This window comes from Salvia hispanica, chromosome 3 (assembly GCF_023119035.1).
Source record: "Salvia hispanica cultivar TCC Black 2014 chromosome 3, UniMelb_Shisp_WGS_1.0, whole genome shotgun sequence".
Classification (NCBI taxonomy): Eukaryota; Viridiplantae; Streptophyta; class Magnoliopsida; order Lamiales; family Lamiaceae; genus Salvia; species Salvia hispanica.
In genome coordinates, this window is record NC_062967.1 from 46,946,152 (window position 1) to 47,003,019 (window position 56,868).

Genomic DNA, 56,868 nt, shown 5'->3' on the forward strand with positions numbered 1-56,868 from the left:
AATTCAGAGAGAGAAAACTCGTTAAAACAAGCGATGCAAATGAAAATGGCGTTCAAATCGCGTATATATAGTGTTTCGGAAATTAAATAAATACAAAAAAAATGCGCTCGTCGATCGCCAGCCTACAATGGCGGCAAGCGGATCGGCGAGTGCTTCGGCCAGCGTCCGGGAATCGGCAAGCGCTCGCCGCTTACAATGGTTCGGCGAGTGGACCGGCCAGCGCCGGGAATCGGCTAGCCGGTCGCTCGCCGACCATTATGGATGCTCTTAAAGGATATTCGGATATTGATTATATAGTCTGAAAAATTAAAAGAAATCTACTTATGCAGCAAATATTTGGAGGGAAACTTGGTACTCTGTAACATCCCTAGCCCAAAACATGCATTATTTTATATGTTATATATATTTTTTTTTTGTATTTTTATGTCATCATTTGCATAATAAATAGTATATAATAGTATATATTTCCTTAATTATTAAATAGTTAATTTGAGTGTGTGCTAGTTGAACGTGTACATAGAATCATGGAAGCATATTGTGCATTTTTTATTAGTATCACGTATCACTATTGATTAACTATATACATGCCATTTGGATTATAATATTTTAATTAATAGGCATAAGTCGGCAAATAACCGAGCCATTTCATACTACTATTATATATATATATTCTATAGGAATAAAAGGGGAAAAAAGTTAGAAGAAAAATAGAGAGAGGAAATATAAATAGAAGAAAGGATCGGAGCTTCAGAATCACGAGTTCGGTAAAAATTGTCCGCGTAATCAGGTGCGTATAAATCACACTTTTAATTTTACATGTTTTATGTGCTTCTTTGCTAGGTGTTAAGTAAAGTGAATAATTGATTATATGATGTGGCTCTGATATAATTATGTGTTATTTGATATAGATGGTGGAATATGCAATGGATATGGTTTATATATTGTAAATGTATTATATGATAGAAATATATAATTGATGCAATTGATATGTTTGCATATGGTTTTGGAATTATTTGCATCATTGGATTAAAAAGGATATGTGACAATCTTGCTCTGGATTCTACGGGTCATATTCAATGATAATGGACCTACGGGTCAAACAAAATATGCAAAGAAGGGCCTTCGTGGAAATGTCAGATAATTAAAAGGGACCTTCGGGTCGTATACAATGGAAATCCCGGGCAGATACCAGGCTTGATCTACCACAGAATAATAAACTGAACAGAGTGACATATGCATATGTACATGAAATTGTTTCTAATATTTGTTGGTTGTTGTTATATATATTGGTTAAAGAATATATTGATATATGGGATGAGGAATTAAAGGTAAGGTTTATATACACTGAGTTGTGGCTCATATAAACCACTAATATTTTTCAGGAATAAGATATCAATGATGCGTGGATTGATGTGAGTTACAGTTATTATGAGGGTCGGCGGCTGACGCGTTTTGGAAACCTTCTCCTCCTCATCATTTTTGCATGTAGATAAATGTGTATTATATAGAGTGGTGAGAGGGTCCCACTGCAGTTTAGAATGTTTGAAATATGTACTTCATAAATGTTGATTTTTGAAATGATATAATATGTGTGTTTATTTACTTGACGTGTGGATTATTTAGTTTAAATTTTGAAATTTATTTACGGTAAGTGCATAAGTCATAAGGGTTGGGATGTGACAACCCTGGTAAAGTAAGAAAGTACACAACTTTTACATATGCACGAAACTTTGACATATGCACTGTGATAACAATAACCTAGTGTTAATGATAGAACTGAACAAGTAAATAAGTACTCCCTTCGTCCCACAAAAGATGTCACACTTTCCTTTTTAGTTTGTCCCGCAAAAGAAGTCACGTTTTTCTTTTAGAAAAAGTTCTCTCTCACATGAATATAAAAATTATATTTTCTCTCTCCATTTAACACATAAAACCAATCCTTCTAAAATTTCGTGTTGTCCCACAAGTGCGACATCTTTTGTGGGACGAAGGGAATAGTAATTAAGTAAACAACAATTGTCATTTCATTTGTGAGTGTGTATTTAACGATTGCTACGAATTGTTGATATCTTTATCAAGCCATTAGACGGGAAACATTCTCAAAAAAATTTACAAGCTTAGACATGATTGATACTATAATACTCCATTTTGAATACAATTCTCTTCTCTGGCATTATAGTGTTTGACATATACATAAACTTGTGATTTGAGCACCCACAGCGGGATGCTCTTCCAAACAGCGGGAACGTGCCGTCGGCACAGACGAGCTCTTCACCAAGAGCTCCATCCTTGGCAGCGGACGGACGTGTGGCACGTTCTAGTTGGGCGGTACCGCCCAATCACCTCCTACACGATTGGGCCTCATCTTATACCGTTAAATTTATTTTAATTTTTAAAATTCATAAAACATCAGAAAAATTCGGAAAAAAAGTTTCGGATTCCCAAAAATATAGTTGTTTTTTTTTTCTTTCATCCCCAAATCATCTATAAGAAGACCTAGTCAAATACATTTGGGCGAAATTTGATCACAATACCCATGAATAGTGTAAGAATATGTCTTGCGGAAGAGCACGGATGTGAGTGTTATGCTCTTGCAGAATAGCAGGAAATTAAAAATGAATAAAAGTGAATTTGAGCCACATCCATGCTCTTGGAGAAGAGCACCTAGGTGGATGCCCTTAGGTTTTTGTTTGGCCTAATATTGATCTCTTATATCACCGGACACCAGAAAATAGCTTTGTAAAATAGTTGAAATGACGAAATTGATGTTGTGGTCCACACTCCACACCTTGATTTTTGTGCCAACGGTAACGTGATTCTCGTCATTCATTAAATAACTACTATATCACCTAATTTTAGATGTTAATTAGAAAAAATTCAAAACAATAATTAAAAGTAATGTTTGTTCAACCATATCTACTAAAACAGCCAAATGTTCTTCAATTTGAGTTTGAGCAAACCCTTTTCTTTTGATGTTAGGGCAATTATGCCAATTCATTTTCATACAGGGTACTTTTGTCCAAAAAAGTTAGTTGTGTACAAATAAGGAAATAACACAACTTTTTCTCAAAAAAATATAACTTCTACTTTAATATGCAATTAAATAAAACCCAATTTTTTAAAACGCAACAACCACAAGACCGCATATGAATATATATATATATATATATATATATATGTTCTCTCTTTTCTTCCATAGAATTTCATCGAATGTAAAAGGCTGAGACAATTTTTGTAAATTTTGGGTTTCCTTTCAAAAGAATAATCAAAGGCCTTTGAATAAGTCGAAAATTGACGCTTAATATAGGTCAAACCCCTTTATTTTATTCTCTAAACTGAATTAAAAAAAGGTGGCTTTTTTGTAATCAACGGATGGGAACATTTGAAATCTCCCTCTCCCTTTTCTCTTTTAGTAAAGATAAAGTTAAAGATAAGCAAGTTGGAATTGAAATAATGTAGGAACATAGGCAAAGGCAAAGGCAAAGGCAAAGGTGTAAATATGCCAACTGCCAAACTCACAATTCTTGACTGCGCCTACACATTTACAACCACACCACATTTCTGTGATACACATTAATACTCTCTCTTTTCAAACTTCCTATCATTTTCATTTAATATTTTGGGCAATAGGATTGACAAAATACTGAAAAATCTAACCCATCTAATATCCACCTTTACATTTATATTCAAACCAACTATTCCATACACATTTAAGGTTGAAATAAATGCCACACAACCCAACAAACGAGTAGGGAACTAAACATTTCAAAGTCTTAAAAATCTTACTTTCTAAATCCAGACTTTTTATACACCTCAAAAATCAACTTATTGACATTGTTCTTGACAATTTTGGCAAATTATAGTCAACTCTAGAATCACTCAAAGTTTGCCAACCCCCACCTCTTGGTGAAATTTACAAGCAACCACCATTCCAAAATAGCAATATCCCACAAAACTCATGCATCAAAAGAGCACCTTTTCTTTTCTTTTTTCAGGATATTGTGGGGCAAGTTGCAAAACAAACATAATTTCTGATTCTTGGAAATGATAGGGATATTTACTAAACTTCTATATTCATGTCACATACAACTGAAATAATTGAAAACTACTTCATGTCTCAAAAGAGCTACTTGCTATTTTCCTAATTTCTAACAGTGAGAGAAGCAGCAGAAGTGAAGTAAGATTATTTACTTATATTTCATGGAAATGCAAAGGATATTTAGAAGATTTATATGATTACTTTCATATTGATACAAGTGAAACAATGTATACAACAAAATGCATCATGGCATGCATTCCAGATTGAAAAATCAATAATCAAGAACTTACCGTGTGAAGGAAGAAGCCATAAGGGACAGCTCGCCTCTCTCTAGCTCGGATGTAAAATAGAGACTGAATTGATGTTGTCAAGCCAAGTAACTAACTGCAGGGTGCATGGCCTCGCCTTTGGATTCTCCCTCAAACAGAGGCAAGCAATCTCGAGTACAGTTAGCATCACCTGCGTGTTTTGCTTGTCATAAACAAATGGATCCAAAACTTCGACTTCCCTGCCTAACCTCTTCATTCGAATCACCCATGAAATCATATCCCGGTAAGCTTTTGGTCTGCACATATCCATTGGCCTCTTGCCAGTAAGAAGCTCCAAAAGAACAACTCCAAAACTGTATATATCCCCTTTGTAGGTCGCAACGGAGGCCTGGCCGTACTCTGGAGGAATGTAGCCGAGCGTTCCAACAAGGTCGGTTGTGACATGAGTGTCATAAGGAAGAATGAGCCTCGCAAGTCCAAAATCAGCTAAATGAGCTTCAAATTCCTCATCTAAAAGAATGTTGCTTGATTTTATATCCCTATGGAGGATTCGAGGGTCACAAGACTGGTGCAAGTAAGCAAGACCTCGCGCTGCCCCCCTCGCGATCTGCAGCCTCTTCTCCCAATCTAACGAGGAAGGGCCGTCAGTTTTCTCATGTAACCAGTAATCAAGGCTACCATTCTCCATATATTTGTATATAAGTAGCCTGTCGTTCTTGTACTTACAATATCCTTGAAGTTGAACAAGATTCGGGTGCTGTGCTCTTGAGAGGGTCTCTATTTCGGCTTGGAATTCCCTCTCAATCTGGAAATATTCACCAGAGAGCCTTTTTATCGCCACCTTCCTTCCATCGGGGAGGACGGCCTTGTACACCAGTCCAAATCCCCCACAACCAATGATATTTGCTTGATCAAAATCATCTGTAGACGTCAAAAGATCATCAAGTATAATCTCTTTGCTCTCCTTGTTTTGACATAGGATAACTAGACTCGATATCTCTGCCAAATTCTTTTCCGTGGCATCAGCATCTTCGTTTTCTGGATCCACAACTTTTCGCTTGCATGAGCACAAAACAATAAGGTAGACAAGAGCAGCAAGAATAATAGTTCCTGCACCGATTCCAACACCCACTGCTATAGCGACACTCCTTGCTTTCTTCGACTTGTGAGTTGACAGGCGAGGGACATTGTTGTTAGATCGGCAAGGAGGTAAACCGTGGTCCCCACAGAGATCTGGGTTACCTTCAAAGCTCGAGTTGGGGAAGGTTGCAAACTGATTGCCTGAAGGAATGGTGCCAGAGAGAGCATTGTGAGCCACACTGAAGAATGACAGAAATGTGAGGTTACTCAAAGAACCTGGTATAGTTCCACTCAGCTCATTGAAAGACAAATCCAAAGTCTCTAGGCCCGTCAAGAGAGACAAAGTGCTCGGAATGGATCCAGATAAATTATTGCATTTCAAGTCCAAAACTTGCAACCTTTTCAAATTACCAAACTCCAGCCAGATCGGTCCAGTAAGAAAGTTGTTGCCAAGTTCCAGTGTAGGAGGAAAGCTCATGGCCCTTTTGTACTTTAACCCGTATTGGTTCTTTCGTACAAAGAGGGGGAAATCCGGGGAAGGTTCTACCATGGACACATTACCACTGATCAAGCTCTGCATTTCAGTAAGCTCTTTTGGGAGATTCCCAGTGAAAGAGTTGTTGGATAAGTCCAAGTAAAACAGAGATGACAAGTTGCCAAACCAAGGCGGAATTGAACCTCCCATTCGATTCCACGACAAATCCAACAGCTGCAAGTCCCTGCTCCGACTCAACCACTGGGGAATACCACCGGTGAGTCTGCAATTGGCAATCACAAGGGTCTTGAGTCTTAAAAACTCGAAACTTGGATTAGCAGGCATCATTTCACCACGAAAATTCAAAGTGAGAACCAGTGTTGTCAAGTTCCTACAATGCTGCAGAACGTCTAGTGCGGTTGTAAGGTTGGTAATGGTAGTGTTTGAAAGCGAAAGGGACGTAAGGCTCTGGAAATTCTTGAAACTCTGAGGAATCTCCCCTGTAAAGTGATTCCTAGCCAAATTCATCATCCTTAATTTCTTACAAGAAGGAAGATTTGCAGGAATCTCCCCTTTAAACGCATTAGTAGCCAAATCAAGCGAAACGAGATTCACCATTGCTGAACAGTTAAGATCAATGGTATCACCTAATGAATTGTTTCTCAAACTAAGATAAGCAATTGACGGTGAATTAGCCAACGAAGCAGGTATGCTACCATTGAAACTATTCGATTGAGCTGAGAAATAGCTCAAACTCACAGTTCTATCAAACACGTCTGGAAGATTTCCTGAGAACTTATTCAACGATAAATCAAGACGAACGAGATTAGATAGGTTACCGATGAGGCGACTCAGCTGTCCAGAGAGATTATTCTCCTGCAAGAAGAGTTTGCTCAATTTCTGCAGGCGATACAGATCTTCAGGAAGAGCGCCATGGATGAGATTCGTGGCGAGCCCGAGCTCCTCCAATGAGGTGCAATTCCCCAACCCTAACGGAACAACTCCGGTTAGAAAATTGTCGACCGCATTGAAAACCCTAATCCTGGTCGAATTGCTGCATATCTCCGCCGGTAAAGCGCCGCCGATGGAGTTTTCAGAGACGTTGATGACTCTGATCGAGGGCAGATTGATGCTGCCCGGGAACGTTCCGGAGATCAAATTGTAGCTCAGGTCAAGGATTTCGAGCTGCGGCAAATGCAGAAGCGAGAGAGGGATGGAGCCTTTGAGGTAATTGCGGGAGAGATTTAGGGTTTTGAGCTGCTCCAAATTGGCTAGAGATTCGGAGAGATTGCCGAAGAACCTTTTGGCGCCGAGCTCCAGCTTAATCACCCTAGATTGCGGAGAAGAGCAAGTGATGCCGGGCCAATCGCAGCAGTTGGACGAAGAGGAATTGAAATCCCATCCTTCAATAGGTGAATCGAGGCTATGCATAAAGGCCCTGAGAGCTTCCAGATCATTGGAGTTGCATGTGAAGTTCTGAGCTCGAGATGAGAATCCGAGGAAGGTGAGGATCATAAACAGAATAAACACAGTCATCTACACAAGATGATAGATGCACCACTCTTAAAAGGCTGGAGTCTTTTCGCTTCTCATTAGTAAGTAAGTACTCTGCAGAAATTTGATTTTTTTTTTTTTGTTTGCTCTTCTTTTGGTATTGATTGTTGAAGAGAATGCAGAGAATTGCAGAGTAGAAGATGATGGGTTTGATGAAGGTGGTATTTGGGTGCGTGAGAGAATATAAAAAAGGTGGAATTAAAATTGGGTTTTGACTTGAAAAAGGGAGCTGGGTTGATGGTCCAATAGAGGCGGCGCTTTTTCTCTCTCTTTCAGATAAGAAATTTGGAGGGAGAGAGAAGAGAAGGCCGTTGGGAAAGTGGGTAATAAAAGAGGAGGCAATAAATAGCCGCAAACAACTGCCTAAAATAATTATACTTAACCTCACCCTTTGCCTCCTAATTTGCAATTAGGGGTCTCCAAAAATTGAGAACTGGAGTAGTACAATTTTCCATATTAATAACCACTTATATTAGATAATCAGTTGACTTTAAAACATTAATTAACCTATTCACGTAACTAATAAAGCTATTAATGTTAACATGGCTTATCTTTTTGTTTTTTTCTAAATTAATTTCGGTCTTCCTCCTCACTATACAATTGAAATTTAAAACACAAACAAAAAAGTACATTCGATTTTTATGGAAGAGAGGCTATCATTAAAAATTCAACCAATTTCATTAAATATAAACAAATATTAATATCCTTAAAAATTCAACAACCTTATTAAATGTACACATGAAGGTAATAGTGTATCAAAATTTTCTTAGAAAAATACACCAAAAAGAACATCTCAAACTTTGATGACATCTTTTTTAAAAGATCAAAATCATAAAGAGAACATCTTAAAATTTGACATAACGATCTAATATTCATTCTTTTTGTCAAATATGGAGTCTCAAAAACTCAACGAAACACTAGATATTTCTATCTTATAGTCATATATGTATTAGCGAGTCCAAATTTGTATTGATGCTATAATGAAAAAACAAAGTTGATATTCTCCTTTGTCGTTGTTTGCAAAGTTCCCGCAGACAACCAGGCCAGCCCAAAATCAGAAATATTTGAAACTCATCTATGCTCGGAATATTCTTTTTGAGTCAGGCCCGATCGGGCCGGCTAGTTTTGACTATGGCCACTGGTCTCCAAAATCATTTGAAATGTGTAATAATGGTTCATCTATCATCCTTTATAGGCTAAGGGGAGGTTTTATTATTAGTATTCTTAAGCAAGCTGGTTTGAATATAGTAATGTTGACTGCCATAATAGTTCTGTGAATCATTAGATTAGATAATTACACCCTCATACAAGACTACTTAACTGAGCTATTCACATAATCAGATAATAACAAATTAAATTGGAAATTTAATCAATGGAACTAAAGGACAAGATTGACAAAAGATATTAATAAAATATCACAATAGAAAACTCTGGAAATTCATTCTTTTTTTAACATCATTAATAATTGACTAATCACATGAAAATAAGATTATGCGAGTGGCGTCCCAAATGGAAGAGGTATTTAAAACAACACCTTGACCAATCGTTAAGCTCTACTAGAAGTGATTGACATTGGAAAAAACTAATACAGTAATATTATTTTCAGAGGACCATAATCATAAAAAATTAAAATAGGCTAGTATATTCTTATTGAGACGTTAGTGACTTCACTTTGGTATAATGCTGCCTCCATTTTGAATATTAGTGCTCTCCCAATTCAAGTTCAACAATTTGAATATTTGATGGTGAATGTAGCAATACATAATATAGTGGAGAGCTATGTTAATCTTTGAATTTTGTCAGTAACCATACACGTCATGGTTTTGAATAATATAAATACCCCTGAAAAAAAAATAAACTAAATAAAAATTTTATTATAAGACCTGATATTTTAACTACTCACTAGAAATAAAAAAAACTACTAAGAAATACTTCGTCCGTTACCATTAAAAAATGAAAAAGAAAAGCAGCAGTTCACACACGAAAACTCAAATATAGCTGGACTTTGAATACATTTTACATTTGACAACTAAATCACCCATATTGATAAGGCTTTTCAAATCATTTCAAAATATGCAGTTGAGTTTCGAAAATGGTAAATCAATGACGGAACTATATTCCAGAAAAACTTAAATAACAAAAAAAGTGGGAGCTAACATTAGAGATGTCAGTGGTTGATCACTACTTTTGCAAGATCTGGACTTCACTGTCAATTTATTCTGTAGCATTCCATCTTCCTCAAATCATAAGCCCCAAGAATTTTTTTTAATTTCAAGCTACAAAACCTGCAAGCATCTTTTCTTCAACCTGCAGGGGAATACTTTTTGCACTTACGGGAGAATCGATGCATTAATGACAAAGCTAGGAGAAGATCAGCATCCAGGCTCCTGCTTCACGGGTGCCATACTTGATGAGCTGAACATAATCATCGGCTGAAAATGGAACAGAATTGAGTGGGGACATGTCTAACATAGACTGCGTACTTATCAATAAGCAACAAGGTTAGTTGGGTCAATGGTCACAGACTCACAGTATTAGCCAAACATTTTTCAAAGAAGTGGGTTTTTTATGTTCTTCATTGTGCTATAAAAATCCTCTTCTCCTACACTTGTCAATAGAAGTACTTAATAAATTTGTTAACCAAATTTTGACAGAAAAGTCCTCTTCTCCTAAATTTTGTGCTTATAAAATCTTTCACGAAAAAGTCATTGTTTAAAACCTTTAAATGGATGTTGTAAATCTAACACTATGAGAAAAGTGGTAACAGAATTGGTTTCATCAGAGCTGTTGATTGGGAATCAACAGGATAAGTATCGTAAAATATAGCTAACATATTTTACGCAACTTGGCATTTCATGAAAAATGACTGAATTTTTACAATGGCTGTATGAAGAATGGAACGGTACATACCTGAGACGAGGGCAGAAAAATGCTACTTGTGAGTTCCTCATTTAAGAGCACTGGAAGAGGTGGCATTTGACTCATAATTCCAGGCATTTTTGCCATGCTGCAGATACAAAAAGTATTAGCTAAATAAGACAACGGAACACCAAATCATATACTCCTGATACAAGTAATTACCTGTCCAAAACTGTAATTATGTTATTCCTCACATGGAAAAAGAGATCAATGTTTTGCTGCAGCTGCAACAAAAGTTTTGGCATCATCAGTACTTCCCCACAACAAATATTAAATATGTTCAGTTTACATAATATATTCTACTCGTGAGTACAATACATTGTGTAAAAATAATCCCATTACAGTCCAATGAAAGATTTCCAACCAGAAACTAATAGAACCAAGTCCCATGCCTTGGGTGAACAAAAGGGTTCAGGCATCACCTTTTGAGCAGAAAGATTTACGGAAATTTGTTCAAAAGACCGACTGTTTTCTTCTAGAAGATGTCTGGCCGTGCCACTCAGTACTAAAACACAAATAAAAATTGTTTCTGATTAGTGTATTTACTTAAAATTGATAAAAGACCATTTGAAAGTTGACGCCCATAGTCATGAGTGAGTCCAGAAGGAATTTGGGAAACAATGCCTATGTTTGACCAAAGTAACATGAAATGCATGAAACAATTTTTCAGGACTCTCAGACAATAATCTAGCTAAGCAGATATGTAACAAATGGCATTGATAAGCTCATATCTTGATGGGATCTAACTGACTCGATGTGTTTTATAGGGGAGTTCCAAATTTCAGCCTTCTAGTATTAGCCAAGTTACATGTCACTGAAAGTGGAAACAGGTTAACAGACTCAAGATATTGTAAACATTGGAACAATGAAATTTCGGGGATATGTACAATGATTGCCTCTATTAAATGCTGCAAGTCACATTGAGCAACCTGATACTGATGCTATGCAGACTAACTTCGAAGACAACTCCATTTAAGACTAACCAACCCCCACAGTCCAGCATTCAGTTTAAACTGAATGTACGCAGAACCAAGCAAAAAAGTTAATTAAAGTCGGATTATTCAGCCAAAGTTTCTAAATTCACTCAACAGAGACATAACATAGGTGTAAGCACTATCAAGTAAAAAAGTTAACAATAAATAAACAAGGCATCATCACCAACATCTTAGTGCACATGTTAGCATCAGTTAATAAGATAAAAGAGAAAAGTTCAACAATCATTTGCCAAAGTATAAATGTAGGGAAAGACTGAGAAGAGCATCTTCAGCCTGAAAACATAATATCTAGTCGACATAATTAGTTTGGGGAAAAACAGATTTTTAAATGTAAACAGCTAAATAATTAAACCTCCTGAGAGCATGTAACCACACTGCTGGTTTGTGGTTGATGTATATGGAGCAACATTCACTGAAGAAGCTGAGGACATGTTAGTCTTCAAAGCTGGTTCCAACATTTTTTCCTGAGAAAGGGATGACTATCAGAACACCATCTTTAAGTTCTGGTTCATGTACTAGGCATTACAAGAAAAATACAGCTCATACACTTATTAATGCAACATCATCGACTTTGTTTAGCAGTTTCTACAAATCATATGAAGAAACATTACCAGGGAAAAAAGCATATCCAAAATCAAATCAATAAGTTGATGACAACACTGACCACAAAATATTTCTACTCAGTCTGAGAGCAATACCAAGGTTTATCAGAGAAAACAAAGCATGAGGCTTCCTAGGAACATATTTGGGTGAGCGTGGCACAAGGCATCTGATTTACAGTTTATTAACTAATATTCTATACTCATTTAGCCTATTAACTAAGGACCACATTGGCATCCATGCAAACAACAACAGAGGGACAGCTACTGCAACTCTTAGCCCACCCACATATCCAAGCTATCCGAGGTCGGACAGACTTCTGCTTGGGTCCTCAACGGTGAGGCTTTTGTTAGCAGTGCAATAAGTTGTTACTTAATTTTATAAATTGCTAGTTATTAAATATTTTATTTTATAAAGTGTTAGTTACTATTAATAATGAATTTAGTTATATTAGATAGTTTGTGTATGGCTCTAATCCATGGGATGGGACAAAGTAGTAGAAGTAGAACTGTATGAGTACTCAATTGTTTAGACTAGGCTTACTTATCTTATGATCATCATCGGAAAAAGAACAGCCACATTTTGGCAGTTTTTTCGTCTATTAACCTCTACTATGTGAGTTGATTATTCAGCAGATAGCAACATCCAAGTAAGGAAACGTCCATCCGTTTAGAGGAATCAGGAATGACAAGGCCAAAATCTGAGCAACACATAAGAAACCCAATAAAACCATTGCTCAGCTTTGGACTCCACTGCACCTTATGAGCAAAATTTCTTGTTTGCAGTTGAAGAGCACAAATATAGTCACCCACGTTGCTTTTGACTGACAGCAAGTTGGATTTCAAATTTTGAAATTACAGCATAACAATGCCTGGGTCGAGAAACTAATATCAGTTATGCATACCATATCGAAAAAACGACATTTTTTTACCTTCCGATCCCTAATTTTCTTCCCCAAGCATGGATGCTCCTGTTTCCTCCGCTTTCTCTGACAAACAACACATCACCATGAAAAGAAGTGACATTATTCTTAGTGGTGCAGCTAGAAGGTAAAAGAACATATCAAGTAACACATCAATAAAGATATTACTCGAAGTAAGAGAATACGTATAAAAGTTACCATCATCCATCTGCATCGCAGAGCAACATCTCTGACCGTCTTGTCACGAAGTGAGGCAGCAATCTTAACATACTTTGTGATATTGGGTTCACTAGCATATCTGCATATTGTGGAATCACCCAAATGAAGTGGCCATGTAAGAAAAAAAGTACTCCATACTCTATTTTACACCGAAATTATTTCAAATTAACTCTGTATCCAGTAAATAAGCATTTGTGGCAAGATGATGTCTGGAGTGGGCGGGGGACATTTGGGGTACGAGCTTTACTTTCTGCATTGCAAATTAATAAACTCAAAAGATCCCAGACCCTGTTAAACTTTTAGATTCACAATAAACAATGTGATTGGCCATAATAAACAATCTTTTGGAGAAAAGTTGAGGTGTTTATGTTATGACAGTTTGTAGATGACAACCTACAGGGACAATCACCTCATGCAGAGAAGGGAAGGAGAAAAATAAACCAAGCTGACCTAGCCCCTAGTTGGCACCTTCCTATTACCAATATATTAAGGACATCTCATTCAACAAGAATTCCAACCAAAAAAATATGAATGTAGACTGTAGAACTTGCTTATAACGGTATAACCACATAGCTTATCATTCATCTACCAACATTTTGGGCCTTGGGCACCGAGTCACTGACTAGTTCAAAGTATGATAAATCCCCCTTGCAGGATCTGAATCCTTGTTCAAATGTGATGCTGAATTCCACACAAACCCTAGTTTATGTTATTGTCTTCCAAGTTCCAACCCTATGGCAGTATCAATCATCTGCAATCCTCTATGCTTATATTAGCTTCATCCATCATCTCTGTCTAGGTTTATGTACTAATCATGTATTTTTCCATAAAGACAGGCAGAAGACTAACTAAACCATGGACCATACTCTCTACAATCTTGCACCTCAGGAAGCAATTACAGCAGTGCTACACATTACAGAAAATTTCCTAATATTAGCTGGTTTTTTACCCCAATAGCAAGTAAAGTACCTACTTGGCAAGTCCCTCCTCTAACTTGAATTGCTCATCAACCGACCACTCCACTGCGAAACCCCCGTCGTGCTTCAACCCGGGAAACGAATCCAGCACATGCGTCAGCGAAGAATCAAGAGAATTCTGCGCACCAAAGAGCATTCTACCGCTAGGGCACTCATTTGCGCCCAAATTCATGCTTCCTCCGCCGTAATTGTAGTTTGCAGCGACGCCGCCTGAACCGCCGCTGCTGCTGCTGCTCGTCGCTCCACCGGGTGCGAACAATCCGCCGTGCTGGGGATGGTGGAAGCCAGCGCTCGACTCGCTTGTCATTTGTTAGTGCGAATTGTTTCAGCTACAGCAGTAAAAAAATTGAGCACGCGCAGACCTCAAATTGTGTGAAAACATCTGGTGCAGCGGAGAGGATTTTGGTCCCTGCAAATTGGTCACATTACCTCCGGATTTTTGGAGTGAAGAATACAAGAGGAATTTTCCAAATTGGAGAGAGAAAGAGGGAAATAATTGACAACTGTTGCACAAAATTATAAGCAGATGCTGCTTCTGCTGCTATTTGTTTTTGCTTTGTAAAGTGGGAGAAGTTTTTTGGTGCTGCTCTTTTTATTTTGTTTTTTTCTATTTTCTTTTATTCTTTTCCATTTTTGTTTTTTTATAATAAGAGCTCTAGAGATTTTATATGGGTAATATTATCTTTGCTGAAGTAAATGGATTCTATTTTTTTATTTCTATTTTCTAACATGTACTAATGTTATCTTCACAAGTCACAAGAATATAAAATTTTACATCCATATCAATAAAGGTCTATCTATTGGAGCTCATGGACCATGGTATAGGTTGTTTGCTAATGATCAATTAATTTTGGAGTTATACTCTACATTGAATATTACAAGATAATATCGACCAATTTTAGTTATTGAATAACCATTTTCTTTCTGAAGTGGCAATAAATAATGATAAACTTAAGTAGTTGTATTTATATTTGTTTTTAATTCTATTTATTTATTAATAAGTTATGTAGATAGGGGACATTGGGGTATTAAATTATGTACATCTATATAATATACTACAAAAGATCTTGTGTTTTAGATGTTTACAAGGCATACTATTTAGTTGTGTCTATTGATCCTTTAAAAAAATGATGAAACATAATTTAGTTGGTAAAATATTTTTTTACACATAGTTGGTTAGATTTATGTTGAGTTAAAATAGGATAAATAATAAACTAAGTATTATTATTATTTATCATATATTTGAAAATTGGAAAATTGTTGAGGTGAATGTAGCAATGATTAAATTAAGTACTACCTGTTTTATGTAGTATAGTTACCAAGTTATTTTTCATCTAGGCTAATACTCAAAAATAGAAAGTCGGCCTACACAAAACTATAGTCTATAGTATATTGGTCCAGACATTACACTTTTCCAAATCATTTATTTTTCTAATGGCCGTTTCTGTTCCCTATCGAGCAAAATAACCAAAATGTACTTCAAAATAAATTTTGTTTTGGATATATTTTTGAAGATACTAATGTTATAATTCTATTATTTCCACTTAGCTTACTTTAAATCTCACTTTCTTCACTCTTCATTAATTACAAATTCATCATTTATTCGAATAAATTTTCATTAACTTGTATGCATAATTAAAAATATATGCACTTCTTCCTATTCTATTTGTAAAAGAGTAATTTATTTGTTACGTAATATTATGAATGAAGGGAACATATTGAAACATTGGTGGAGCCATTGCGAATCCCAATAAGCATTCGATGCTCATTATTGCATAAGAAATGGGCAAAACAAACCCAACATTTATTTTTTTATGTGCAAACCTCAATAAATTACAACTGCGATTTCTTCTCATTTTTCCTTCTTCTGTAAGATAAAGATGGTCAATGATTTCCTGCCCGAAATAGAAACGTTTTAAATCTTATACTTAGATCTATGTGTTTTAATAGTTACAAATTCAAAATATAATTTAAAAATTGAGAGTCTAGATTTAATCATCATTTTTAGCAATCAAGATAATCTATTTTTTTCATCTCCATGAATCATTTTGGTTAGTCAATTCCTACTTTATTTTAATATAACATAGCAATCAAGATCATCTATTCTTTTCATCTTCATCAAGCATTTTGATTCGTCAATTACTTGTTTTTTTCATAACATCTCGCAAGATTTATAATGATGATATATTTTAATTCCTCGACATTTTATATACTATTTCAGTTCTTTTATACTTTATTCATTTAATTACGCACATTTTAACTGTACGTCTAAATTGGTTTCTATCTTTGTATATCGACTAATTTTGTTTCACCGAATTTTAAAATGATGAACTAATAGTTTCGAGCCGATTCAAATGGAAATAGGGGCATGTAAACACAATACATATCGATTAATAATTGTGAGGATTATGAAATTTGAGGCAAAAAAGTTAAAAATTTATGTTTCGAACAGTGTTCATTCTCATGAGAGTGGCTCAACTCATTTCAATTTTGAAGATTTGAGATTTTAGTGGGTGCTGTCCAATCGGATGTTATTTCTAATGTCTACTCATCCAAAATATCATAGAAGTGACACAACTTTATAAATATATCCAGCACCACTATTATTTTCCCAACAATAATAGTATAATTGTTCACATAAGTAACCTTACAATCTCAAAAAATACATCAAGGTTTAAGACATGGACAATTTTTAAGATAAAAACACAGAAGAAATGCTTTATATATTTGATAAAGATACTTCTCTTTTAATTAGTAGATTGAGTTTATATGAGATGAGTGTGAGTATTGAGAATGTGTGTGAATTATAATTTTATAAGAAAGTGATCACTCTTTGAGATTCATAGCAAATATACTTTTATTATGTGTGTTTAAAATAGCGTTCATCACATTAATTTAATTATGACTAAATATTTATAAATAATGCTACGACCACACTGAAGCTCATCCCTCAGCTTCTCTTTTCCACCTCTGTTAGAATCTAGTCCGCACACTGCAGTTTGATTGAGTCGTACAAGTGACAAAAGATTTAATTGTAATTACGTGGAATAAAAAACAACCCTGATTTAGCCAAAAATTGAGGGACAAGAAGAAACCCTGGGTTTGTCAGTGAGGCAGTTTCCTGGACAAGAAGAGAGCTGAGGTTAAATTGTTTATGTGAAAGTTAATCAAAGTTGAGAATTGAGATAGTGCATCTGTTATATTTAGTTTAGTCATTTTTCAATTTATTTGGACATTGTGCATTCTTATTTCATTCTCCGCGAGATCAAGCATGGCCTCAGAAAAAAGTTTTATTAATTTTCATTGTGGTTGGGACAAACTATAAAGGCAAATGAATCATCTCTGGTGGGACGGAGAGAGTACTATATTAAAACTAGTTGTGAAGACAATTCCTCAAAATCGAGCTGGGTTGACACGGCCCTAGCCAGAAACATTAGAATCAACCAAACCCAGCCTCGGGCCCGGTCTGTTTTTTGGCCAGCTCTAGTCCCTGATCTGACCCTCCAACAATTACCATGAGTATGATAATTGGTACATCAGAGGTACATTCTTTATTGTCCTCTCATATTAATAAAAGTCATCTCAAACACTCCAATGCCCGCAATAGAGATATGAACTTTCTAAAACTCAGACGAAAATTCAATCCTTGAAGGTTGAATTATCTAAACCAAATAGTAACTTTTACTTTCAGTTCAATCACATACTGGATTGAGAAATCATGGAGTATAAAATTGTAACAAAAATAGAAGTTAATAACACATTGACACAAAAGGCATCATGCCAACAATTATTGTTCATCTTCTGAAGTTACAATCTTAATCCAACTCTGAGCAGTATAACTGCAAATAGAGGAACTACAAAAAAGGAAAAGAAGAAACAATGATCTAGCCAGTCCAAGAGTTTTAATACTACTCAACAAGAAAAAGGGAAGCTTCTAATGGTACATTCGGCAGGCACTACTTATCATCTCTACTTCTGAAATCAAAATTAGGACAGTCTAGTATAAACTTGCCATTTCTCAAGACAATAATCGTGCATCAAGCGACGGCTTCGAATTTTATGAGTACATAACACCCATCTTCTTGGCAAATTCATCATCATCTTCTTCCTCCTCATCAACGTATTCCTCTACAGCATCTCCATTTTCGCCATCATCATACATTACATATTCCTCCTCACCCATTTGCTCATAATCGAACTCCTTGTCTCTCTGCTCATAGGGTTCAGATTCCAGACCCACTCCATCATCACCAAGTTCTCCATCTTCAGCTTCTGGCTTGCTAGGAACAGATTGCTGGTCAGAACTAGAGCTGGCTAGCTTACCCTCTCCTGCTTCCATCGTGTGAACTGAAATAGGCTTATCAACCTCCTTGTGATTTCCAATCGGAGTAATGTGCCCATCAGTTGCACCCTCTTTTTCTTCCTGATTTTTATCTCCTATGACACTTTCAATGCCCGATGAATTCCTACCCACGGCAGTTCCACTAGTTTCACGTCTCTTCCGTTTTAGAATCTCTTGTAGTGGCTTAGGTCCTTCAAATGAAAGATCATTTTCACTCTGTTGATGCCAATCATTCATCTCACTTTTTCTCTTGCCAAGTGCTTGTTGATCAGTCACATGCTGCCTACTAGAATCAGCATTTTTCTGGTTCTTCAATTCTGCTAGGCTTTTTGGTTTAGCAAAATCCCCATTATTCTCACCTACAAAGTCTCTTCTTGAGTCTGGACCTCGATAATTCTTTGCACCATCATTAGAAGCTTCTTCAGGCCTTCCTTTTATTCTGTCACGGATCCTTCCTGATTGTGATGCAATACGATCAGTAGTCCTAATCATATCCCTATTGTTTGGAGAAGGCGATCTTTCAGGAAGTCGTATTCTCCCTCGAAGGCGACCGCCAAGAGAATTCTCCCGCAAGGTATTATGTTGCTCATCCCTATGTGAACTCCTGTATGTTCTATCTCTTACATGCACATCACGGTCATGTTCATGACTAATGACAGATCTTAAACCATTAGGCCTCTTATGCTTTGCTAAACGGTGCCTGAGATCATGTTCATCAACTTGACCATGACTCTCTTGCCGACCATATGGCCTCCTTTCATGATAAGACCCTCCAGACATCCTCTCAGAAGTTCTGTGCTGCTCCCAAGCATACTGTCCCTTACGGTGTTCCAGTGAGTCGTAACCATGACGACCCCGAGAATTTTCATCATCAACAGCAGCAATCAAGCTGTAATCAGCAGAGCGGCCAATTTCATATTCACTTCCAGGTTCATGTTCTCTCGACATCCCGTATCGATCTTCACCTGGATAGTACTCAGAATCTCTTCCATCATCATCTACAAGAACATCAAATCCAGGAGACGGCTCCCTTGAAACTTCCTCTGCATCATTATTGTTCATGCTTTCAGGTTCATCCAACAGGTGAGATTGCTGAGTACGATTGGACCAGCTGATGGGGTGCCCGTTAGATACAGGAGTAGAGGTCCTGTACCCGGAGAATACATTACTGACTGATGTTTGTGGAGCCTTCCTGCTTACAGCATATTCATATCTAGGAGCAGTAGATTCCACTGCAGCCAGTGGTTTTGTCCGTGTAGTATCATTGAGTGATTTAGCTACATTTATAGGTGTAACCTTCTGTTGCAAAGTCTTGTCAACTCCACTGGAAGGGTTACTTATATTCGCAGGTTCAACAGCAGATCCAGTTGCTGGAACAGGCATGGATTTGGTATTTGAGGCACTTGGCGCATGAAGAAAAGGACACCAATCACCTTTTAAACAGTGCCCTTTTTGAAAAAATACGCATGGCGCAGCTGGCTTGGCGAAGGCAGTTGGGACATGTGATGGACCTGGAACAGCCTGAAGCACAGGTGCAGAGGGTCCAGTAGATGTTGGGCCTTGGGTTCCCAGATATCCTTCAAGAGGCTGGAGAGCAAAAAAGTAAACAGATAGAAGGGTTATCAAGCGACACAATGTAACAAAATACCAGATACATCATGTTCAGGCTCATCCAGGACAAGTCATAACAGAAAGGAAGTTATCTATATAAGGAAATGTATCAAACTAACCGGATGACGGAATGCACATTTCGGATTCAAGCAGTTACCATTCAACCAGTACCAACAGTCCCTTGGATTTACCCGTGCAACATCACTATGGCGATACTCACATTCGCTTCCCTGTCGGAAGAACTCAGATATGTAAATAATTATTGAAGTAAATGTTATTCCATGGTACGTGACATCATCACTACACTCGATCTTTGAATGTGTAAAACTGAATTTAAAGTAACTTCTGATCCAATTAGAAATAAGTGCGTATACTGGTAAAAAATGCCAGTTGATTACTGTATGAACAAATTTTCTAAGGGGAACACTCTGAGGAACAGAAATCCCTGAACTACAGCATCAAAAATTGACAGCCATGAATAAGCTGGGCGACAAGTTGGTTTTTAATACAGGAATAGGTCCAGACAAAACTTTACCCAACTCCCGCAAGGATAAACTTACTAGTTATGAAGCATACACAGACCACAATCTACACTCATTTTCAGCAAAGGGATCCATTGTTGTCGTGGGGGAGTTTTCATAAAATGGGTTTTATCTACTAGCTTAGCAGAATCTTATCAAATGACTGGCAAATGTAGGCCCTAAGAAATCAACGAATTTATCTGTCACACGTCGATATAAACATTTTTCTGCCATGATCACAAAAATCAATAAAGGACCTAACCAAAAAAATGGATACACTGTCACATATTTTACAGGTAATAAGTCATAGTACATCCAATAATAGACCCTCATCCCTTCCTTAACCCAAGCATGTGGTGAGATGAGTAAATTTAATGACAACATCGAATTCTAATGCACACCAGATCAAGATCATAAAATGCTAGAACAAATAGATCAAAACAATGTATGTAAAATTCGTCAATTTTGTCAGGGCCAAACTAAATGTCCACATGCAATATCCTAAACCGAAATTAACCAACATTTGGAAGTGAATCATAAATTAAGACCCTAGGTTCCACTTAATTCCAACAATCTACGGAGAAACGATTAAAACCCTCCCCAATGAAGATCTAATTCCCCGAAATTCGTGTTGTCCTTATTCAAATATATAATACTCGGAGCGTAGAAAATTAAAAGAGAAAATTAAAAAATATATATATGGAAAGAAAAAGAGACGCAAAAAAGGACCTTTTTGCAAGTTAAAGGCGAAGCAAGAAAGTAAACACAATCGGTGTTCCGCTTGAGCAGTTCTTCCTCAGCGGAGGGAGGCTGAGACTGGGATTGGGATTGGGGCGCAGAAGTCGCCATTTTTCGATCCTTGGGCAGCTCGAAGATGAATAAAATCAAATGAATTTATGTGTTAATCTGATGGATCTAGGGTTTAAATCCTTGAGGCGGCTGGTCTGAGGTAGGGTTCCTCCTAACAGTGATTCCCCCCCTTTGGCGGCATCAAACACAGGCTCCGAGCACGATTGCGAGGATGGAGAAAGTGAGCAAGAAAGAGGGAGAGAGATGATGACGCTGAGATGAAATTAAAATAGAGAGAGACGACATGCGGTGTATGTATGAGTGTTTGTAGTATCAGATCTGCTTCCTTTTTAATCTCTCTTTTCTTTTTATTCCGTTATTAATATATTTATGTATGTACTTCAACACACCATTTAATTGTAAATTCAAAAATAATTTGGAATTCAATTACTGTCTCAATTTATTTAAAAATCTGAATCACATTTGAATTTTAGTTATTATCAGTTGTTAATTTGTCAAGATCATATGTTCGAGTATTCTCGTTTATTATTGTGAACTATTCAAGTGGGACTCAGATAAGCAAGGAGTAGTTAGTTTACTTTTAAAAAAATCCAACCATTTTTTGTGACATCATTTATCGATACAATAATAGTAGAAGAATTTTATTTCCCGTTTCATCAGTTAAATTCTATCCGGTGCTAGTTATTCAAAATTTAGGTATCTATGTATCTATGTCACATTTTTTATAGAAATGAATATTTTTGCACAAAATTCACAAATAGTCTATGGAATTTATGGGTTTTTTTCCCTCTTTGGTTGTTAATAGTTCTCAAATTGAGATTCATCGTCAAGATTAAGTAAAAGTTTACGTCACCATATCTAAAAATTGCGACCGTATTCATGGCTCTACATTTTATGAAAGCTCAGATGCTCTTAGCATCCAAAATTATACTGTCATTCATCTATTGATTCTATTGCTATCCATTAATCTTGTTTCTTATTTATTTATTGCAATTATAAAATTATTTAATTTAATAAAAATATTATTTTATTAAAATTAAAGAATATGACTGAAATAGTAGAAAATTACATAATTTAAATTTTAAAACATTACATCCAACTTTTCCTAGATATTTTTGATAAATTTGTAGTGAATGTCCAATTGTTCATCGTTCATATGCGATGTGTATTTGTTGTACACATTGAAAAATAGATTATAAAATGCTTCCATGTTCGTTGTATCAAGTAATATCTGAACATCGCCAGTATCTGCTTTTGTTGCGTTGCTCGACGCCACCATCCACTGTCTTCGCTCTTCACACAGATGATGCTTTCTCAACTCCAAGGCCACGCCCCCGCTCCCAACTCCGTCATTACTTGGAAAGTCAAAATGTGACCTAGAGCCCATTTCCACACCTCTTGTAAGTCGGATGTAAGCTTTGTGTTTCGGTTTTGGCCGAATTTCACTGCCTGTCCACTCTTTGAATCGTGAATCTTCTTCCAAGTCTTGACATGCTTGAAAGGCTTGAAATTATTGTCTCGATGGATGGACATTGCCCCTCGGAGAATATCCACATTGTGTAAGTCGTTCCTCCATTCTTTCTCGTAGTTGTTGTAGTCTTGTAGATGGCGCATAATTTTTGAATTTCCGGGTGACTTAGTTTAATACGATTGAATCATCTTATGTGTGCACTCTATAAGTGTACAAAGTTGTACTCAATACTAGCAATACTCTATATAAAAAGCTTTCTCCTTTTGGGGTTTCCGATGATTGAATTCGACTACTATCTATGCATTTAACCGACATAGACAAACTGCAAGCTCTACTAGCTATGCATTAGACACATGAATCTGAGCCATTAAATTATTTTATCAAGATTGCATATGTAAGGGACCTTCAATGACTCATAGTAATTAGATATATATTTAAAATGTCGTGTATTTCGACATGCAGATCCTCCAGATTTAGTTCATGTACTCATAGACGATCAACACATGAGAAGTACTATACCATACTCTCCACATAACAAAAGAGTTTTAGTCTTTGTTAGTTAGTTTAGAGTTATTGGTACTCTTTATAATTGTAAATTTATACTTTTATTTGTATAGGAGTAATTTATTACTTAAATTTTGTAATACCATGCAAATATTACTACTACATTTTAAAATTAATGTCAATGCAAATATTCTTTATTTCATTCATTATTTATTGTTCGACATTTAGCTTTTCTATTTTATTTAAAATATATCACGCCAAATTAATTAAAATTAAAAAATCGGAAATCACTGATTTTGAAATGAAATCGATAAAAAACTGGTGAAAGATTGTCGGGTCATCGACTTTGAACTCGAACCACAAGTTTTGGTTCAAAATCAGAACCACCTTAAACATTGTCGGGCCACTTGGGGTTTTAGACTATCTCATGGTAGATTGGTGCGGTTTATTGGGCCGAGCTGGATTTGAAACAGCGTAGACATATTGCCAACGAATTTACAGTCCGTCCCCATTAACCGCTCGGGCATCGACCCAGGAAGAATCCTTTTACAGATTAGGTATTTCACACGGACCAAAACCTTACCATCAAATAGAAAAACAAATTAATGAAATTTTACCTCAAAGTAATAGAAAAAATTTCAGTTAATCAAGCCAATACACTTAATTATATGAGTTCACCATGTAGAGTTGCGGTTATTATGTTTGTTTATGATGAAATGACACTCATTTATATATACAAATGTGAATTGTCTTGATTGAGAAAACACAACCTATATTTTCTTACATGAATGTAGTTTTAAAATCGAAGGTATAATGTTGGAGTAAAAAAAGTTATAATCCTTGTTATTAGTCGAATGCATAAGGTTAGAGTAGGAAAGTTATAGTATGAAAGAAGTTTAATCTATAAGTAGCCTGAATCCGAATGAATTAACTCGAGATTAAGTGGGTAAACCAGATTGACATCCATAGATGATAGTAGTACTATATATTTCAATGTGCTTCGCTGCAGGGCATTTTGGGTAAACTAAACATGGTCAGAGCAATTTAAGCAAATTAAATTTCTTGAGGCCCATATTCATATTTCCATGGGCCAAGCTTTTTAATGATATGTGGGCTCCAACGGTATATACGGTGCTTCACTGTACCTATCTTTTATTTTGTAGTAGTATATTTTAGTTTTTTAAGATGCTTACTTTTATACTTTGTCTCTGTATTGAAAGATCATTTTTTTTAATTGCTGGTTTACTATTTATATAAGAATATTTCGTCAATGCTCCGACTAAACCTTCAATTTAAATTTTATATACCTCATTTACACATTTTATTAAAATTAGTAAAATTTATTAAATTTTCATACATAAAAGGTCGTTATAGTTCAAATTAGAAGTAAGTTTCCACCAGTAGTTATTTTTCGAAAGCTTTTCTTTGTATGCTAGATTTCCATTCAAACCTTTACAACATTTAAATTATTATTAATGCATAGCAGTAATTTATAAAATGATATTAATGTGTAGTAAAGAATAGGGAGGCCAAGTTGATATTTGAGCGTAGTGTGAGCGACACTATTCCACGTAGGAGAGAGTCCAAAAATTTAGTTCTTTCTGGTTTGGATTCTATTCTCTCCCTACGCATTATAATATATCTAAATTGATTCAATATTTTAGGCTTAGATTTGTTTTCCTTTTTTATTTCTTTTTGTACTTATACAAATCTATTCGACCTATTTTATGAAAAATTATACCCTTCACATGTTTCCTCTATCAGAATTTTTGAAGTATCCTCTCTTCCTCTCTGGACTCTCTACCGAGTTGCATCAAATTTGGTCAGGTAATATTTTAGTCTATTTGCCTTATGTTTATTCAATGTAGGGAAATTATAGATTTTGTAGTTAAAAAGTTTGGTCTCTGGAGAAATTTAGTAAAACAACTACTGTGTTGCATAAGTTTTTAGTTCAGAAACTAATTAAACGACATACGTGATGTTGCAAATACTAAATCAACCATTAATCTTTAGTTTTATTTAGGTTCTAGTATTGTCTGCTACTTATTTTTTTTATATATATTAATGTTTTTGTAAATTTATTTTTTAGTCTAAGGAGTGAAAATATGAATGATGAACTGCATATTCCTCAAACTGCGAATGATCGAAAGCCAGAAATTGGAATGAAATTTGCATCAATAGATGATGCGTTTGAATTCTACAACCAATATGCACGTGAAGCTGGTTTTAGTGCAAGAATAAGCAATAGCAAAAAGAATAAGATGACAAATGAAGTTGTTTGGAAACAATTTGTATGCTTTAAAGCTGGCCAAACTGATGAAGCCCGCTCAAAAAATCGAGCATCGTCGAGTGGTGGCCCGATCAAGAAAAGAGCTCGTGGTGAAGTTAGAACTGATTGTAAGGCAAAGATCTCCATTGTCAAACAACAAACTGGACCCTATTGGAGTATTAGCTTATTCACTGAAGGTCATAATCATGACCTTTCTACTCCTTCAAAGGTGCATTTACTCCGTTCACACCGTAGTGTCTCTGCTGCGAAGAGAGTGTTGACACAACAATTTTCAGAAGCTAATATACCGACTTGTCAGCAAATGCAACTAATGGAGATAGAGCATGGGGGGCCTGAAAGTGTAGGTTGCACTGAAAGAGATATCAGGAATCTCGAGAGAGATATGAGGGATGAACAGAAGGGGATCGATGCCGAAACTTTGGTAGAATTCTTCACATCTGAAAAGGAGAAAAATTCATCATTTTTCTTTGACTATGAGATAGATTCAGATAATAGGTTCAAAAGATGTTTTTGGGCAGATCATAAATCAAGAAGTGCTTATAGTATATTCGGTGATGTTGTTGTTTTTGATTCTACCTATAATACTAATAAGTACGGAATGATTTTTACACCGTTCGTAGGAGTAAATCATCATCATCAAACAATTGTTTTTGGCTGTGGATTTCTAAGTGACGAGAAGACCGAATCATATTTGTGGCTGCTTAATAAGTTCATGGAAGCTATGCCAACAGGTGCACCGAAAGCAATCATCACTGATCAAGATCCTTCTATGACGAAAGCACTTGCACAAGTTTTGCCGCAAACAGTACACCGTTATTGTTTGTGGCACATATTGAATAAATTTCCGGACAAGATTTCAGCAGTGACTTTCCGAGAGCATTATCAGAGCATAAAAAATGTTATAAAAAATTCTACTTCTCCTGAGGAATTCGAGCATGGTTGGAAAGATGTTATTAGATCTGCTAACTTAGAGCAAAATAGTTGGATCTTGTTGATGTATGAATTGCGGCATAAGTGGGTTCCGGCATACTTTAGTCATGTATTTTTTGCTGGGATGTCAAGTAGTCAGAGATCTGAGAGTTCACATTCATTTTTCAAAAAGTATGTCTCTCACAAGAACTCATTGATGGATTTTATCACTCGATTCAACCGAGCACTAAGACACCAAAGACATAATGAGTTAGTTGCTGATCATATTGACATGAATGAGCATCCCAAAATCAAAACAAATTGGCCGATGGAAACGCAAATGGTTAAAGTGTACACGAAGAAAAAATGGACGGAGTTTCAAGATGAAATGAGTCAAAGTCATGGTTACTTTGTGGAGCATACCACTACAAGAGATGATATCATGATTTACAATGTGGTAAGTTTTCAAAGTTCCTCCTCAAAACCAAGGCAACTCATGCATGATAGACAAAGAGATCATATATCTTGTAGTTGTGGAAAATTCGAGTTTGATGGCATTCCGTGCAGACACATGCTAGCTTTCTTCCGCATTAGCCAAATATTTGAACTACCTGAGAAGTATATACTCAAAAGATGGACGCAAGAAGCAAAGATTGGTGTTGTTTATGCACTAGATGATGAAAATACCAATGATGATCCAACAAGACTTTTGATGACACGACGCTCCAAATTATCCTATAAGGCTTCAATATTGATTGATTATGCATCTTTGAGTGATGAGGGGACAAAGTTTTTGAATGAACAACTTGATTCCTTACATGGCAAAATCAAAGAGATGGGTGCTAGTTCAACCACTGTGCCCAGTAGTCAAACAAGGAAGAACTCAGATAAACCCAGAAATATTGGCGATCCTTCTAATATAAGAACAAAGGGATGCGGTAAAAGAATGTTATCGTCAAAAGAGAAGTCAACTTCAAAGGCTAGAGCTTGTCATGGATGTGGACTAAGTGGAGTATCACATGACAAACGTAATTGTCCAAAATTGCATGACTGGTACGTGAATATATCGTTGTTGAATTTTATCATTTATATTTTATGGTTGTTTTGGTAATCAATCAATTTAACTTTACTATTTTCACTCTTGTCTTCAAATTTCAGATTAGTCGTACACAGTGGTTACGGCGGCAATGGTTTTGCAAACGAAAAAGACTAATCTCCATAGTTTTATTGAAATTATTTTTTATGTTGTCTCTGTGTTGCTGCTAAGAGAATACTATGAGAACACGTCTAGTTTTTTTATGAGATTAATCATTTGTTTTCATCCCCTCTATGCATTAAATTTGGTTTCATGAGATTGGTCATTTATTTTGTGAATTTTTATGGACAAAATATGTCTCCACAATAATTGAACTGAAATACTCGTAGGTAATTTTGTACAAAACAAACATAAAGAATAGACAATTGAAATAATTAGCAGAGGAACTTCAAAGCTAATGAATGGAGTAGTGCTAAATTTAGATGCTACTTTATTTGATCAGAAACTTATTACAAGAATGAGATTTCTGTAATGGTGATCAACAATAATTCAGTTATTAAGAGTCACTTATATCATGAGTGATGAAGAAACCAATATAAGTAGTCTGCTTTTGGAAGCTGAACATTCATTTCATGCCCAATCTTCAATATCAATTAATAGTTTTGCAGATTTGGAAGAAAGCATAAAATCAAAACATCAAACACTAAAACATGAGCCAGTGACATATAAGCGTATAACAAAACCGAAGGAGTATCTCAATATTCAAGAGTTACAGTAATTTGATAAGTGCATATTTCTTGTTTTTTGCTACACTCATGCAACAAATTTTAGACTATACATTGCTTTCCATCCTCTCCTTGATCAAGCAAAGACACTTCCTTTACAGCAAAAAAGAATCCGCCACTGCATCATAGAAAATTACGAAATTACTTCTTCCCGAAATTACATACTGAACTGACAAAGATTATTGAGAGAATTGACTGACATGTTATAAGTAACCACTACTGGCAACTACTCCTTTGCTAACAAAAGACTAAAGTTCACCACTAGTTTTATGTTTTATTTTTACTTATTTAGGTTTCTCTTTGAGTAAATTCAGAGTAACATCAAGATCCTCCCAAAACTATGACCACAACTAATTCCAGTCTACCATCAGCAACAACACACTTCACCTGCTCGGATTACATACACATGACGATACACTCTAAATCCTAGAAATTCAATAATGCAAGCAACAAATACTCAAAATAAAGTACTTACTCCGCAATTCCTTCATACACATATCCAAATGTTCCACGCTCCAAAAGCTCGCCCTTCTGCCTGTCATGAATAACGCGCCCATATCTGTCATTAGATGAAATGCACAAAGGCTCAGTCATGGAACTTGAGGAATCATCCTCATTTGAAGAGAAAGAGCAAGACTTTGATAATGCACGGTTCTCTTCTATTGTCAACCCCCCTATCCTCGCACCCTTCTCTTGCTCGGTCCTATCCCGGCCAACCCCCTCAGTCTCTCCATTATTCGAAAAGAATCTGCTTTGGAACTTTGGAATACAAGGATCACTCTACCGCAAAAAGCCTATTGTTGTATCCCAATCGGGCACCAATATAGTTCGCCGCGCCCCCTTAATTCCATTCATTCGAGATGCTTTTGATCTCACTCTTAACTTGTCACTATAATTTACACCATCATCTAACCTCTTTAACAACCCCGTTTCCCCCAATTTCTTACCGTAACTATTATCTAAATTTCCGACACACAAACCCTCCATTCTGCGATGAATCACATCAATAGCCCCAATTTAACCATCACCATAAGAATATTGAACAACATCATCACAATCAACTTCAATTTCTCTATACAAAGGCTCCAATTTCTTACCGTAAGAAGAAGACCCCACCTTCATCGCCTCATATTCCTCCGGGAAATAGCGAAATCGTCTATTCCAGAAAAACTAACGGCTTCGCAGATAACCTCAAATTCGCCCTCGGTCCCATCCACGCGGAAGCTCGCCGTCTTCGCGGCGTACGAATCCAAGGAGCTCGCACGCTGGGACTCCTTGGGCGCGCCCGAGCACTGCCGAATTGATGTCTGATCCCGCCGTGACCAGGTTCTGCGGCGAATTTCCGACAAACTCTCGGTAGCGATGCAGAAAAAAATCGAAAGAGAAGAAATATATCCAAAATTCTGAAATCTAAAAGGAGAGAGATAAAAGTATGAAGAGAGAGAGAAAAAAAATAAAATAAAATCAGGTCTCCCCCTCTCTCCTACGTGGAATAGTGTCGCTCACACTACGCTCACACAAGGTGGGCAGCAGAACAGTCTCAAAAATCAAATGCTATGTCTACATATATATGTGAAATATTCTCTCCATCCTAATTATACATACTTGTTTTTTAGGATATTCCGAAATATATTTCTTTTTTTGTTAAACAATACTCTCATTATCCCTAGAATATAGACAACATTTGAAATGACACGGTTAAAGTAAGAGAGATGGAGAAAAACTTATTTGAATATTGTTACTATTAGAGAATGAGACACACACACCTTAAAAACTTTCCTTAAATAGAATTGGTCTATCTTTAAGGGACATCCCAAAATAACAAATACTACCTCCGACCCATTCAAGATGTCCGCATTCTTGAGTAACACGAGATTTTATGAGGAGTTGTTAAATGGAGTAAGTAGAAAGAAAAAATAAGTTGAATATTTTAATAAGGAGCGGGGAGAGAAGAATTTATTTTCAAATATAGAAAATGGACATCTTGAATGAGACATACTAAAAAGGAAAGGTGAACATTTTGAAAGGGACGGAAGAAATATGATCTATTTTTAAGAGAAGAATGGAATACAATATTTATGAAATTATTTATTAATACTCTCTTCATCTAATTCTTTGATTGAAAATTTCAAATTAAATGATCATCAAAATAAAGTACTACTGCTACTTAGTAGCACTAGGTATTGTACAATTCTAGTCCCACTCAATCCTTGTGGAAATCGCAATCAATAAATGCCTTAGTTTTGTACTCCTATCAATTAACATTTTTTTCCTTATGAAAGGTCAATATTTTATTATGAAATTTGTCAAAGAGTGGTTGAGAGTGGTAAACGACAGCGTTACATATATGAAATCCATTGTGATTGCAATTTTATAAATAAAGAAAGATAGAAAACTAAGCCATACAATAATGAGTAGGAAAACTAAATTTGATTAATCTTGAGAGAAGAAGAATCACCACTTTTATTCTCTCTTTGTAAGGGTTCGGAAATATTGGTGGTTGAAGTAGGCTCATGAGTCATGACCTCCACATCTTTTCTTTTCTTTGTCTCAAATTTATTTATGTAAAAAAAATTGTTCATTTAAACACACTCAGATAAATTCGTTATTGCAAGTGTTGTACACATTTAATACACAGCTGACATAAAAATTGAGATTGAAGCATCACACAGCATTATTTGGATTGGTCCATGTCTTATTATTGCATTAATTCCAATATGCAAAAAGTGTTGCCTTGGCCGCAAGTAGCACTATTGTGAATCAAATAATATATTTTTAGTTAAAAACTTATTATCTTTATCTTTGTATAATGAATAAATAGTGACCCATGTAACCACTTGCAGATGGGCTCCCAATATAATCTTTTATTTATTTTTAACTAAGTAAGAAACTTTAACATGTGCCATTGTTTTATTAGGAATATTCTTCTATAGTGCGATAAAAAAAAGTTGACAAGGAAAAGTAGTGAATTCCATAAGGCATAATCTTAAATTAGAGACTATAATTAATATAGTCATAAAGAAGCAAGTTTTGATGATTGCCAACTATGAAACATTCATATAAAATTTGGTACTTGCATATATGAGTTGGAGTAGGGCCACTATTTTAACTCAAGGCAATTTCCTTCAAAATCTCAGTTTTGGGAAGAATCTTGCATTATTCTCTTCTTTATCTTCATATCTTAGCTTTGGACCCCATAATTAACTACTACTAGTATTGATTTGTGTTTTGATTAGCTTTTCGTAAAGCTTGGATATTAGTTTCAAAAGATGAATTATATGTTTCTTAACGTTCCATCGTGACAGAGGGGCTTTTGGCATATGCCACACCTTAATTGTTACCAACGTAACGGCATCATAGTCGGGAAAATGTATCATCGATCCGACCACGAGCACGAACTGCGCCAGCATCACCTTAGGACTAGGATTTTCAAGTTCGATCGGTGTCGCATGGTAACATAAACATTGTATAATGCATTAGGACTAAGAATAACAAGATTTTGATTTCGAGAACAAAATAAAGTGAAAAAAAATGGTCAGATTTTGAAACTCCAAATTGTTTTGGTTATTTATCGCATCTGCACCCTAAATCGAAAATCATGGACATGCCATTGCTAATGCATTAGGACTAAGAATGACTAAAACCAATTTATATGAAAACTAATCTCTATTACTGACGTTGTTTTAACCATCTTCAAGCATACACCAAATCTCATTTTTGGTGTGTAGAAAACTTCTCTAATCATATTGCAAATCGAAACCTATTTTTCTATTTTCTATGGAACCATACTAAATATAGTTGTTTACTGTAAATATTGCAAAAAAATTTGTGAGGCATATACTCAAAAATGGTGTAAAATTTTATTTTGATGTAAATGGTTGAAGTAAATTATTTTTGGTGTTACACATGCTTAAAAATAAGTTTGAATTAGTGTAAATTGTTGGAGATAGAAATAATGGAATCATTATAAGTTCAGAATGGACTCAACATTAAACAAAACATGCATATTCAATTTATAACGAATTAAACAAACTCAAATACCTTTATGATATTTTTTCAAGTAAGAGATTGTCCATAATATTTATTTAAGTTAGTATTACGAATTATTCTTTTAGTTATAACCCAAATTATTTACCGACACACCTAATCAAACAAGCCAACGCAAATTAAGATGCATATTAAGCTTTTCGAATTGAAATTTGATAATCCCACCTCAAATTTGCGTACTACGAGTGTTTGCAAGTTTGAATAAATGAACGTGATTCCTTAAATTAAGGTACCTCACCGCTAATCATTTACCAGTTTCTGTAAAGTGCAATAACTGAAAAAAATATTCCTAGCATGCTTATATATTTTCTATTTAATCACCAAAGTTCAAAATTCAATCAAATTTGCCAAGTTTGAAAGTTTCATAAAATTTGGCCACGCCACAACTTTCCCATCCAAAAAAGCAGCGTAACGTCGCTCTGAAGGAGTACTGAATTGCTATTATGTAGTAATTAACAACAAAAAATTAGTCACCAATATAATTAAATTTGAATATTGGGCACTATAACAATTAGGTATTTCCCACTCTTAAATGGAGTAAGGAAAAAATCGCCGTATCCAATCTTCTTGCTAAAATGAGGGAAAAATTCGTGAAACTCAACCACTAGTTTTCGTTTTTATTGGGTTCACTAATTTTCTTATTCATAACCACCATAAACACTCAATAGGAGTAGTATTTTTTTAATCTTAATTTTAGTTCAAATAATTTTTATGGAAGTAGGGACCAGAATCCAATTTGTAATTAAGGGGTGAATAAGATTTGGTTATGGATAAGAGATTAAACAGTTTAAAAAGGAGAAAAATAGAGCCGATGTAGTTGAATTATGTGGGGAAAAAGTTAAGAGTTAGAAAATTTGAATGGTAGTGCGCTCCAACGTTCCAAATCAGTTGAGGATACTCGTGAACAGCTCGCTCGCTCTACTACAAAATCCAAACGGTCAGAAATTTTACATGTGATTTACTTCAATTTCACAATTTTTACCAATTTCTAGTTTTTTCACTGCCCCACTATAAAAATAGGCGACAATGGGGTGTTTTTTCAGACCACATCATTCATTTCATTTTTCCCACTGTCTTGCACAATCATTATACATACAAACTTAACACATACAAAAAAACCTCCCATGCCTCCTTTCCCAACAGCTTTTTCCTAGTACACTTTTTTTTTCTTTTTTTCTTGTAGTAATATATACACTACAAAAAAAAAGATATTATAGGTTAGATCATTTTCTTGAATCTTGCAGCTTTTAATTACACTTGTACATTTCAAGAAAATGCAGTTAGTGATGTGGGCTGTGTTGGTGATGATGCTGGCATTCTTGAACTCAGCTTCTTCACAATCAGAATTCCCAGCTTGCTCACCTGTTGACAGAGCTGCTCTTCTTGGATTCAAGGCTGCCATTGTCAAGGACACCACCGGTTTCCTGTCCACGTGGACGGGGGGCGACTGCTGCAGCGGCGGCTGGGAGGGCGTGGAGTGCACCGAGGGAGGGAGAGTCAACAGGCTGATGCTGCAGAACCCTGATGCAGATGGTGGTGTGTTGATGAAGGGAGTTCTCTCTCCGTCCCTCGGTAGCTTGCGTTTTTTGGAGATATTGATGATCACCGGCATGAGGCGGATCGCAGGGAGGATTCCTGAGAGCTTCTCGAATCTCACACGCCTCACTCAGCTGGTTCTTGATGACAATTCACTGCAAGGAAGCATTCCTTCCAGCTTGGGCCGGTTGAGGAATCTTCAGACAGTGTCCTTGAGTGGGAACCGTTTTAACGGCCAGATTCCACCTGCATTTGGGAATTTGAGGAATCTCCTGCAGCTGAATCTGGCCAAGAATCTGCTGACTGGCCCTGTTCCTCATGCTGTTGGGACTCTCAAAAGCTTGCAGTCTCTTGATCTCAGCTTCAACATGTTGTCTGGATCCATACCAGATTTTCTTGGACAGCTGCAGAATCTGACATATCTTGTGCTTACTAGGAACCATTTTACTGGGCAGATACCGATCTCTTTGTGCAGTTTAGCCCAACTATCTGAGCTGTCACTTGATCAGAATCACCTGGTTGGGAGGATTCCTGCACAGATTAGGAATCTGAAGTCAGTTTCTGTATTGAGATTGGGCTCTAACAAGCTCACTGGTCAGATCCCAGAATCCATTTCTGAGCTGCACAGCTTGTGGAACCTCAACTTGTCCAGGAATCTGCTGACTAACCCTTTTCCTGATTCAGCATTTGCAAAGGGGCTTCCTTCGATTCTGGCTATCGATCTTTCTTATAATAATCTTGATTTAGGGGCTGTTCCTACTTGGATCAGAAACAGGCAGCTCTCTGATGTCCATCTAGCAGGCTGTAAGCTGCGAGGGGCGCTGCCAAACTTCACCAAGCCGGACTCCTTGGCCACGTTGGACCTATCAGACAACTATTTCACTAGTGGGATCTCGAGTTTCTTGGCAAACATGGCAAGTTTGCAGGCTGCGAAGATCTCCAACAACTTGATCAAGGCTGATGTCTCCACAATTAGGTTGCCTGACCAGATTTCAGCTCTTGATCTCCATTCAAACCACCTCTTTGGCTCTCTGTCAAGGATACTGAGCAACACAACGAGCAGATTTATGGAGGTGCTGGATGTTTCCAACAATCAGATATCTGGAAGCATCCCTGAATTGGTTGAGGGGTTGAACTTGAAGGTGCTGAACCTGGCAAGCAACAAGTTATCAGGCCATATTCCCAATTCAGTTTCAAACCTTGCCAAGCTGGAAAAAATCGACATTTCAAGAAACCAGATAACAGGCACCATCCCAGCTAGTCTGGGGTCATTGGTGAAACTGCATTGGCTGGATTTGTCAATCAACGGGCTCACTGGAAGAATCCCCGACAGTTTGCTGGGAATCGAGGCACTGAGGCATGCAAGCTTCAGGGCAAACAGATTGTGTGGGAAGATCCCACAAGGAAGGCCATTGAACATATTCCCAGCAGTTGCATATGCTCACAACTTGTGCTTGTGTGGCAAACCCTTGCCACCCTGCAAAGGAAAAAAGAAGAGAACAATGGGCCAGTGATATGCTGACTCTCTATGCTCATAATCCCATATGAGCAGAAGTTTGATTATCTTTTTATTCATTCGTGAGTTTAGGGTACACATTTTTCAGGATTCTTAGCATGTAGCAACACTTTGCCTATCTAAATTCTTGCAGTGATTTACCATATTCTTCGTTCAAGGACTCGAGCTCAAAGTTAATCCAGCATTCACAAATATGAAGTTCAAATTATGACACTTTACCAAACATTTGAAAATATTACCAAAAAGGAACACAAAATACAGTTAAATGGGATAAACACCAAATGCATCATTTTCCTTCCCATGATTTCCTCAAAACAATTAGTACTAGTAAACTAGTAAAGGTGGAGATATACAAGAAGCTTGAAAAAACTGAGCATCGATGAGGCCTAAAAACCTATCCTAATTTCCTAAATTCAGCATTCAAAGGCCCTGGTGGACTATTCATCATCTTCTATTTCTTCCTCTTTGACATCTTCCTCAGTTATATCATGTTTTTCCACCTTAATCTCTTTCTCAGATGAATCATTTGTTTGATCCTTGGCCTCATTTACAGTTGACTCATCCTTGACCTCATTTTCAGTTGAATCATCCTTGGCCTCATTTTCTGTTGAATCATCCTTGGCTTCATTTTCAGTTGAATCATCCTTGGCCTCATTTTCAGTTGAATCATTATCATCCTATACACACACAAAAACCCTCAATAACAATGGCAAACCATAGAGACAAACACATATAAACATAAGTTAGGAACATACTTGCTCATTTTCAGCCTCTGATGCCTTTTGATACTCTGCTTTAAGCTCTGCAGCTCTATCAGTATATACCTTCTTCTCCTATTTATCAAGTACAAAACACAGGTCAATAGAAAACCTCACACTAGTTCCTCCGACACTAATAAAATTCTCACTTACATCATCACTCAGCAATTTCCACTTCTCACCACCCTCCTTTGCAACCTAAACAAACATAACAAACAAATTCTTATGGAACTTAAACGACAAAATGTAGAATCACAATTCTTAGACGGTTTGCACACACTACAGCATTACCGTGGAAACCTTCTTGCAGTCAGGATTAGCTTCCTTGAATGATTTCCTGAAGTCATCCCTGCAAATAATTCAAATACTATGAACAACAACAGAGGACAGCCCCATAACTCTCACGAAACAGATTCAAGACACATGGTCTGTGCTTACATGAACAATAAGAATGCAGTGGGAGGACGCTTCTTTCTATTTGGATTTTCGGCCTTCTTCTCCTTCTTTGCATTCGGATCAATCTGTCTTGCCTTCTTTCTGCTTCATTATAGCAACCAATTAGCATTCTAAATTTATTTTCCTATACAAAAACCCTATAGCTTCAGAAAATTACTTCTCTGTTGCTGCCTTCTTCTTGATCCCAGCCATTTCCACAACCTGCGCCTCTACATAAATAGCAACCGATCAACTAAGAGGCTATCCAAACCACCAATTTTTTTTAAAAAAAAAACACTATAGCCAACACCTTAATGCATACAAATTAAACAATAATTACAATAGGAAATAAGTACTGAAAAAATGAAATACCTAGCTTCATTTTGATTTTAGCATCAAGGCTACAGTTATGGAAGCTAATCAAAGCCACTGCCACATCCTTTTGACATTTCTCACTGCAAAACGATCTCTCGTATCACAAAATAATAGAAGAAGAATCTAAAAAACCTACAGATTTGCGAGTCTAAAACATTCTATTATTTAAATTCAGCAATACAAAAGGAAAGATTAACGGAGAAGGCGATTACCATTTGGTAAAAGCACTGCCGTCTCTGGCGCGTTTGAGTGAGGTAGACGAAGAGTCTGATTCCGCGTCCACTCTCTTCCTCTGTCTCGACGCGTTGGATGATGCTCCGCCGCCCGCCATGTACAGATTTGTATTTTCAGATATTTTTTGACGTCGGGATAAAACGGTTAGGCAGAGTGATTTGTATTTTCAGATATTTTTTGACGTCGAGATAAAAGGGTTGTGCAGAGTTAGATGTATGCATTTATAAAGAAAGGAAGGGAAGGCTGCATAATTTGTTTGGTTTTTCGGTTTTAGAAATGGCGCCAAATTTCGGAGCCCAAAATTGGAAAATGAAATATTGATGGAGTTCGATATCCGTTGGTGCCACCCTAAAATTATCTAATGCACTTTTTGTCACTATAAAATAGTATCATATATTTAAATAATTATATAAAACCATAATATTATTAGCAACCTCTATAGTATGATCCCCAATTCCCTATACAGAAACAAAAGCATATACTAAAATTTTTACAAGCTTTTAAAATTATATCCCTCAATTTTCATCAATGAAATCACATTGACTCTTTGGTGAAACGTCATTTGAATGATACTCCTAATATCGGGCAAAATTTTGTTATAATCACAAAAAACTAAATAAGAGTATTTAGCAATTACACCACTAAAGTCAAGAGAAAAATTACAAATTATGTTAATCGTCGTGTTCTTTTTCCCCCCGAAAACTAACCCTGTCTTTTATCCTAGTGTTAGCGAGTACAGAGCAATAACATTTTTAAAAACTGACAAAATTCAGAAAGTGCAAAATTTCAAGAAGTATAAGTTGCAAATGGAACACGAACAATGCTATGCTAGTCACAGAGTCAGAGTAGAAATAAAAAAATGTTTAGAAGAAAGCATAACAAAGAGTAAATTCTAATGGTCCCCTCTGTAATGGTTGGACAAGAATGCCCCTGCATACAACATACCCTTTTTTAGCTTGTTCAATTTGCAAACCATCCAAGAATCATAACGGGAGAAACTTGCTTCAAATGGACGTTAGTTGAGTCAATCAGCTCATAACTTTGGGCCTTATTAATCATCGCACCACTGATCCTTTCACGAAAGAATGACCATGGGATCTACACCTAGGGGAAAGTACCTAACAGTCCTAATCTTAAAATTTTGGATCAATATTATTTGGATTGTGGTTTAATAGGTTTCAGAGATAATATATGTTAAATTCTATCATTACAAATTAACAATATCATTCTAAATATTCAGATTTTGAGCTAACTAGTTATCGGGCAAAAACTAAATACTACTATACTGAATAAATGCGTGTGTATTATACCAGTATATAAATTGAAGAATTAATTTTATTTTATTTAGTTATAATAATTATATTCGGACTGGGTCACTGCTTCGTAAAGTTGAGAAATTAGAGTCGTGAATTTTTAAAAATCAAGATTCTATTAGCTAAAATTAAAAGCTTGGTATTTTGATCAATCCGAACCAACATTTCAACAGCCATACAAAGTCGATCAAATCCACCAGATTCGCCGCCGCGGAATGAGCAATTTGGGGAAGAAAGCCACCGACGACGATGACGTCGAGCAGCTGCTGCGAGAGGCCCACGACGACGTGCTACTCAAACTCAGCGTCAACTCCCACACGGCGCGCGGCACAGCCGCCACTGCCATCGACCCAGATCTCGACCGCCGTTTCCAGGCCCTCAAGAAACCCCAAAAGCTCACAAAAAATCGCGACGATTCTCTGAAAAAACCCCCAAAAGAAGCAGACGCCGCCAGCGCAGTAGCGGAGGACGACGACCTGTATTCCAGATTCGCAGCCCTCAAGACCTCAATTCCGTCAAACAGCACCAATTTTACAAGGAACGAAGTGGTAGAAGAGCAAGAGGATGATGATGATGATGATGAAGTTGAGAAGCTGATCAGGTGGGCAACTGATGCCGCAAGGCTCGATCCTTCTCCTCCATCTGAAGATGATGATGAAGACGAAGATGACAGCGATGAAGAAGATGAAGGAGCGAGCAGAGGTAAAAAGGGCAAAAGAAAATGATGATCAAGTATAGTAATTCTTGCTTTGTGATTAAAGGTACTCTTTTACCAATGATGATCTATTTCCCTTTGTAAGAAGAGACACATTATATATTCCATCTGAATAATCACATACTACATTGCAAGTCTATTAATTACTAGTATGAGCAAAAATGATGTCTGATTTGCGTACAAACTCATTGTATAATATATCCTAGTCTACAACAAGTGCAATACCATTAGCTTCCAAGAATGGCAGCAACTAAGCGTGCAGTGATTTGAATCCCTCTGTTAGACTCATCACTTTAGCTGACACCTTCGACTGCAATTTCGACACAGCTTGCCGGATGTCCTGTAAAAACCAAGAGTGCATGAGCATTTTGAAGAGTTTAAGTTTTACTAATGTGTTATTCCCTGTGTTATTCATCTCAGTTTTACTAGTACATTACTGTGGCATTTGATCTGATCCTCATAGATTAACATACCCAAGCATCCGTAAAACCTATATAATTCACTACAGAAGGGGCGGGCCACTTTACAATTCTGTTTTTCTTGTCTATTTAGGATTCTGGTGCTTCAGGATGAAAGGAGGGTTGAGACAGATAGAAAACTATCCATGGTAACGGGACAAAAGGGAAAAACTCAGGTGTTTGGCAAAATCATAATGTTCTAAACAGTTCCCGGGAACATAGTGCAAAATATCAACTCAAAAGAGTAATGCCAGTATAGCAAAGAAGCAGTTTAATTAAGTTATCTACCTCTAGATGGTAGCGAGATGAGAAATGAGTCAGCACTATGGTTTTGTTCCGAATCCATTGTGCATTTTCCATGATCTGTATGTCAAGAATCAAAATTTGAGATCAAACAACTAAGAAGTTGCCAACCTACAAAATGTCAGCCTGATTCCCAGAGAAGAGTCCAGGCAACTGGGATAAACATAGCTTGTAACGGAGCTCAGTACTTATAACTTGAAATCATTTCAATACCTCATCAATATGAGTATGGCCGTGCTCTCGTGCATGCTCAACGCTGACACTTTCATCCAGAAATGTAGCCTGATAACAGAGAAAAGTTAAAACCTGTGAGAACCTGAATCTCAAAATTCAAGCTTGGCCAGAACACGAGACGTTGTAATTTTTCAAAGTCAACCAAAACAACAGTAGCATAATGGAGGAAGGAATTATTAAGTTTAGATCAAAAGATAAACTGTTGGAATGCGCCACTAAGTTGCACACACCATTTGTTATAGGCATGTGGAGATTCAAATTCCTGAATGTCCTGTTTTTCTTTATTCTTGTTTCTGGTGTTCTTAGCCATAAAGTAACCAAGAGTATCCAAATTTCCAGGAAAATATACAGTAGTGTAGCACGCACGAATGCAGAGAACAAGAACTTCATCTACATTGGATGCAAAGTACAATCCAAATGGCAATTATCACAAATGCTGAAAGTAGATGATCACCTCAGTTATGAGAATCTTGGCCCTCAAGGCATCAGCACTGCGTGGATCAAGGTAAAAGTCTGATGTGGTATCTCCTGTAAAGGCCACCTCAGGGCACAAGATAGTATCTGTGATCTGATAAATGAACAAGCAGCCATGGAATAAATTTCTGCCTTAAATTAAGTCACATAGTAAACAGATTTACAGTACTTCAGGACTACAAACCTCAACTCCAGACTTCTTAATTTTCTCAATTTGTTTTCCTTTTAAATGTGTGTACTGTTTTCTCAGTTTCTTCCTGACTGAGTAAATCACATAACCCTGCAAACATACAAAATATTATAAAATGCATTCCAATTCTATTGGGAGTGTGTTTACATGCAATGAAACCTAAATCACCGTACAAGGAAATAACTGATTTCAGCTTTGAAAATATTTCTATAAGTTCTTCTGGAAGAACTCAGGGTAATGTAGTCCCTGTCTCCCTGATACAAGTGTTTTACCATTTATGGTAAACTCTAAAGAAATTTAAGGCACAGAATGAAAAATCAGGTACTGAAATGAATTCACTCTAGGGAACTTAGGATAAGCCGTGAATATTTTTTGCAATAATTCATCTAGATATAAACAAAGTGCTAATGCACAGTATAAAAACGAGGCACTTTCAGTATAGCTGTAAAATGAATAGCTAAAGATTTGAAATTTTCCACACTGGTAAATGTAAATGACAGGAACTCAAACTCAATTTGATTTCAAGCACACCTGGCTGGTTATAACATGGTGCGTTCTGAATGGTCGTACAACAAGATCATTCCGCATTTCATATGTTTCCCCTAAGTAAAATAAACAGTTTTTGTCAAAGAATTATATATATAAATTGGCCAATAAAAGCATAGTAACTCATTTACCTACATCCAGAGGAACCAAATCAACATTTAGTTCCACCTGACCCATGTTTCTGTGAATGTTAATTAATTGTTCTACATCTCCCATTATGCTTGGAGGAACAAATACAGTAGGGGGCTTTAAGCTGTAAAGACCACGGGTTGCAATATACATCGGCAGCCCACCCTATGTCAACACATACAAATTACTGATTTTCAGAAACCAAATAGCCACATACAGAAATGTAATGCAATAAAAAAAAAAAAAAAAATAAGGAAACTACAATTGGTCAGGAGATTAACCTAAGTTTGTACTCACATTTCCAAAATGCTTACATTTTGCTGCATAGAAGCAAGTCAATAAGATAAATTGACATTTTTTAAGAATTCCCAATGAAAGTTGATGAATGTGGTAAGAAACATTTCACTAAAGGGGCGTTTACTTTTGGGGATTATCTTAGATAGACAAAATAGTGTAGGCTAACCCATTGTTACCTTAGATGGACTGGAAATTTGGTACATACCAAGACAAAGGATAACTTCTATCATTTGAGCTAATTTTGCTTGATTCATATCCCAGTGAAAGAGGGGATTGGAGAAATCCTATTATCCTAATAATAAGGATTTAAACACTCAATCATAAATCCTACTCCATCAATCATGAAAAGTAAAAATTCCCCCTACTTTTTATGCCTTTGACACAACTAAATGGAGTTATTTAGTTAAACAGAATCATGAAATCACCATCAATCCAAATAGAACTGCTGAAATACATATTGTAGAAATGCACATCTGACTTTAATTCTACTTTGTACCCTGATAGTAGCAGCAACAATAAGTCCAACCAAAACTATTCAATTCAAAGCAGAGAACCAACTTTAAACCAGAAAATAAAAAAGGAACATACAATGTGGTCGAGATGAGCATGTGTAATGAAGAGAAAATTCTGCTGCACAGCCTTGGCGGGGCACCTCCCGATATCGAAGGCCGCCTTCAATTCAGGCACAATAACGCAAGTTTCGTGGCCACCAATCGACAGCCCTTCGATGGAATATCCGTCTAAATCGATACTTTTTTTGTGGACCTCAGCCCTGGCCTTTCTGTACTCTTCTTCCTCTATTGCACGCCCAATTGCTGTCAAAAAACCTGAACCACCGCCGCCGCCGCTCTGCACCGCCGCATTGACGGTTCGAGGTTGAATTGGAAGGTGATGCCTGAGGGATGGTGGTGGAAATTGGTGAAATTGACTGAAATTGAGCAAATTTGAGGTTGCTGGGTTTAGTGATATCATTTGGTAGTTTGTTTTGAGAGGGAACGCAAACAGTGTTTTTGTTATCAGTTTAACTGTTGAAGATATCATCTTTATCTAATGTTTTCTCATTTGTGCGCTTCAGCATCATATTCATTTCATCCTTTTACCATCGCTATTCAATTTCACCGAAATTCAAATTCTTAGATTTTTTTTTTTTTTTTTGTTACTGTGTTAGTTTATAGGTGTTTAATGCGCTTTTAATTTAATGTTGGATGATTTATCTGTATTATATTTTTGTTAAAACTCGAATAGATTGCACATAAAAGTCTGATTCAATTACTGACAAAATGTCACATTTATTTATGCAAAAAAATTCTTTTAGTACAAATCGTTTAAAGAGAATAATAAAAAATTAGTACTATTACTACTTCACAATATGATATTTCTTCCAACAGTTCCAAGAATTTTCAGTGAATGAAATACCAATGCCTATATTCTGCAATATGGAAACCGCGAATAAATTACTGAGAGAATGAGATCATAGTTACAAACATATTGTAGACCTTTTTTTTGGGTAGGGGGGTGTTATAGTACAAGTTTAAGGAACAAAATTTGAGATATTGTGCTACTACCAGCAGACCTGCATCAGTTGTTGAGTTAAAAGGATTAAAGAATCATATTGTATTTCTGAGTAAAGCCACAGTCTTGGTCACCAGCCAACCATGGATGGATCTAGCGAAATTCATCATGGTAATCATAATCTTCGTCTTCGTCTTCATCATATACAGCACTGTAGAAGACATATGGGTTCTCGACCATCTCTGTCAAACTCAAACGCCCATCCTTATCTGTATCAGCCTGCAAAATTACGACTTCAAACTTCAACTAAACAAGTAGCTAGTCTTCTAGGGAAGGCTCAGCTTATAGGTTCTGTGAATGTTAAGTAATGACAAGTATTAAGAAGAAAGGGCCAAATATCAGCATAGAAGAAAATAAATGGAGAGTATTAGAAATTATGAATAAGCAACTGCTTGAGTGACCTGAATATTGCCAACCAATACAAGATTTCTCTAGCAAGAAATGAACGATGATCTAAAATAAAAGGCAGCATATAACTCATTGATGCGACTAATAGAGATAAAAGTCTGGTATACAATAACCAGTCAAATCAGGCTTTTCTTGTACAACATGCACCAATAAAGACTGATTTGGGTGGTAAGTTTTCCTCTAAGCCTTTCTCTCAAGCCCCAAAGGGCTTCAAAGTGATCCTCATACGGTTGTTGGCATAATCATGATTCTAATTTGTAAAGAAATAGTCTACTGGGCATATACTTTCCATATAGATTAGATTTAGAACATTTACGAGCACTTGAAGGATTACATATCAAACAAACTCAATACTTATTTAAAGCATCAACGTATGTGGTGGATTAACAACATATATCTATCTACTCTGTCACCAAGTATATACTCATTAATAGATACGGAGTACTATAACTAAAAGATACAAATGTTAACATGTGCAAAATTTGTTCTAGCTGGGACGGGCTAGTAATGAGAAAAGGCAACACTACTATTGGATAAAGGACTGCCATGGACTCATGGAGCTTGTGTACAGGTACATGGAGTATATGATAAGTCTGGGATTAAGGATTCAAATGGGATGTTCAGAAGCAACAACAACTTATGTTACTGATACTATTTTAACTGTCAGTAAAATCTTTGAAGATAGCCATTTTGCTATGTAAACATAAAAAAGTAACCAAAATTAAAATACCAGTAAGTAACTAATCCCTGTTACTAAATTACCCTTCAGTACAAGAATTACATGATATCAAAGCAGTTGACTTTTTGAAAAGAACTCATGTTCCAACAACCCTAGGTCTAAAAAGTTAAAATATGGAAACCAAGACAATTATTACACTTACCAGAAATATGACTCCATTATTTCTTCATACAGTAAGGTCAAACCATCTATAGAAAAACCTGGGAATAGGCTTGAAGCCTAGAATTTACTTCACCTATTTCTCTATAGATTTAATATCATCATAACAAGAAGGCTAATCTAGAAGAAACCACTAAAAGATTGAATCAGCCACCGATAAGTATGACTATTGATCTTGAGTTATGCCCCTTTTAATATTGAAAAGGGTCTACTAGTTCATTTTAAAGTTAAAACACAAGTTGCAGAATATTTCTGCCAGTGAAACACAAGATCCACAGTTCCACACACATAACAAATTTTCAAGAGAGGAAGCAGAATGCTTTTGCTGTAATCATATTGCAAAATTATACACATATGTGACACATTCATTTCTTTATGAACCATTTCCACTGAAATCATAAAGTGCTGAGCAACGAAAGACATGATTCATTAACAATGTGTTCTTAAATACTTTTCCTCAAAGAAATTGAACATAAGTGCAAAACATACCTGCTGCATTATGTACTCTGACTGCTGTTGAGCATAATATAGCTCCGACGGATGTATTTTTTGAATAACCGGCAGCAATTCTATATGTGACAAATAACTGCAACACAAATATTTAGGTTAATTCATCATTTATAAAAATAATTGTCCCAATTGACCAATCAATTTAGGAATAGATGTATCAGTAGATTACCCATCACCATCTTTGTCAAGCTGGTTGAACAATGTTTTTGTTGGGGCCTCCTCAGCATATTCATGTGACGAATCCTGAACCCCTTCACCATGTGGTCTAATCAAGTCATAAATTCCATGGTAAAATTCTTTGTAGTTGACCTTCCCATCTTTGTCGGTATCTCTTTCCCTTATGTGTAGTAGATGACAATGAAAATGAGGAAATTAGATACTATAAATCACTTACACTAAATCATACAGAAAATGGAAAAATGTTTTAAACGTATGCTTCACAAGAAGAAATAGAAATTATTGGCTATCTAACGAGAAAAACTCTTCTGCATTTAACTTAATTATATATTACAAGGAAACAAATTTATAACTTATATATTAATGATGCTGATATCCAAAGTCAAGCAGTCAGACGTATCTTTCCCTTCTACCTCCACTCCACAAGAGAAACTCACTAAACATCATAAATAAAAAGAAGCAGCATAAAGTCCAGATGCAAAATATGAATAGAATAGTCACGTTTTTTCCAATTAGTCTTGCTCTGTAGCAACTCAAAACCATGCTTAGTAGTGATTTGTTCTCTATCTCTCTCATAAACATAAAGAAAATCTTGAGATCCATATATCCAAAGACACCATAAATCATCCTCAGTGATCAACATGCAAGAACTTAATTGAAATACACTAAAGTGGCATGAGAGGACTCCAGTTAGTAGTTTAATATTCTCACGAACATGCCATTGCTTGGTCATACACAGAACTCTTTGAAAAATCATCAAGAATTAAAGCTAAGTCTTTTTATTTGTCCATGACAATTTTGAATGGCCAGCTCCACTTCACACTTAACCAGATATGTGTTATACTAAATAAATTGTACTCATTTATTTGTTAGGAACCAAGTAAATGAGATCTAACAAAAACAATAAGATACTCACACTTATCTAAAAAAATCATTCAAAATCCAGCTAATGTGATCATTTGCCAAAACACGTACTGCTCTAATATAAAAAATTCTAGATGAGAATCCACAAATTGCACCATAAAAATAAATGGTTGACTCGCAAATATTTAGAATTCAGTCTTTTTGGACAAAGAAACCGCCGAAGCAACTTCTAGAAATAGTCATTATCTATCAAATTCGACCTAAATTGATCAAGCTTTCCCTCAATGTGTTCCTTCCAGCCCTCTGGTTTTTTATTGAAGCCCAAAAACCCAGCCATGAGTCAGAGACGATAGTGCCAATACCCTCTCTAAGGAGACTCTGTAATTGTTTTTAAAGCATATTAAACATGTGATCAAGCCCCCAACCATATCCCACCTCACAGGTTCTTAAATAATACTAATGCACACATCCATACTTCTAATTAAATTGTTTTTATAAATGTTAGTCACTTCAGATTATATAGATAAAAGGCCTTCTGCTCATTTGCATATACTAGTATTTAAAGTTAATATACTAAGACTAAAGGTGAACATAACTTGCCATATACTAGCATCAAAATGACCTAATTTTATGCTTAAAATCTAATAATTTGCATAGGTATCTTTTCTCATAAATTCTTCATTCAGGTTAGTAAGGAAAAGTGAAAAACATAATAGCTTCAATATAAGGTCTGTTCTGCTTTTGCCTATTTGATAATAGCTTAAAACTTATCAATGATTAGGCAAGCAAGGAGACGAGGAACCCCAAAGAGATCACAAAATTAGCAGTCAGGAATGAGAAAAGCATGTTGGTCCACAACAAATCATCATGATTCGAAGAATTTCTCTAACTGTTTAATTATAGAAACCTGGGATGAATAAGAATCAGTACGTATCCAGGAACTCAATCAAATGTTTCTCTCTAGACAGCTATTTTTAGTCATCGTCTTGTTATTGTTATTTTAACTATGCAAGATCAGAAATGAAGACAAAATGTATCTATCAAACTATAACTTAAGCATGCGCTTGTGAGACACTTCCTAGTCGAGCTTCATTTCTCAATTTAATAGATGACATCAATCTAGTTGTGATAATAATATATCATAGTCAAGACCAATACAACTTCAGATGAGTATATTCACCCTTCTACTGTGGAAGCTTGGGAAAATATAAGAGAGCAAGAAACTATACATTGGTCACATGTTAAATATGTATGATGCATGCCAAAACAACATTTCAGAGATAGAATGAGAGATCTTCTGTAATAATCAACAGAAGCATGCCACAACAACTTTTCAGCCATAGAATGAAAGATCTTATGAAGCAATATATAGAAGCATGCCACAACAGCTTAATGAAAGATCTTCTACAACAATCGCTTGAAACAAATGAATAGCAGCATATCTTTAGACTGTTCATACAAAAAAATATTATCGATGAGCAAATAATGTTTCCCTACAGTGATTTTATCAGCACTCGTAAGTAAAATTCCAATAAGAGCGTTTCTGTTCAGTATAAATCATTCCAATAGCTGAAAAGTGCAAAGTAGGCATTCACATGATGCATCTTTTTAATGTGATACATTTATGCTTAAATCTTAATAGTGGGAGGTGGTTGTCCAATGTACAGTTCAATTATGATTGCATCATTCCAGAGATGGAATAACAACAGTAACCCATAATTTCGAGGTTACTTACAAAGTTAAAGCAAGTTTATTCACCTACAATTTGATTGCCATAGTCAACAAGCTCAAATCATGATGTATAAAAGGAAAATTCCGGTTCAGCCAGAGTACCTTATTTCTTCTTTACACAACCACTCAAGCAATTTGTGATTGGTTGAATCAGATGGATGCAGAAAGCTACAACAAGGAAAGGAAATGAATTAGGCCGAGTAGGTGACAAAGAACACCAACAGAAACAAATCCCAAAAAGAAAGATTAATCTTTTTGAAAATTAAGCTCCCGAGCTGGTCAGAGACTTACTCATTGAACTCTGTGATATTCAATTGACCATCTCCATCTACATCTGATGCATTAAAATGCTCCTCTTTCCACCAGCCCATTTCATATCCAAATGAGTTATTGTCTGCATTAGGGAGGAAATCAACATTATCAAGCAATTCCTATGTTTTCAAAGTAACAAAGTTCAGTACTATGATCCTGGTCCAGATCTAATTCCTTAAAAACCGAACATGCCCCTATAGTTGTGTCCTGAATACATCACCATATTCTGATCCAAAAAGCACAGAGTAAACACTCAACAGTACTTCACATTAATGGTATGGCTAAGATCCAAACTACCAACACCAAGAAACAAAGAAGTGAAAATAGTAGCAGAGACTACATGAATGAAGGACTCTAGGTCGAATTCAATTGGTGGAGTAGTTATTGCATTTAAAATCTGAGTCATCATATTCTCAACATTCAAGTAAAATAGAAGAGGACTGATTCATATTAAAGTCAACTCCGCAATGCTTGGAACAATTGGGGCAGACCTGAATTAACGACCCAGCTCGGCGGCTGATACTCGGCTAGCGTGACGAATCCATCTCTATTCTTGTCGTGGACTTCCATTTCCCTCTGGGTCCGATGCAGCACCTCCTTCTGGCTCTGCTTCAAGTTCCACTGAGTCAACTCGGCGGCGCTGACGTAGCCATCGGGCGGGTCGATGTCAATGTTGGGGAAGAGGAGCAGCAGCCTGTTAGTCACATTGAACTTCTCCTCGTCGTTGAGGTAATCCTCGGCGCTCGCGAGATCGTCCCACTCGTGGTCGGGCGGAGTCGACTCAGGGTGGTGAGCTTGGATGTAGTGGTGCTCCCACTGTTTGTCCTCGCGCTTGCGCTCGATTTCGGCGACCACTGGGTCAAATGCGGCGGCGGCGGAGGCAGAGAAGCGGGGGTCGGTGGGAGGTGTGAAATTGAAGTTGGAGCGGACCTTGAGGCGGCGGTGGCGGTGGCGGTGGCGGTGGGAGTTGTTGTTGGAGGAGCGGGAGATTAGGAGTAGGAGGGCGACTGCGAGAGTAATATAGATGATGAATGAAGCTTTGGTCATTTTGATGAGATGACGGAGCTTCCTACTTCATCCGAAATGCATGTATGCTGCTAATCTGCGACAAATTGCACCGCGTCTATTTACAGAGAGAGAGGGAGGTAGGGTAGATCTTGCTGTGTAGCTGGCAAAGGGAGAATTGCTGTGTGAAGAGAGAGACGTATTACGATGAAAAGCTTCACTAAGGGTGGTGAAGCCGTGAAGGGAAGAGCCTTTCTTCATTTACTTTGGGCGAAGTCGTGTTTTTCATTGATTGTTAAAATAAACAATTATATATTCTAAATATGTAAAAATTGCAAATAAAACCCTAAAATTCAACGTCCTAAAAATATAAAACTACTTATTTGACCTTAAGTTGGCGTGGAGTGAGATGATCATGTCGTTATGCATCTCCCATTCCATTTCAGACATCGATGACACATCCTACTTCATCGGTCCCCTCAAATGGTTGATCTGTATAGTTATGATCATTTAGAGTGTCCACTGTAGTTGGCCGGGCCATCAACGCCCGTGTTTTACACTTTAGTGGACATGTCCAAGCCACCACATAATTTATTTTTTTCATTTTGTGTAAATTTTAATTAAAAAATGAGGAAAAATGAGTATATTTATAGAATTTGTGTAGGAATGGGGTAAATAAATGGGTACATTTATAAAATTCAGAAAATAAATAAATAAATAAAAATTAGGGAGAGCCGCGACCAACGTCCAAGAGCCACGGCCGGGCCACGCGAGTGACGCTCTTGTGGGCACTCCCCCCCACCACAAACGCCCATGATTCCCACTATAGGGAGCCGCGGCTGGGCCACGGGAGAGCCACAAGCCGCGGCTCTCCTATAGTGGATGCTCAAAGAGCATCCACAATGGCTTTAGGCTAGCCACAAACTCCTCCTGCCACATCATCAACACTAAAATTCCCCTACCACATCATCAGGACAAACAACTGGACAACCAATAGGCTAGCCAGAACAATCAAAACTAAAAAACAACTAAATTTACGGAATTAATCACAAAATAGAGAATTAAATTTACGACACATATACGGAAAAATGCAATAATTTCATTTAAATTAAAAAAAGTGCGTCCAAAAAAAAAATTACATAATAAAAAAAAATAAAAATAATAAAACAAAAAAATATCGACGTGCAGTCCTCCACGCCTACAACTCTTCAATTAAATCCTTTTGGAGTTAAATATGGGCATCCACTTGGCGCATGTCGGCATGTACCTGGAGGCGGCCGGTTTCATCGTGAGGTACCCCCCGTCGTACGTTGGTGGCGGCCACGCCGTGGCTTGGACTGGCTTCATTATCATCGTTGGCCCAACTAGTCAGTTGTAAACCTTAATCTTCGACAATCATGTTGTGCATGATAATACGAGACGTACATTATATCAGCAATGCAGTCGACATGCCACAAACGCGTTGGACCCTTAATTGCCGCCCATCGAGCCTGAAGTACACCAAATGCGCGCTCCACGTCCTTGTTCCGCAAAGTAGGCCTTCCTGTCCTCATTTGCGCATCTGATCGTCTTCACAAAGACGGACCACCTAGGGTATATCATATCCGCCAAGTAGTAGCCCATATCATGCCGGTTGTCGTTGGCAACAAAACCGATGGTCGGACCGACGCCCCGGCACCGATCGTTGAAAAGGGGCGACGAGTTGAGGACGTTGAGGTCGTTGTTCGACCCGGCTATCCCAAAATACGCATGCAAATCCACAACCGGTAATCAGCTACAGCCTCGAGGATCATCGTGGGATTCTTTCCCTTGTAGCCGGTGGTATAGAACCCCTTCCAGGCAGCGGGACAGTTCTTCCACTCCCAATGCAAACAATCTATGCTGCCTAACATTCCCGGGAACCCATGCTTCTCTCCGTGCATCTGCAGCAGATCCTGGCAGTCTTCGGGGATAGGTTTTCGAAGATACTCATCACTGAATATTTCAACGACGCCCTGACAGAAATACTTCAGACAATCCAGGGCAGTCGTCTCACCGATGTGGAGGTACTCGTCCCACATGTCTGCCGCGCCTCCGTAGGCCAACTGCCTATTGTCGCAGTTCACTTTTGAATAGCCGAGTGGTCGGGTCTCGTCGCCGCATCGTGCCCGAAGCGGAAACACAGATATCGACGCTCCAAAGCGTCAACGATACGCATAAACAGCGCTCTGCTCATCCTAAAACGCCCCCTGAAGATGTTTCCACCAAACCGCGGCTGCTCTGCGAAGTAGTCGTCATATAGCCGCCGATGTGCAGCTACGTGATCCCGATCAATCACTGCTCGGCGGTGGACAACGGGTCGAGGTTGTCACACCTCAACCCTTATGACGTATGCACTTACCATAAATAAATTTAAAATTTAAAATAATTAATCCACACGCCAAGTAAATGAAACGCACATTTTATAATTTCAAAAACCAACATTTATCAAGTACATATTCCAAAACATTCTAAACCATAGTGGGACCCTCTCACCACTCTATATACTACACATTTATCTACATGCAAAAATGATGAGGAAGAGAAGTTGCCAAAATGCGTCAGCCGCCGACCCTGATAACATGTGGAGTTCCTACGACCCATGTCAACAAATAATTTCACTGATATCTTATTCCTGAAAAATTATAGTGGTTTATATGAGCCACAACCCAATGTATATAAACCTTACCTTTAATTTCACACACAAATATCAAAACACATTCTTTCACTAACATATATCACTAGAAGTAATAAATATCATAAATAATTTAATATTCATATGCATATGCTTCTCCGTTCTTTTTATTATTCTGTGACAGATCAAGTCTGGTATCTGCCCGGGATTTTCATTGTATACGACCCGAAGGTCCCTTTTCATTATTTGACCTTTCCACGAATGCCCCTCTTTGCATTTTGACCTTTCCACGAAGGCCTCTCTTTGCATATTTTCTTTGACCCGTAGAATCCAGGGCAAGACTGTCACATATCTTCTTTAATCCAATAATTCAAGATATTCCAATGCCATATAAAAACATATCAAAAGCACCACTCACATATCCATATCATATTCCACCATCAATATCAAATACACATAACCATTTTAATCTCGCATCATATAATTCAAATATTCACTCCAATTTAACACATAACATTCAATCACATAAAATATGCAAAATTAAAAGTGTGATTTATACACACCTGATTATAATAGATATTTTTACCGAACTCGTGATTCTGACTCCTAATTTAAAAGGTCCGATCCTTTCTTCAATTTGTATTTCCTCCCTCTATTTTTCTTCTAAGTTTTTCCCTCAATATTCCTATAGAATATATATATAGTAGTAGTACGAAAATATCTTGGTTATTTGCCGAGACTTATGTCTATTAATTAAAATATTAGTAACCCAAATGGCATGTATATAGTTAATCATAGTGATACGTGTCACCCATATACCTTATGAACAAAAATAATCATTTAATATTCTAAATAAAAATATATAAAATGAAGCTTACTTAATTATTAAGATACTAGTCAAAATACACAATATATATCCCATGCACACGTTTACATATTCATATATATGTATAAAATATAATTATGTAAATAACATTATAAATATGCACTAATAAATGAATATATATCAATATGCAAATTGATGCATATTTCGGGTTAAGGATGTCACAGAGGTGGTCGAGGAACCCGCGGCTGCAAGGCCCTTTCTAACAGCCGCTCTGCCTCGCGGGTCGTATAGGCCTCTAACTGTTCCAACACTTGGCGTTCAAACTCCTCCTCAGCATCCCCACCACTACCACCACTACCACCCGCGTTACTCATTTCGCGTTATTGCTCTTGTATAGAAATTCAGAGAGAGAGAGAAAGCTCGTTAACACAAGCGGTGCAAATGAAAATGACGTTCAAATCGCGTATATATAGTGTTTCAGAAATTAAATTCTAAAAAAAATACGTTGGCCAATCGCCAGCCTACAATGGCGGCGAGCCGATCGGCGAGCGCATCAGGCAGCGCTCGCCGAATTTCTCGCTGAAATGGCGCTCGCCGCCCACAATGGTTCGGCGAGCGGACCGGCCAGCGTCGGGAATCAGCTAGCCGGTCACTCGCCGACCATTGGAGATGCTCTTAGCCAATAAACTCAGCAACTCTATATATAGTCGTATTGGGTTGGGTTGGGGTAGGGTGGGATGGTTTAGTGCTCAAATCTGTCGAAGCATCCCCCACTCTTTTTCTTTTTTGCCGCTTTTGGGAGACGTGGAGGGTTCCTCTCCTGCATGTTAAGATCGATGGACGCACCCCCTTCCTGTTTGTGGAGGAGTTGTCGGTGGTTGAGACTTTGGTTCACTTCAACGTATCACTTGCAGCTTCGGCCTCGCCGCTTAATTAGTGGTTTTAATGGAGGCCCAAATTCGGCCGCCGGTGTTTTTGAAACTTTCTTCCCCTTTTGAAAAAAGATGTCTTTCGGTTTTTGCACTAAAAAAATCGATGAGATTGTAGCCGCTAGGCCACTCTTCTGGGTATTGGCAAAGTTGTTGTCAAACCGCGCCATGTATTTTTATACCTAGTACAAGTGCTTTTGTAGCATGTCGCAGTCACACTTTGGCGCATCTTTTGGTCTATTCGATTATTGTACTCGGCAATATGTTCCCAAATTTTGGTTATTTCCAAGGATGATGTCTTCAAATGTGTTGATGTAGAACAACAACAAAACAAAAAGATTCTTCTGGGTTGTACCCCTTATAGGGAAAATGAAATGCATCTTCTACTGTCATAGCTCGTTTGCAAAGCTCAACAAGCCTTTGCCACGACATCTTCTTGCTCATGGTGCATATACATACGAGTTCAGGAACTAGCGGTTGTTGCATATGGTTTTCATTGACTCGATAAATTAATGAAATAAAGCGATTAGCATCCTTGTTATCCGATTAATTATCGTCAGGTTCACAGTTTAGATTTACAATTATTAGAGAAAACTGAGCAAAAGTAAAAGAAGATAATGAAAAAGACTTGAAATGTATGAAAAATGAAATGAATTGAAGTGGATATTTATAGGAGGAGTCCGGATTTTAAAAAGTGGAGTATGAAATTGACCATTATTGAGTTGGAAAAAATATTTAAATAGTGAATTTTTAATATACCGTGATTTTTGATAGGTATGATACCTTAGCGAAACATTTTAGTTTGGTAACGGTATAAATTTTCATATATTGCGATATATGGTGCACTGTCTATAGACCAACATCAATATATACTATGAGAGAATTGATATGCTAAGGGAAAATTTGTGAGGGACAATGAGCACCTCTCCAAGTCATAGCAGTCCACAGCCTTTGTCCTAGCGGCAAGGAGCTTAGACATCAATGTATGAGGTACCAAGTTCGAGCCCTCTTAACCTCAGTTGTAATTTCCTCCTTGTTATATATAAGTCATAGCATACTTTTTTTTTAATGCAAAATTCTCTCCCCTCCCTTTATAACGCTATTGTTGACTTCCTTTTGAGATTCATCAAAATTTTCTTTGCTCTATCGTCTCTCTCAGTAAAAATAAAAAAATTCTCTCTATCTCTATGTCGATTCGTATTAATTCTCAATTTTTTATCGCATGCGAAGACGAAGGCTGTGATAGCAAAGAAGAAGAAAAAGAAGAGTTTGAATTCGATTTTGCTGCAATTGGGAGGCACAAATTCTCCATACGTCTGATTGTAATCTCACACAAACCTCATATCGTAGCTTTGGGAATCTGTTGAATAAAATGTATTGTGTGATGTAGTTGGGTTGAGATATGGAGATGCAATGGAGCGTGATGAATCGAATTGCTGAGTCATTTGGACAATTGTTGTTGAATATTGATAATGAGTTTGGACATTTATTGCTGAACAATTGAATCAATTGTATATTCTTTCATTCTAAATTTAGAATGGTGTGATTTGAGCTTATGAGAAATTACATTGAAAATTCTTGCAACTCACCTGTTTGATAAAAATGCTTAAGTAAAGCTTGCACTTGTACATTTAACATTCGCTTTTTTTTTTTTTGCTTTGAAGCATATTTTTTCTTTGTGATACTATGTTTACTTGCTTACTGCCTAGTTAAGAAACTAAACTTTATTCAAAATGGACAAAAAGAATGCAAGAATTTAAAATGAGAATGCCCAAAATTACATTAGGATTCAAAGACTTTAAAGAATAGAAAATATAGCAGCAAACAGAAACATATTGCGGGGGATTGGTGCCCCTTGCACAGCGGAAGTCATGCATAAACAAATAAATCATGCATCCAGATCTATTTGACTGATTATGTGATCAATTAACCGCATGTTAAACAATCAAAATTGCATACAAGAACGCACATAAATCATGCTAAGGAATTAAACCCTAATTCATGATATTCTACGGATTAGGGTTACCGATCTGATTCTCCAAAGAATCGACGATTGCTTGCTCCTTCTCCAGATGAAGATCTTCGTACTCGACCACGAATCTTCTAATCTGTATCCCGAACTCAGATAATGACCTTTGGGTGGGCAAAGCTTGTCAGAATCGAAAAGGGCTTGAATAGAAAGAAGACAGAATATCAGTTTTTGAGAAAACTGACTTTTCGTCCACTCCCAGAGGGGAGCACGAAAATTTTTATGTATTAAATCACTTTAAATCTCCTTTCTAATCTCCTTTTATATTGAGTTATGATGGGCCAGATTAGGGATCCATGGAGGTTGGACTTGGGCCAAACCTGTTGGACTTTTACTAATTAAATTGAGCCCCAATTTAATACAAGTCCAAACAGAATATTATTATCATCCACTATAGTATAATAATATTGACTTGTCCGTCCAATCCCAAATTACGAGTAATCCGGGCTTTTACCTCTTTAATCTATTATTTCCCGTGTTAAAGATATAAATATCCATTAATCAATTTAAGTCTGCTATTTGACTTTAATTAATTAATATCTTTTTCCAAGAGTTGTCTAGTTCAAAATCTTTATTTATTATTCTGGAATAAATTCCAACCGGCCGGGTTTCTGAATAATAAAACCTTTTTCGAACACCTCTTGAGGATATTATCAAACTGGACTCACCCAGCACACGATTCATTGCAACAACAATACTAGCACCTCTAGACATTGATCACCACTACCCAAGATATTAGGATTCTTGGATTGCGAAAAATCCGCAGCATTTGATAAATCAAAGTAGTGCATAATCAATATCGTATGCTCGATGTTATATCAACAATGATTAAGAAATAGAAATCACCGAGACCTCGTCTTTCGGTAAATAGCAAGAAAGACTTATCTCAACACTGTTAGATCCTTCAGTTGTTATACCACACCAGTGTCGTTTATTTCCTAGGGTAAGGAAACAAGCGGACTCTGACACCGCAACCTTTCACGATAGGTAGCCAAAGCCTATCTAGGTTGTGAAATTCTATTTCTCTTCTACAAAGAACCGACTGTGTCACCTTCTGTGAACGTCG

At 36.8% G+C, this 56,868-nt stretch overlaps 9 protein-coding genes and 1 long non-coding RNA gene across 14 annotated transcripts; 3 read left to right on the plus strand and 7 right to left on the minus strand.

Moving 5' to 3' along the window:
* Nucleotides 1-3,716: 3,716 nt before the first annotated feature.
* Nucleotides 3,717-7,721, minus strand: LOC125214163 (phytosulfokine receptor 1). Of its 4 annotated transcripts, none has more exons than XM_048115067.1 (2): nucleotides 5,035-7,719; nucleotides 3,717-4,935 (listed from the first exon to the last, which is right to left on the minus strand). In XM_048115067.1, exons 1-2 carry the CDS (start codon nucleotides 7,397-7,399, stop codon nucleotides 4,370-4,372), a joined length of 2,931 nt encoding a protein of 976 aa, XP_047971024.1. In that variant the 5' UTR covers nucleotides 7,400-7,719; the 3' UTR covers nucleotides 3,717-4,369. The 4 variants fall into 4 exon arrangements, with proteins under 4 accessions (XP_047971024.1, XP_047971026.1, XP_047971023.1 ...); XM_048115069.1 differs by having other exon boundaries at nucleotides 3,717-6,363; nucleotides 6,703-7,717; XM_048115068.1 differs by having other exon boundaries at nucleotides 4,413-4,498; nucleotides 4,557-7,721.
* Nucleotides 7,722-9,390: 1,669 nt separating this feature from the next.
* LOC125216096 lies at nucleotides 9,391-14,598 on the minus strand. The gene is made up of 8 exons (XM_048117721.1): nucleotides 14,046-14,598; nucleotides 13,052-13,151; nucleotides 12,863-12,919; nucleotides 11,684-11,795; nucleotides 10,759-10,841; nucleotides 10,499-10,560; nucleotides 10,328-10,424; nucleotides 9,391-9,849 (listed from the first exon to the last, which is right to left on the minus strand). Exons 1-8 carry the CDS (start codon nucleotides 14,354-14,356, stop codon nucleotides 9,790-9,792), a joined length of 882 nt encoding a protein of 293 aa, XP_047973678.1. The 5' UTR covers nucleotides 14,357-14,598; the 3' UTR covers nucleotides 9,391-9,789.
* Nucleotides 14,599-17,809: 3,211 nt separating this feature from the next.
* Nucleotides 17,810-21,635, minus strand: LOC125214255 (zinc finger CCCH domain-containing protein 17-like). Its single transcript, XM_048115190.1, has 3 exons — nucleotides 21,253-21,635; nucleotides 20,122-20,232; nucleotides 17,810-19,978 (listed from the first exon to the last, which is right to left on the minus strand). The coding sequence occupies exons 1-3, from the start codon at nucleotides 21,370-21,372 to the stop codon at nucleotides 18,107-18,109; spliced, it is 2,103 nt and encodes a 700-aa protein (XP_047971147.1). The 5' UTR covers nucleotides 21,373-21,635; the 3' UTR covers nucleotides 17,810-18,106.
* Nucleotides 21,636-25,413: 3,778 nt separating this feature from the next.
* Nucleotides 25,414-27,720, plus strand: LOC125210360 (protein FAR1-RELATED SEQUENCE 5-like). Its single transcript, XM_048109919.1, has 2 exons — nucleotides 25,414-27,575; nucleotides 27,666-27,720. Exons 1-2 carry the CDS (start codon nucleotides 25,414-25,416, stop codon nucleotides 27,718-27,720), a joined length of 2,217 nt encoding a protein of 738 aa, XP_047965876.1.
* A 522-nt stretch (nucleotides 27,721-28,242) lies between these two features.
* LOC125216108 lies at nucleotides 28,243-29,849 on the minus strand. The gene is made up of 3 exons (XR_007175357.1): nucleotides 29,426-29,849; nucleotides 28,804-28,887; nucleotides 28,243-28,446 (listed from the first exon to the last, which is right to left on the minus strand). It is a non-coding gene; the product is annotated as an uncharacterized LOC125216108 (long non-coding RNA).
* A 3,383-nt stretch (nucleotides 29,850-33,232) lies between these two features.
* On the plus strand, nucleotides 33,233-35,584 carry LOC125211978 (LRR receptor-like serine/threonine-protein kinase FLS2). Its single transcript, XM_048111956.1, has 2 exons — nucleotides 33,233-33,312; nucleotides 33,656-35,584. Exon 2 carries the CDS (start codon nucleotides 33,662-33,664, stop codon nucleotides 35,423-35,425), a length of 1,764 nt encoding a protein of 587 aa, XP_047967913.1. The 5' UTR covers nucleotides 33,233-33,312; nucleotides 33,656-33,661; the 3' UTR covers nucleotides 35,426-35,584.
* A 110-nt stretch (nucleotides 35,585-35,694) lies between these two features.
* Nucleotides 35,695-37,441, minus strand: LOC125208973 (high mobility group B protein 7-like). Its single transcript, XM_048108523.1, has 8 exons — nucleotides 37,208-37,441; nucleotides 36,993-37,075; nucleotides 36,799-36,850; nucleotides 36,624-36,722; nucleotides 36,477-36,534; nucleotides 36,339-36,383; nucleotides 36,183-36,260; nucleotides 35,695-36,104 (listed from the first exon to the last, which is right to left on the minus strand). The coding sequence occupies exons 1-8, from the start codon at nucleotides 37,324-37,326 to the stop codon at nucleotides 35,865-35,867; spliced, it is 774 nt and encodes a 257-aa protein (XP_047964480.1). The 5' UTR covers nucleotides 37,327-37,441; the 3' UTR covers nucleotides 35,695-35,864.
* A 1,184-nt stretch (nucleotides 37,442-38,625) lies between these two features.
* Nucleotides 38,626-40,725, plus strand: LOC125210872 (nucleosome assembly protein 1;2). 2 transcript variants are annotated; one of them, XM_048110484.1, is made up of 2 exons: nucleotides 38,626-39,303; nucleotides 40,592-40,725. In XM_048110484.1, exon 1 carries the CDS (start codon nucleotides 38,758-38,760, stop codon nucleotides 39,265-39,267), a length of 510 nt encoding a protein of 169 aa, XP_047966441.1. In that variant the 5' UTR covers nucleotides 38,626-38,757; the 3' UTR covers nucleotides 39,268-39,303; nucleotides 40,592-40,725. The 2 variants fall into 2 exon arrangements, with proteins under 2 accessions (XP_047966441.1, XP_047966442.1); XM_048110485.1 differs by lacking the exon at nucleotides 40,592-40,725 and adding an exon at nucleotides 39,810-39,891.
* Nucleotides 39,291-43,119, minus strand: LOC125210870 (tRNase Z TRZ2, chloroplastic). Its single transcript, XM_048110482.1, has 8 exons — nucleotides 42,477-43,119; nucleotides 41,594-41,756; nucleotides 41,448-41,518; nucleotides 40,911-41,006; nucleotides 40,707-40,820; nucleotides 40,232-40,300; nucleotides 40,004-40,078; nucleotides 39,291-39,597 (listed from the first exon to the last, which is right to left on the minus strand). The coding sequence occupies exons 1-8, from the start codon at nucleotides 42,927-42,929 to the stop codon at nucleotides 39,508-39,510; spliced, it is 1,131 nt and encodes a 376-aa protein (XP_047966439.1). The 5' UTR covers nucleotides 42,930-43,119; the 3' UTR covers nucleotides 39,291-39,507.
* Nucleotides 43,120-43,325: 206 nt separating this feature from the next.
* Nucleotides 43,326-49,613, minus strand: LOC125210871 (reticulocalbin-2-like). The gene is made up of 6 exons (XM_048110483.1): nucleotides 48,852-49,613; nucleotides 48,340-48,442; nucleotides 48,151-48,216; nucleotides 45,446-45,613; nucleotides 45,256-45,352; nucleotides 43,326-43,679 (listed from the first exon to the last, which is right to left on the minus strand). The coding sequence occupies exons 1-6, from the start codon at nucleotides 49,405-49,407 to the stop codon at nucleotides 43,554-43,556; spliced, it is 1,116 nt and encodes a 371-aa protein (XP_047966440.1). The 5' UTR covers nucleotides 49,408-49,613; the 3' UTR covers nucleotides 43,326-43,553.
* Nucleotides 49,614-56,868: the final 7,255 nt, after the last annotated feature.

Bases quoted from the DNA above. Each gene is read 5' to 3' on its own strand.
- LOC125214163 (XM_048115066.1), bottom strand. From the start codon at position 7,399: ATGACTGTGTTTATTCTGTTTATGATCCTCACCTTCCTCGGATTCTCA.
- LOC125216096 (XM_048117721.1), bottom strand. From the start codon at position 14,356: ATGACAAGCGAGTCGAGCGCTGGCTTCCACCATCCCCAGCACGGCGGA. The intron at 12,920-13,051 runs GTAACTTTTATA...GTTGTTTGTCAG, and splicing joins TGCGATGCAGATGGATGATG to AGAAAGCGGAGGAAACAGGA. The intron at 10,561-10,758 runs GTGATGCCTGAA...CTTTTGTTGCAG, and splicing joins TAAATCTTTCTGCTCAAAAG to CTGCAGCAAAACATTGATCT.
- LOC125214255 (XM_048115190.1), bottom strand. From the start codon at position 21,372: ATGGCGACTTCTGCGCCCCAATCCCAATCCCAGTCTCAGCCTCCCTCC. The intron at 20,233-21,252 runs GTCCTTTTTTGC...TTCTTCCGACAG, and splicing joins CGCCTTTAACTTGCAAAAAG to GGAAGCGAATGTGAGTATCG. The intron at 19,979-20,121 runs GTTAGTTTGATA...TTTGCTCTCCAG, and splicing joins AATGTGCATTCCGTCATCCG to CCTCTTGAAGGATATCTGGG.
- LOC125210360 (XM_048109919.1), top strand. From the start codon at position 25,414: ATGAATGATGAACTGCATATTCCTCAAACTGCGAATGATCGAAAGCCA. The intron at 27,576-27,665 runs GTTGTTGAATTT...TTCAAATTTCAG, and splicing joins GACTGGTACGTGAATATATC to ATTAGTCGTACACAGTGGTT.
- LOC125211978 (XM_048111956.1), top strand. From the start codon at position 33,662: ATGTGGGCTGTGTTGGTGATGATGCTGGCATTCTTGAACTCAGCTTCT.
- LOC125208973 (XM_048108523.1), bottom strand. From the start codon at position 37,326: ATGGCGGGCGGCGGAGCATCATCCAACGCGTCGAGACAGAGGAAGAGA. The intron at 36,851-36,992 runs GTATTTCATTTT...CTATTTATGTAG, and splicing joins TAAAATCAAAATGAAGCTAG to AGGCGCAGGTTGTGGAAATG. The intron at 36,535-36,623 runs GTAAGCACAGAC...AATTATTTGCAG, and splicing joins ACTGCATTCTTATTGTTCAT to GGATGACTTCAGGAAATCAT.
- LOC125210872 (XM_048110484.1), top strand. From the start codon at position 38,758: ATGAGCAATTTGGGGAAGAAAGCCACCGACGACGATGACGTCGAGCAG.
- LOC125210870 (XM_048110482.1), bottom strand. From the start codon at position 42,929: ATGATATCTTCAACAGTTAAACTGATAACAAAAACACTGTTTGCGTTC. The intron at 41,519-41,593 runs GTAAATGAGTTA...TATTTTACTTAG, and splicing joins TTTGGTTCCTCTGGATGTAG to GGGAAACATATGAAATGCGG. The intron at 39,598-40,003 runs GTAGATAACTTA...TGGTTTTTACAG, and splicing joins CATCTCGCTACCATCTAGAG to GACATCCGGCAAGCTGTGTC.
- LOC125210871 (XM_048110483.1), bottom strand. From the start codon at position 49,407: ATGACCAAAGCTTCATTCATCATCTATATTACTCTCGCAGTCGCCCTC. The intron at 45,614-48,150 runs GTACTCTGGCTG...ACTACACATAAG, and splicing joins TTGTGTAAAGAAGAAATAAG to GGAAAGAGATACCGACAAAG. The intron at 45,353-45,445 runs GTAATCTACTGA...TTTGTGTTGCAG, and splicing joins CTTGACAAAGATGGTGATGG to TTATTTGTCACATATAGAAT.